The following is a 72,089-nucleotide window of genomic DNA, read 5'->3' as shown; positions in this document are numbered from 1 at the left end:
TTTAATTAGATCCCATTGTCAATTTGGCTTTTGCTGCCTTGCTTTGGTGTTTTAGAAATGAAGTCTGCCCATGCCTATGTCCTGATTAATACTACCTTAGATTTTCTTCTAGGGGTTTTATGGTATTTAGGTCTAACTTTAAGTCTCTAATCCATCTTGAATTAACTGTATAAGGAGTAAGGAAAGGATCCAGTTCAGCTTTCTACTTATGGCTAGCCAATTTTCCCAGCACATTATTAAATAGGGAACCGTTCCATTTCTTGTTCTCTCGGTTTGTCAAGATCAGATGGCTGTAGATGTTGGTATTATTTCTGAGGATCTGTTCTGTTCCATGGTCTATAGCTCTGTTTTGGTCCAGTACCATGCTTTTGGTTACGTAACCCTTGTAGTAATTTGAAACAGGTAGTAGTGACGCCTCAGCTTGTTTTGCCTTAGGATTGTCTTGGCAATGCGGGCTCTTTTTTGGTTATATGAACTGTTTAAAGCAGTTTTTTCCAATTCTGTGAAAGAAACTCATTGGTGCGTTGATGGGGATGGCATTGAATCTATAAATAACCTTGGTGCAGTATATGGCCATTTTCACGAATTGATATCTTCATATCATGAGCATGGCTGTTCTTCATTTTTGTGGTCTCTTGATTTACTGAGCAGTTGTTTGTAGTTCTCCTTGAAGAGGTTTTACATCCATTTAAGTTAGATTCTGGGTATTTTATTCCTTTGAGCAATTGTGGAATGGAAGTTCATTCTTGATTGGCTCTCTGCTTGTCTGTTACTGGTGGTGTAAGAATGCTGTTTGTTTTTGACCATTAATTTTTGTATCCTTAGAACTTTGCTGAAGTTGCTTATCGTCTTAGGGAGATTTTGTGAGACGATGGGGTTTTCTAAATATCAATCATGTCATCTGAAACAGGGACAATTGACTTCTTCTTTTCCTAACTGAATAACCTTGATTTCTTTCTCTTGCCTGATTGCCACTAGCCAGACTTCCAACTCTCTGTTGAATGGATGGTGAGAGAGGGCTCCTGTCTTGTAACCAGTTTTCAAAGGGAATTTTTCCAGTTTTGCCCATTCAGTATATTACTGTGGGTTTGTGTAAATAGCTCTTATTATTTTGAGGTACGTTCATCAATACCGAATTTATTGAGCGTTTTTAGCATGAAGAGCTGTTGAATTTGCACAAAGCTCTTTCTGCATCTATTGAGATAATTGTGGTTCTGGACTTTGGTTCGTTTATATGCTGGATTATGTTTATTGATTTGCGAATGTGAACCAGGCTTACCCAGGAATGAAGCCCACTTGATCATGGTGTGAATAGCTTTGGATTGCTGCTGAATCGGTTTGCCAGTTTTTACTGAAGGATTTTGGCATCTATGTTCATCAGGGATATTGGTCTAAAATTCTCTTTTTTGTTGTGTCTCTTGCAGCTTGTGTATCAGGATGATGTTGGCCTCATAAATGAGTTAGGGAGATTCCCTCGTTTTCTATGATTGGATAGTTTCAGAAGGAATGGTACCAGCTCCTCCGTTGAACTCTGGTCGAGATTCAGCTGTGAATCCATCTGGTCATGGACTTTTTTTGGTGGGTAGGCTATAATTGCCCAATTCAGAGCCTGCTATTGGTTCTTCAGGGATTCACTTCTTCCTGGTTTCGTCTGGGAGAGTGTAAGTGTCCAGGAAATGGATATCCATTTCTTCTAGATTTTCTAGTTTGATTGCGTAGAGGTGTTTATAGTATTCTCTGATGGTAGTTTGTATTCTTGTGGGGTGAGGTGGTGATATCCCCTTTATCATTTTTTATTCATCTTTTGATCTCTCTCTTTTCTTCTTTATTAGTCTTGGTAGCGGTCTGTCATTTTGTTGATCTTTCAAAAACCAAATCTGGATTCATTGATTTTTTGAGCGGTTTTTGTGTCTCTATCTCCTTCCTTTGCTCTGATCTGAGTTTTCTTGCCTCTGCTAGCTTTGTTGAATGTGTTTGCTCTTGCTCTCTTGTCTTTAATGTGTGGTAGGAGTGTCAATTTTAGATCTTTCCAGCTTTCTTGTGGGCATTTAGTGCCTATAAATTTCCTCTACACACTGCTTAAAGTGTCCCAGAGATTCTGGTATGTTGTATCTTTGTTCTAAGGGTTCAAAGAACATTTATTTTGCCTTCATGTTTGTATGCACCCAGTAGTCATTAGGAGCAGATTGTTCAGTTCCTGTGTAGTTGAGGTTTTGATTGGTTTCTTAGGTCCTGAGTTTAGTTTGATTGCACTGTTGTCTGACAGACAGTTTGTTATAATTTGTTCTTGTACATTGTCTGAGGAGTGCTTTACTCCAATTATGTGGTCAATTTTGGAATAAGTGACGATTGGGGCTGTTGAGAAGAATGTATATTCTGTGATTTGGGGTGGGAGAGTTCTATAGATGTCATTTAGGTCCGCTTGGTGCAGAGATGAGTTCAAATTCCTGGATATCCCTTGTTAAATTTCGTCTCGTTGATCTCTAAGTTGACGAGTGGAGTGTGAAGTCTCCCATTATTATGTATGGGAGATTAACTCTCTGTGTAAGTCCTAAGGACTTGCTTTATGAATTGGGTGCTCCTGTATATGGGTGCATATATTAGGAGAGTTAGCCTTTTCTGTTAATTATCCCTTTACATTATGTAAGGCCTTCTTTGTATCATTTTGATCTTTGATAGTTTAAAGTCTGTTTATCAGAGACTGGGATTGCAACCATGACTTTTTTTGTTCTCCATTTGCTTGGTAGATTCCTCATCCCTTATTTTGAAGCTATGTATGTCTCTGCATGGAGATGGGTCCCTGAATACAGCAGACTGATGGGTTTGACACTGATCCAGTTTGCCAGTCTGTGTCTTAATTGGAGCATTTTGTCCATTTACATTTAAGGTTATATAGTGTTATGTTTGAACTGATCCTGGCCATTATGATATTAAATGGTTTTTGCTCGTTAGGTGAGCAGTTTCTTCTAGCCTGACAGGTCTTACATTGTTGGCCTATTTTGGCAATGGCTGGTAAGGTGTGTTCTTTCCATGTTTAGGGCTTCCTTCAGGGTCTCTTGTATGAAAAGGCAGGTTCGTGGTGAAAGACAAAATATCTAAAGCATTTGTATAATAGTCTGTAAGGGAGTTATTTGATTTTCCCGGGTCACTGATGAAACTTAGTTTGGCGTGATAGGAAATTATCGGGTGTTGAAAAATCCTTTAATCTTATAGGAACGTGTGTATATTGAGCCCCACTCTATTCTGGCCTTGTTAGAGTTATCTGGACGCAAGGAGAATTTGCTGATTATAGATCTATGGGGATGGCTTCCACTTATGTGGGTATAACCAGACCTTTCGTCTATGCGTGGAGCTGCCCTAAGCATTTTACGTTTGATTATAACTTCGGTCTGTCAACTTGTGAGCAGATTAGCGTGTCTGGTGTGGAGTTTCTCCGGGTTGCTCGAGGCAGTCTAATATTGTGGCATATCTCTGTATTTCCTGATTTGGAATGATTTGGGCCTGTCCGACTAGAGGTAGCGGGAAAATGTCTCCTGGATTGATATCCTGGAGTGAGTTGTGTTGGCCGACCTTGGTTCGCCATTTTCCGCGGAACTCAACGACTGGTTCAGGCATAGCACCCGAATACGGAAACCTAGATAATGGTCTGTTTTCCATAATCCATATACTAATAGTGCGTAGATGCTTGTTGCATTTTGGTTTACTTCTGTGTTTTATTTTGGTTTCTACTGTCTCGGGGAACGCTGGCTCATTTCGATCATTTGATTAACTCAATGCGGATAATCTTATCTTTTCTGGCAATTCGTGTGATCAAGTCGATTGATGAAGTCTTGTGCATTGGTGTCAACGTTTTCCCGCGTGGTCAGGTTGTTCATCTGGCTCTGTCTTTCCTTTATGACACTTGCTCTGCATTAATTATCTAGCTTGTCACATTCTTCACCACCTCTTGTCGGATTCAAGAGTTTGTAGCTATCTTTGCACTGGGTACAGTAAGAAAAAAAAATCGTCCTTGGGGACCGTCTTTAGCTCTGGAGAAATTTTGATGGCGAGCTGAAAAGCCTTTCTACTCAAAAAAATCATCTCGGTCAAAACTGCATTACTCGACCAGCTTCAGGAAATCCGTGTGGGCTGGCGGGATGGGCGCATGCGCTCCTGGCAGGTGGAGAAATCGCGACGTAGTATTTGTAAAATTGTCTAGCATTAATCGGTTACTGCCGCGGGGGTGCGGTTTTCCCTTAATTATTCCTATGGTGTGGTTTAGAATCGTCTCTATTCTTTGATGATGTGACGTACTGATGGGGTTTTGGTATAGGTTGTCCTTCCTCTTTGATAGGTGTTCCTTGACCCAGTTGGACCCATCAGCTGTAGTGGTGTTAGTTGGAGTTGCTATGAAGTCCAAATCCAGAGCCCTGTTTGCTGGGTTATCAGCACAAGTGTGCAGAAGAAGAGTGAGAAATGCTGAACAGCGAGGTACCGGTCTGATTCTTACACTGTTAGGTAACTTCACTCTTAGGTGTGTTAACTCCACCCGTGTAGGTGGGGGGTTGGGTGTCAGACGGAGGTGCCCATAGTGGGGAAGGCTCCAGGGGAGGCTACTCAGGAGCAGGACGGCGAACTGCAGGTGTCATTGAACAAGTGCAAGGATAAGGTTGCATGGGTACGTCATGAAATGCTACGCAGGAGGGGAGGGGGGGGAGCAAATCCTGATGAATGGGGGAGATCCAGCTGCATCTCTTGGAAAGCTGATCAGAGACAGAGGTCGTTTCAGAGGTCTCTGCGTTTCAGGCCTTTGTTTAGCTTTGCCCCCTATGTTGGGTTTTTTTAGAAAGCGCTGAGTCCTGGCCCCCAGATGAAGGAGGGGTCATAGAGACAGGCAGGTTCCATGAGCGCTGTGAGCTCGCACGGCAGTCGTTCGAGTTCGGGGCACAGCGGCTGGTTGATTAACGATACTTAAGCCTGCAGCAATGGCGGGGCCGCCAGTCCCCAAAAAGTGCGATATCGCTGCTCCTCGCGGTTAGAGTCCCTGGCAGACTTGCTGTGTTAAGCAATGAGGGGGTCTCCGTGGTCTTGGGACCCGGTACCCGGCCAGAGTGAGGATATATTACTGTCTGGTTTGCCCGTTTCTTGAGCACGATAGTGGAGGTGGTAAGTTTCACCCCGAGTGTATCCAGGTGATTGTGTGTCTCAGTTCCCTAGCTAGGAAAAGGGATACCCTTACCACCTGGCCTTCCCAAGTGAGGGCGATGCCGTTGCCCTGAGTGTCAGCACTTCGCTGTAAAAAGCAGGCTGCAGCAAACTGAACCGAGCACCAATTGTTACGCGCTATCCGATAGCCCTAGCGTGAGATGCCAAGACCGTACAAGGAAGGGCTAAGGTTGAGGAGTAGGAACGTGTCTTGCGGGGATATGGTTAGAGGAGAGAGTTGGAAGGAAATTAGAGACTTGGAGCTGGTTCCTATTCGGCAATCGTAGAAAGAAGCTTTCTATCTTAAAAACTTCTTGGTGATGTAGTGTAATGGTCATTTTCACAGAAAGTTACACTAGCACTAAAACGTCTTGGTGAGGTGATGTGAGGTATGCATCCACAAAGAGTGTACACTGATGTTTTGGTGGATACAAGTCCATTAAAACACGTGGCATTGAGGAACGGCTGGGAAAAAGGGCTTCTTTGGATCTTTATTGAGGCCACGGCTGATTGCCAACAATGGTTGTCGTGGATTATCTGCAAAGTATATTGGGCAGCCAAGGGGTTCCATGGTGAAAAAAGGAAAATTCTAGACCCTTAATAAGTCAGGAAGAAGAGCTTTGCGGTGGGATGTGCGAAAAGTGTCATGACACACCAGAAGCGATGTAACCGCACCATTCCTTTTTGGCCCAGTTGCACAGTGAGTTGACGTGAGATTGCTGCAAAGGAGTGATCTTTGTGATGAGCCGGCATAGAAGGGACAGCGCAGTGGTGAAAAGGAAACCCAGCATATCCTCCTTACATAACCTAAGCGAAGACCTGCGGGTGCGGAGACATGGTCTGAGCTGGCGTTCGGGGATGTGTGCCTATATCACACAGATGTGGTGCCAGGGTCCTTGCCTTCTTGGAACAGTTTCTAAACGCACGATGTTGTCGTGGATGTCGTGCAAAGTGTGATATTGTGGGAGCTCTTTGATGGGTCTATGGTGAAAAAGTAAATGATCCTCAAGATCAAAACTGGAAAGAGCTTCTGAGAAAACTGTATGCCATGTGTGAGCAACTCTCAACAGGAGATAACGTTTAGCCTTCAGGTGGTAAGGTTTGCCTAACGACAGTTTTACTGGAATCTGGCAATTGGATACTCTAAGCGACAATGAAGCTTAGGTGACGGAAAAGAAATAATCTCTCACATGAAAACTAGAGAAGAAGGGCGTTTAAGTAGGAAGAAGTTTACATATGGTGATGAGAGGGAGTTCATCACAGAGTGAGTATTATGTGAGTGCGTGGAGGCAGACCCATTAAACAGTTCTGACTTGTAGGAACCTGAGACAGGCGTGGTGCTTTGTGATCGTTATTGAGGGGCCTACGCTGATAGAGCAGACGCAAAATATAATCGAGGTTCAAAACGTGGAAGGAAGCTTTGTGAGAATCATAATCTTCTGCATACGGGATGAAGATTCATCCACAGAGTTACAACCTTGAGATCTCAGGAGAGCAGTGTTTTGCATACACAATCTTTTCGTAGAACACAAAGTGATATTTGGGAGCCGATGGGGCCCGATGGGTGGAAAAGGAAATATCCTCACATAAGTAACTAGAGAGAACCTTTCATGAGAGATTAGCTTTTTGTGGGTGACTGGTATCACGAAGAGTTCCACCCTAGCGTTTTGAACAGTTTGTAACACTGGTTTCGTGGATTCTGCCAAAGTGATATTTGGGAGCCCATAGGGCACATGGTTTGGAAAAAGGGGACATATCCTCAGATCAACCCTGGGAATGAAGTCTTCTGAGAAACTGCTGATATGTGTGATGCAAATCACAGACTTTCACGTGGATCTGCTTCAAGTGAATCAGTTTGCTGACACAGTTTTTCTGGGAAATCGGAATTTATGATAACTTCTTACCGAAATGAAGCTTACGGTGAGAGAGAAGGAATATCCTCAGATAAAACGACGACAGAAGCTTCTTAGAAACTTCCTGGTGTTTGGGCTTCATCTCACAGAATTACAATAAGTTTCATGTGAGCATCCCCATATCAGTGTCTTGAGGAATTCTGAGAAGGGATTGTTTGGATTGAATTGGGGCCTACGCTGATAAAGGAAATATCATCAGTTCAAAAACATTGAAAGAATATTGCCTGGGAAACTACTTTCTGGATCCGTGAATTCATCTCACCGAGTTACAACTTAGATATCAGGAAAGCAGTTTGCTAACCACTCTTTTCAGGAAATCTACAAAGTGATATTGGGAAAACTACGGACCCAGGGAGAAAGGTAATAGCCTTCACATAATAACTAGAGGCAACCTCTTGTCTGAGAGATTGTTGCTATCTGATGATGTGATTCAATCACACAGGAGTCCACCTTCCCTTCTTGGAAAAACCAGTTGTTGACTAACACTGTTGGGTGGATTCGGCAAATGATATTGGGACTCATTGAGGGCTATGAGTTGAAAAAGGAAACATCCTCAGATTAAAACTGGAAAGATAGCTTCTCAGAAATCAACTTCATTGCCATGTGTGGAAGGAACGCACAGAGTTACAGTCTCTCGCTTCAGTAGTAAGTTCAGTTTTGGATAACAATTTTTCTGGAAATCTGCATGGTAGATACATCTTAAGCAAGACTTACAGTGACAAAGGAAATATCCTAAGATGAAAACTAGAAAGAAGCTTTCTAGGACTTCTTGTGAGTGTGAATTCATCTCACAGAGTTCACTTAGTGTCAGCGAGGAGTCCATTAACACTGTACTTAAGGAACCTGAGAAGGGCTTCTCTTTTAATCGTATTTAGGCTGGCCGCTGATAAGAAAATATCATCAGTTCAAAAACTTAAAAAACGCTTTCCTGAGAATCTTCTTTCTGTATCTGTGAATCATTCTCACAGAGTTACAACTTAGACCTGAGGAAAGCAGTTTGCTAACAACTTTTCGTGGAATCTGATAAGTGAATTTGGGGAGCACATACGGACCATGGTGAAAAGGAAAAGATGCAGCACACATTAACTAGAGGGAACTTTCTCGGAGAGAATTGCTTTGGGATGTGTTGGAACATTTCATACACAGAGGTCACATTCCCGTTCTTGGATGAATTTGCTAACACTGTTGAGCGTGGATTCTGCAAGTGATATTTGGCAGCCATAGGGGCCCATGGTGAAAAAAGAGGAAATATCCAACAAAAAACTAGAGGGGAAGCCTTTCTGAGAGATTGCTTTCTGATGTGGACTTCATCACACAAGAGTTCCACACTTCCTTATGTGGATGATTGGCTACAACGGTTGCGTGATTCTGCAAATAGTGAATTTGGCCAGCCCCGCCATAGGGGTCCATGGTGCAAAAAAGGGACATATCCTAACTTAATAAGTAGAGGGAAGCTTTCTGATGTGTGGACTTCATCACACAGATTCCACCCCTTCCGTTCTTGGAACAGATTGCTAACACTATTGTCATGGATTCTGCAAAGTGATATTTGGGAGCCCATGGGACCCTGAAGAAAAAGGAAATATCACTCCACTTAATAACTAGAGAGAAAGATTCTGAGACAATCCTAGCTCTGATGTGTGCCTATATACACACAGATTTCATCCTGCCGTTCTTGGAACGTTTGCTAAACACTGTTGTCCGTGGATTCTGCAAAGTGATATTTGGGAGCTCATTGAGGGCTCTGAGTGGAAAAAGTACAAAGACCTCAGATTCAAAAACTGGAAAGAAGCCTGTCTAGAAGAAACTGCATTGCATGTGAATGCAACTCAAGAGATTACACGATTTCTCTTCAGTGGTCAGTGTTTGCTAACACAGTTTTCTGGAATCTGCAATTGATTACTGCTTAGCGGCGGAAAGCTATGGTGACCAAAAGAAATATCCTCGATAAAACTTAGAATCAAGGCTTCCTGGGGAAGTTCTCAGGATTGTGGGAACTCATCGCCATGAGTTAGACTATGTTTCGTGTGAGCAGCCATTAACACTGTCTCTGGAGGAACCTCAGACGGGTTTCTTTGGATCGTATTGAGGCCTAAGCTGATAAGGAAATATCATCAGTTCAAAAGCGAGAAGAGAGCTTTGTAGAATCTTCGTTTATCGATACATGAATTCATCTCACAGAGTAACAAACTAGACCTCAGGAAGCAGTTTGCTTAACACGGCTTTTCGTTGGGAACCCAAAGTGCTATTCGGAGCACATAGGGGCCCTTGGTGAAGAGGAAATATCACTCACCATTAATAGTAGAGGAAGCTTCTGAGAAATTGCTTTCTGTGTGTGACTTACATCACACAGAAGATTCCACCGCTGTCTCGAAGAGTTTGCTAACACTGTTGTCGTGATATCTGCAAATTGATATTTTGGAGCCCATAGAGCCTTGTGAAAAGGAAATTCTTCAATAATAACTACGAGAGAAAGCTTTCTGAGAAATTTCCTTACTGATGTTGTGTCTTCATCCACACAACTTGCAACCTGCCCTTCCGTGGAACAGTTGCGACACGTTTTCGTGATTCTGCAAAGTGATATTTGGGAGCAATAGTGGCCCATGGTGCCAATAGGAAGATCTAATCCTCCAACCTAGTAACAAGAGAGAAGTTTCTGAAGATTGCTTTTCTGATGTGTCCTTCGAACACAGAGTTCACCCGTCCCTTCTGGAACAGTTTTGCTATAAACACTGTTCGTCTGGATTCTCCGCAAAGTGATATTTGGGAGCTCATTTAGGACTATGATGAAAAAAAGGAAATATCCTCAGATCACAACTGGAAAGAAACCTTCTGAGAAACTGCATTGCCATGTGTGAAGCAACTCACAGAGTTACCACGTTTCCTTCAGAAGTCAGTTTGCTAACATATTTTTCTGGAAAGCTGCAATAGATACTTCATAGGAAATGAAGTTATGGTGATAAAGGAAAATATCCTCAGGGAAAACTACAAAGAAGCTTTCCTAGGAACTTCTTGGTTCATGATGTGAATTCAATCTCACAGAGTTGACACTTATGTTTCGGTGAAGGAGTCCAGTTAACCACGTCTGTCTTTGAGGAACCTGAGACAGAGAAAAGGTTTTGTTTTGACTTTGAGGCCTCGCTGATTAAAGGAAATATCATCAGTTCAAAACATATAATCGCTTTATGAGAACTGTCGTTTCTGATCTCTGTCAATTCATCTACAAAGAGGTTAAACCTGGACCTGAGTAAGAGTTGCTAACACTCCTTTCGTGGAATTGAAAGTTGATTTTGGGACGCCCATAGGAATCCATGTGAAAAAGGTAATATGCACAAATAATCACTAGAGGGAAGGCTTTCTGAGAGTTGCTTTCTGACTGTGTGAACGTCTCATCACATGAGTTCCATTCCCGTCCTAGGAACAGTTGTGCTAACCACTGTTGTCGTGGATTCTGCAAAGCATGATATTTTTTGAGCCCATAATGGCCCAATGGTGAAAAGAGAAATCCCAACTAATAAGTAGAGAGAAGGCTTTCCGATTAGTGTGTGACTTCATCACACAGAGTTCCACCATTCCCTTTTGGAAAGATTGCTAACACTGTGTCGTGGATGCTGCAAAGTGTATTTGGGAGGCCATAGGGACCGCACGGTGAATAGAAAATATCCTCACTTAATAACTAGAAGAGAAGCATTACTAAAGACATTGCTTTTCGGATGTGTGACTCATCAAAACAGAGTTCCACGATTTCCCTTCCTCAGAACAGTTTGGCTAACAACTGTTGGCGTGGATTCTGCAAAGTGTATTTGGGAGTCATAGAGGGCTATGGTGAAAAAGGAAAATCCTCAGATCAAACTGGAAAGAAGCCTGTCTGAGAAAAAAAACTGACATTTGCATGTGTGAATGCAACTCCCAGAGTTAGGACGTTTCTCTTCAGTGATCAGTTTGCTAAACACGTTTCTGGAATCGGCAATGGGATATTTTTTAGCACAATGAAGTCTACGGTGACAAAGGAAATATCCTCAGAGACACCCTGAAGGAAGCCCTAAACATGAAACAGTAACAAACCTATACCCAACCCATTGCCAAAAAACATGCCACAATTGTAAAGAAACTGTCGAGGCTAGGAAGAAACTGCATCAAACTAACGAGCAAATAACCGTTAATATCATAATGGCATGATCAAAGTTCACGCCATAGCAATATTAACCTAAAGTAAATGGACTAAATGCTCCAATTTAAAAAGTACCACAGACTTGGCAAACTGGATCAAGTGTCAAACCCATAAGTCTGCCTGTTGCAGGAGACCAATCTCACATGCAGAGACCAATACATAGGCTCAAAATAAAGGGATGGTGGAAGATTCCTACCAGCAAAATGGAGAACAAAAAAAAGCAAAGGGGTTGCAATCCTAGTCTTCGGTAAAACAGACTTTTTAAAACCATTCAAAGATCAAAAGAGACAAAGAAGGCCCGACATAATGGTAAAGGGATCAATTCAAACAGGAAGGGCGAACTCCCTATTAATATATGACCACCCCCATACAGGAGCACCCCCAAATTCATAAAGCACGCCTTAGAGAACTTACAAGAGAGTTAGACTTCCCATACAATAATAATGGGAGACTTCAACACTGCCACTGTCAACATAGACAGTCAACGAGACAAAAGTTAACAAGGATATACACGGAATGTGAATCATTCTGCACCAAGCGGACCTAATAGACATCTATAGAACTCTCCAACACCCCAAATCAACAGAATATACATTCTCTCAGTCACCACATCGGCACTGTATCCAAAATTGACCAATAAATTGGAAGGTAAAGCACTCCCGCAAATGTACAGAACGAAATTATAATCAAACTGTCTCACAGCACCAAGTGCAATCAAAACTAGAACTCAGGACACAATCACACAATCAAAACCACTCAACTACATGGAAAACTGAAACAATCTGCTCCTAAATGGACATACGGGGTGCATTGACGAAATGAAGGCAAGAAATTAAACATGTTCTTTGAAACCAATGTGATAACAAAGATCAACATACCAGAATCTCTGGGACACATTAAAAGCAGTGTGTAGAGGGAATTTATAGCACTAAAGCCCACAAGAGAAAGCATGGGGAAGATCTAAAAAGTGACACTCTAACATCACAATATTAAAAGAATAGAGAGGCAGGGGAGCAAACACATTAAAAGCTAGCGAAAGCAAGAAATAATACAGATCAGAGCAGAAAGCGAAGAGATGATAGAGACAACAAAACCCTCCAAAAACATTAATGAATCCAGAGTGAGTTGGGTGTTTGAAAAGATCAACAAAAATGTGACAGACCGCTACCAAGACTAATAAGAAGAAAAGAGAGAAGAGAGAGAGCTTCTCTTAGTTATTATGTGAGGATATTTCCTTTTTCACCGTAGCCCTCAATGAGCTCCCAAATATCACTTTGCTTAATCCACGAGAACACTGTTAGCAAACTGTTCCAAGAAGAGAAGGGTGCAACTCTGGGTGATGAAGTCACACATCAGAAAGCAATCTCTCAGAAAGCTTCTCTCTAGTTGTTATGTGAGGATATTTCGTTTTTCACCATGGGCCCTATGGCTCCCAAAATATCACTTTGCAGTTTCCACGAAAAGAGAGTGTTAGCAAATTGCTTCCTGAGACTCACTTATAAGTCTGTGAGATGAACTCACAGATCAGAAGAAGTTTCTCAGAAAAGCTTCTTTCACTTTTTGAATGATGAAATTTCCTTTATCAGCGTAGGCCTCAATGCGATCCAAAGAAGCCCTTCTCAGGTTCCTCAAAGACAGTGTTAATGGACTGCTCCACGAAACATAAGTGTAACTCTGTGAGATGAGATTCACACTCACCAAGAAGTTTCTAGAAAGCTTCTTTCTACTTTTCTTCTGAGGAGTTTGCTTTGTCACAGTAAGCTTCATGCGCTATGAAGTATATAATGGCAGATTCCAGAAAACTGTGTGAACAACTGATCACTGAAGAGAAGCGTGTAACTCTGTGAACTTGCATTCACACATGGCAATGCAGTTTCTCAGAGAGCTTCTCTCTATTATATGTAGGAATTTCCTTTTTCACCATAGCCCTCAATGAGCTCCCAATATCACTTTGCTTAATGCACGAGAACACAGTAGTAAACTGTTCCAAGAAGGGAAGGTGGAACACTGGGTGATGAAGTCACACATCAGAAAGCAATCTCTCAGAAAGCTTCTCTCTAGTTATTTTGTGAGATATTTCCTTTTTCACCATAGCCCCTCAATGAGCTCCCAAATATCACTGGCAGAATTCACTGCACAAGAGTCTTATGCATCTGTTCCAAGAAGGGAGATGTGGAAACTCTGGGGTGTGATTTAAGTAGTCACACATCAGAAAGCAAACTCTCAGAAACCTTCCCTCTAGTTATTATGTGAGGATATTTCCTTTTTCACCATGGGCCCCTATGGGCTCCCAAATATCACTTTGCAGATTCCACGTAAAGAGGGTTAGCAAATTGCTTCCTGAGACCTAAGTTATAAGTCTGTGAGATGAACTCACAGAATCAGAAAGAAGTTTCTCAGAAAGCTTCTTTCACGTTTTGACTGATGAAATTTCCTTTACCAGCGTAGGCCTCAATGCGATCCAAGAAGCCCTCTCAGGTTCCTCAAAGACAGTGTTAATGGACTGCTCCACGAAACATAAGTGTAACTCTGTGAGATGAATTCACACATTACCAAGAAGTTGCTAAGAAAGCTTCTTTCTACTTTTTCTGTCTGGAATGTTTGCTTTGTCACAGTAAGCTTCATTGCTCTATGAAGTATCTAATGGCACATTTCCCGAAAAACTGTGTGAACAAACTGATCACTGAAGAGAAACGTGTAACTCTGAGAGTTGCATTCACCATGCAATGCATTTCTCAGAGAGCTCTCTCTCTAGTTATTATGTGAGGATATTTCCTTTTTCAGCACAGCCCTTAATGAGCTCCCAAATATCACTTTGCAAGAATTCATGACAAGAGTCTTAGGAATCTGTTCCAAGAAGGGAGAGGTGGAACTCTGTATGATTAAGTCACACATCAGAAAGCAATCTCTCAGAAGCTTCTCTCTAGTTATTATGTGAGGATATTTCCTTTTTCACCATGGGCCCCTATGGGCTCCCAAATATCACTTTGCAGTTTCCACCAAAAGAGTGTTAGCAAATTGCTTCCTGAGACCTAAGTTATAACTCTGTGAGATGAACTCACAGATCAGAAAGAAGTTTCTCAGAAACCTTCTTTCACGTTTTGAACTGATGAAAATTCCTTTATCAGCGTAGGTCTCAGTGCGATCCAAAGAAGCCCTTCTCAGGTTCCTCAAAGACAGTGTTAATGGACTGTTCCACGAAACGTAAGTGTAACTCTGTGAGATGAACTCACACATTACTAAGAAATTTCTAAGAAAGCTTCTTTCTACTTTTCTTCTGAGGATGTTTGCTTTGTCACAGTAAGCTTCATTGCGCTATGAAATATCTAAAGGCAGATTTCCAGAAAACTGTGTGAACAAACTGATCTCTGAAGAGAAACGTGTAACTCTGTGAGCTGCATTCACACATGGCAATGCAGTTTCTCAGAGAGCTTCTCTCTGGTTATTATGTGAGGATATTTCCTTTTTCAACATAGCCCTCATTGAGCTCCCAATTATCACTTTGCTTAATCCACGAGAACACTGTTAGCAAACTGTTGCAAGAAGAGAAGGGTGCAACTCTGGGTGATGAAGTCACACATCAGAAAGCAATCTCTCAGAAAGCTTCTCTCTAGTTGTTATGTGAGGATATTTCCTTTTTCACCATGGGCCCCTAAGTGCTACCAAATATCACTTTGCAGTTTCCACGAAAAGAGTGTTAGCAAATTCCTTCCTGAGGCCTAAGTTATAAGTCTGTGAGATGAACTCACAGATCAGAAAGAAGTTTCTCAGAAAGCTTCTTTCACGTTTTGAACTGTTGAAATTTCCCTTATCAGCGTTGACCTCAATGCGATCCAAAGAAGCCCTTCTCAGGTTCCTCAAAGACAGTGTTAATGGACTGCTCCACGAAACATAAGTGTAACTCTGTGAGATGAATTCACACATCACCAAGAAGTTTCTAAGAAAGCTTCTTTCTACATTTCTTCTGAGGATGTTTGCTTTGTCACTGTAAGCTTCATTGCGCTATGAAGTATCTAATGGCAGATTTCCAGAACACTGTGTGAACAAACTGATCACTGAAGAGAAACGTGTAACTCTGTGAGTTGCATTCACACATGGCAATGCAGTTTCTCAGAGAGCCTCTCTCTAGTTATTATGTGAGGATAATTCCTTTTTCAGCATAGCCCACAATGATCTCCCAAGTATCACTTTGCTTAATCCACGAGATCACTGTTAGCAAACTGTTCCAAGAAGGGAAGGGTGGAATTCTGGGTGATGAAGTCACACATCAGAAAGCAATCTCTCAGAAAGCTTCTCTCTAGTTGTTATGTGAGGATATTTCCTTTTTCACCATGGGCCCCTAAGTGCTACCAAATATCACTTTGCAGTTTCCACGAAAAGAGTGTTAGCAAATTCCTTCCTGAGGCCTAAGTTATAAGTCTGTGAGATGAACTCACAGATCAGAAAGAAGTTTCTCAGAAAGCTTCTTTCACGTTTTGAACTGATGAAATTTCCTTTATCAGCGTGGGCCTCAATGCGATCCAAAGAAGCCCTTCTCAGGTTCCTCAAAGACAGTGTTAATGGACTGCTCCACGTAACATAAGTGTAACTCTGTGAGATGAATTCACACATTACCAAGAAGTTTCTATGAAAGCTTCTTTCTACTTTTCTTCTGAGAATGTTTGCTTTGTCACAGTAAGCTTCATTGCTCTATGAAGTATCTAATGGCACATTTCCAGAAAACTGTGTGAACAAACTGATCACTGAAGAGAAACGTGTAACTCTGTGAGTTGCATTCACCCATGGCAATGCAGTTTCTCAGAGAGCTTCTCTCTAGTTATTATGTGAGGATATTTCCTTTTTCACCACAGCCCTTAATGAGCTCCCAAATATCACTTTGCAGAATTCACGACAAGAGTCTTAGGAATCTGCTCCAAGAAGGGAGAGGTGGAACTCTGTATGATTAAGTCACACATCAGAAAGCAATCTCTCAGAAAGCTTCTCTCTAGTTATTATGTGAGGATATTTCCTTTTTCACCATGGGCCCCTATGGGCTCCCAAATATCACTTTGCAGTTTCCACCAAAAGACTGTTCGCAAATTGCTTCCTGAGGCCTAACTTATAACTCTGTGAGATGAACTCACAGATGAGAAAGAAGTTTCTCAGAAAGCTTCTTTCACGTTTTGAACTGATGAAATTTCCTTTATCAGCGTGGGCCTCAATGCGATCCAAAGAAGCCCTTCTCAAGTTCCTCAAAGACAGTGTTAATGGACTGCTCCACGTAACATAAGTGTAACTCTGTGAGATGAATTCACACATTACCAAGAAGTTTCAAAGAATGCTTCTTTCTACTTTTCTTCTGAGAATGTTTGCTTTGTCACAGTAAGCTTCATTGCTCTATGAAGTATCTAATGGCACATTTCCCGAAAACTGTGTGAACAAACTGATCACAGAAGAGAAACGTGTAACTCTGTGAGTTGCATTCACCCATGGCAATGCAGTTTCTCAGAGAGCTTCTCTCTAGTTATTATGTGACGATATTTCCTTTTTCACCACAGCCCTTAATGAGCTCCCAAATATCACTTTGCAGAATTCACGACAAGAGTCTTAGGAATCTGTTCCAAGAAGGGAGAGGTGGAACTCTGTATGATTAAGTCACACATCAGAAAGCAATCTCTCAGAAAGCTTCTCTCTAGTTATTATGTGAGGATATTTCCTTTTTCACCATGGGCCCCTATGGGCTCCCAAATATCACTTTGCAGTTTCCACCAAAAGAGTGTTAGCAAATTGCTTCCTGAGACCTAAGTTATAACTCTGTGAGATGAACTCACAGATCAGAAAGAAGTTTCTCAGAAAGCTTCTTTCACGTTTTGAACTGATGAAAATTCCTTTATCAGCGTAGGCCTCAATGCGATCCAAAGAAGCCCTTCTCAGGTTCCTCAAAGACAGTGTTAATGGACTGTTCCACGAAACATAAGTGTAACTCTGTGAGATGAACTCACACATTACTAAGAAGTTTCTAAGAAAGCTTCTTTCTAGTTTTCTTCTGAGGATGTTTGCTTTGTCAAAGGAAGCTTCATTGTGCTATGAAATATCTAAAGGCAGATTTCCAGAAAACTGTGTGAACAAACTGATCTCTGAAGAGAAACGTGTAACTCTGTGAGCTGCATTCACACATGGCAATGCAGTTTCTCAGAGAGCTTCTCTCTGGTTATTATGTGAGGATATTTCCTTTTTCACCATAGCCCTCATTGAGCTCCCAATTATCACTTTGCTTAATCCACGAGAACACTGTTAGCAAACTGTTGCAAGAAGAGAAGGGTGCAACTCTGTGTGATGAAGTCACACAACAAAAAGCAATCTCTCAGCAAGCTTCTCTCTAGTTGTTATGTGAGGATATTTCCTTTTTCACCATGGGCCCCTAAGTGCTACCAAATATCACTTTGCAGTTTCCACGAAAAGAGTGTTAGCAAATTGCTTCCTGAGGCCTAAGTTATAAGTCTGTGAGATGAACTCACAGATCATAAAGAAGTTTCTCAGAAAGTTTCTTTCACGTTTTGAACTGTTGAAATTTCCCTTATCAGCGTAGGCCTCAATGCGATCCAAAGAAGCCCTTCTCAGGTTCCTCAAAGACAGTGTTAATGGACTGCTCCACGAAACATAAGTGTAACTCTGTGAGATGAATTCACACATCACCAAGAAGTTCCTAAGAAAGCTTCTTTCTACATTTCTTCTGAGGATGTTTGCTTTGTCACTGTAAGCTTCATTGCGCTATGAAGTATCTAATGGCAGATTTCCAGAACACTGTGTGAACAAACTGATCACTGAAGAGAAACGTGTAACTCTGTGAGTTGCATTCACACATGGCAATGCAGTTTCTCAGAGAGCCTCTCTCTAGTTATTATGTGAGGATAATTCCTTTTTCAGCATAGCCCACAATGATCTCCCAAGTATCACTTTGCTTAATCCACGAGATCACTGTTAGCAAAATGTTCCAAGAAGGGAAGGGTGGAATTCTGGGTGATGAAGTCACACATCAGAAAGCAATCTCTCAGAAAGCTTCTCTCTAGTTATTATGTGAGGTTATTTCCTCTTTCACCATGGGCCCCTATGGGCTCCCAAATATCACCTTGCAGTTTCCACCAAAAGAGTGTTCGCAAATTGCTTCCTGAGGCCTAAGTTATAACTCTGTGAGATGAACTCACAGATCAGAAAGAAGTTTCTCAGAAAGCTTCTTTCACGTTTTGAACTGATGAAATTTCCTTTATCAGCGTGGGCCTCAATGCGATCCAAAGAAGCCCTTCTCAGGTTCCTCAAAGACAGTGTTAATGGACTGCTCCACGAACATAAGTGTAACTCTGTGAGATGAATTCACACATTACCAAGAAGTTTCTAAGAAAGCTTCTTTCTACTTTTCTTCTGAGGATGTTTGCTTTGTCACAGTAAGCTTCATTGCTCTATGAAGTATCTAATGGCAGATTTCCCGAAAACTGTGTGAACAAACTGATCACATGAAGAGAAACGTGTAACTCTGTGAGTTGCATTCACACATGGCAATGCAGTTTCTCAGAGAGCTTCTCTCTAGTTATTATGTGAGGATATTTCCTTTTTCACCATAGCCCTCAAAGAGCTCCCAAATATCACTTTGCAGAATTCACGACAAGAGTCTTAGCAATCTGTTCCAAGAAGGGAGAGGTGGAACTCTGTGTGATGAAGTCACACATCAGAAAGCAATCTCTCAGAAAGCTTCTCTCTAGTTATTATGTGAGGATATTTCCTTTTTCACCATGGGCCCCTATGGGCTCCCAAATATCACTTTGCAGTTTCCACCAAAAGAGTGTTCGCAAATTGCTTCCTGAGGCCTAAGTTATAACTCTGTGAGATGAACTCACAGATGAGAAAGAAGTTTCTCAGAAAGCTTCTTTCACGTTTTGAACTGATGAAATTTCCTTTATCAGCGTAGGGCCTCAATGCGATCCAAAGAAGCCCTTCTCAGGTTCCTCAAAGACAGTGTTAATGGACTGCTCCACGTAACATAAGTGTAACTCTGTGAGATGAATTCACACATTACCAAGAAGTTTCTAAGAAAGCTTCTTTCTACTTTTCTTCTGAGGATGTTTGCTTTGTCACAGTAAGCTTCATTGCGCTATGAAGTATCTAATGGCACGATTTCCAGAAAACTGTGTGAACAAACTGATCACTGAAGAGAAACGTGTAAACTCTGTGAGTTGCATTCACACATGGCAATGCAGTTTCTCAGAGAGCTTCTCTCTAGTTATTATGTGAGGATATTTCCTTTTTCACCATAGCCCTCAATGAGCTCCCAAATATCACTTTGCTTAATCCACGAGAACACTGTTTAGCAAACTGTTCCAAGAAGGGAAGGGTGGAACTCTGGGTGATGAAGTCACACATCAGAAGCAATCTCTCAGAAAGCTTCTTCTCTAGTTATTATGTGAGGATATTTCCTTTTTCACCATGGGCCCCTATGGGCTCCCAAATATCACTTTGCAGTTTCCACGAAAAGAGTGTTAGCAAATTGCCTCCTGAGGCCTAAGTTATATGTCTGTGAGATGAACTCACAGATCAGAAAGCAGTTTCTCAGAAAGTTTCTTTCACGTTTGAACTGATGAAATTTCCTTTATCAGCGTAGGCCTCAATGCGATCCAAAGAAGCCCTTCTCAGGTTCCTCAAAGACAGTGTTAATGGACTGCTCCACGAAACATAAGTGTATCTCTGTGAGATGAATTCACACATCACCAAGAAGTTTCTAAGAAAGCTTCTTTCTACTTTCTTCTGAGGATGTTTGCTTTGTCACAGTAAGCTTCATTGTGCTATGAAGTATCTAATGGCAGATTTCCAGAAAAATGTGTAAACAAACTGATCACTGAAGAGAAACGTGTAACTCTGTGAGTTGCATTCAGACATGGCAATGCAGTTTCTCAGAGACCTTCTCTCTAGTTATTATGTGAGGATATTTCCTTTTTCACCATAGCCCTCAATGAGCTCCCAAATATCACTTATGCTTAATCCACGAGAACACTGTTTGCAAACTGTTGCAAGAAGGGAAGGGTGCAACTCTGGGTGATGAAGTCACACATCAGAAAGCAATCTCTCAGAAAGCTTCTCACTAGTTGTTATGTGCGGATATTTCCTTTTTCACCATGGGCCCCTATGGGCTCCCAAATATCACTTTGCAGTTTCCACGAAAAGAGTGTTAGCAAATTGCTTCCTGAGGCCTAAGTTATAAGTCTGTGAGATGAACTCACAGATCAGAAAGAAGTTTCTCAGAAAGCTTCTTTCACGTTTTGAACTGATGAAATTTCCTTTAACAGCGTAGGCCTCAATGTGATCCAAAGAAGCCCTTCTCAGGTTCCTCAAAGACAGTGTTAATGGACTGCTCCACGAAACATAAGTGTAACTCTGTGAGGATGAATTCACACATCACCAAGAAGTTTCTAAGAAAGATTCTTTCTACTTTTCTTCTGAGGATGTTTGCTTTGTCACAGTAAGCTTCATTGTGCTATGAAGTATCTAATGGCAGATTTCCAGAAAAATGTGTAAACAAACTGATCACTGAAGAGAAACGTGTAACTCTGTGAGTTGCATTCACACATGGCAATGCAGTTTCTCAGAGAGCTTCTCTCTAGTTATTATGTGAGGATATTTCCTTTTTCACCATTGCCCTCAATGAGCTCCCAAATATCACTTTGCTTAATCCACGAGAACACTGTTAGCAAACTGTTGCAAGAAGGGAAGGGTGCAACTCTGGATGATGAAGTCACACATCAGAAAGCAATCTCTCAGAAAGCTTCTCACTAGTTGTTATGTGCGGATATTTCCTTTTTCACCATGGGCCCCTATGGGCTACCAAATATCACTTTGCAGTTTCCACGAAAAGAGTGTTAGCAAATTGCTTCCTGAGGCCTAAGTTATAAGTCTGTGAGATGAACTCAAAGATCAGAGAGAAGTTTCTCAGAAAGATTCTTTCACGTTTTGAACTGATGTAATTTCCTTAATCAGCGTAGGCCTCAATGCGATCCAAAGAAGCCCTTCGCAGGTTCCTCAAAGACAGTGTTAATGGACTGCTCAACGAAACATAAGTGTATCTCTGTGAGATGAATTCACACATCACCAAGAAGTTTCTAAGAAAGCTTCTTTCTACTTTTCTTCTGAGGATGTTTGCTTTGTCACAGTAAGCTTCATTGTGCTATGAAGTATCTAATGGCAGATTTCCAGAAAACTGTGTGAACAAACTGATCACTGAAGAGAAACGTGTAACTCTGTGAGTTGCATTCACACATGGCAATGCAGTTTCTCAGAGAGCTTCTCTCTAGTTATTATGTGAGGATATTTCCTTTTTCACCATAGCCCTCAATGAGCTCCCAAATATCACTTTGCTTAATCCACGAGAACACTGTTAGCAAACTGTTGCAAGAAGGGAAGGGTGCAACTCTGGATGATGAAGTCACACATCAGAAAGCAATCTCTCAGAAAGCTTCTCACTAGTTGTTATGTGCGGATATTTCCTTTTTCACCATGGGCCCCTATGGGCTACCAAATATCACTTTGCAGTTTCCACGAAAAGAGTGTTAGCAAATTGCTTCCTGAGGCCTAAGTTATAAGTCTGTGAGATGAACTCACAGATCAGAAAGAAGTTTCTCAGAAAGCTTCTTTCACGTTTTGAACTGATGAAATTTCCTTTAACAGCGTAGGCCTCAATGTGATCCAAAGAAGCCCTTCTCAGGTTCCTCAAAGACAGTGTTAATGGACTGCTCCACGAAACATAAGTGTAACTCTGTGAGATGAATTCACACATTAACAAGAAGTTCCTACGAAAGCTTCTTTCTACTTTTCTTCTGAGGATGTTTGCTTTGTCACAGTAAGCTTCATTGCGCTATGAAGTATCTAATCTCAGATTTCCAGAAAACTGTGTAAACAAACTGATCACTGAAGAGAAACGTGTAACTCTGTGAGTTGCATTCACACATGGCAATGCAGTTTCTCAGAGACCTTCTCTCTAGTTATTATGTGAGGATATTTCCTTTTTCACCATAGCCCTCAATGAGCTCCCAAATATCACTTTGCTTAATGCAGGAGAACACTTTTAGCAAACTGTTCCAAGAAGGGAAGGGTGGAACTCTGGGTGATGAAGTCACACATCAGAAAGCAATCTCTCAGAAAGATTCTCTCTAGTTGTTATGGGAGGATATTTCCTTTTTCACCATGGGCCCCTATGGGCTCCCAAATATCACTTTGCAGTTTCCACGAAAAGAGTGTTAGCAAATTGCTTCCTGAGGCCTAAGTTATAAGTCTGTGAGATGAACTAACAGATTAGAAAGAAGTTTCTCAGAAAGCTTCTTTCACGTTTTGAACTGATGAAATTTCCTTTATCAGCGTAGGCCTCAATGCGATCCAAAGAAGCCCTTCTCAGGTTCCTCAAAGACAGTGTTAATGGACTGCTCCACGAAACATAAGTGTAACTCTGTGAGATGAATTCACACATCACCAAGAAGTTTCTAAGAAAGCGTCTTTCTACTTTTCTTCTGAGGATGTTTGCTTTGTCACAGTAAGCTTCATTGCACTATGAAGTATCTAATGGCAGATTTCCAGAGAACTGTGTGAACAAACTGATCACTGAAGAGAAACGTGTAACTCTGTGAGTTGCATTCACACATGGCAATGCAGTTTCTCAGAGAGCTTCTCTCTAGTTATTATGTGAGGATATTTCCTTTTTCACCATTGCCCTCAATGAGCTCCCAAATATCACTTTGCTTAATCCACGAGAACACTGTTAGCAAACTGTTGCCAGAAGAGAAGGGTGCAACTCTGGGTGATGAAGTCTCACATCAGAAAGCAATCTCTCAGAAAGCTTCTCTCTAGTAATTATGTGAGGATATTTCCTTTTTCACCATGGGCCCCAATGGGATCCCAAATATCACTTTGCAGTTTCCAAGAAAAGAGTGTTAGCAAATTGCTTCCTGAGGCCTAAGTTCTAAGTCTGTGAGATGAACTCACAGATCAGAAAGAAGTTTCTCAGAAAGCTTCTTTCACGTTATGAACTGATGAAATTTCCTTTATCAGCGTAGGCCTCAATGCGATCCAAAGAAGCCCTTCTCAGGTCCTCAAAGACAGTGTTAATGGACTGCTCCACGAAACATAAGTGTAACTCTGTGAGATGAATTCACACATCACCAAGAAGTTTCTAAGAAAGCTTCTTTCTACTTTTCTTCTGAGGATGTTTGCTTTGTCACTGTAAGCTTCATTGCGCTATGAAGTATCTAATGGCAGATTTCCAGAAAACTGTGTGAACAAACTGATCACTGAAGAGAAACGTGTAACTCTGTGAGTTGCATTCACACATGGCAATGCAGTTTCTCAGAGAGCTTCTCTCTAGTTATTATGTGAGGATATTTCCTTTTTCACCATTGCCCTCAATGAGCTCCCAAATATCACTTTGCTTAATCCACGAGAACACTGTTAGCAAACTGTTGCAAGAAGGGAAGGGTGCAACTCTGGATGATGAAGTCACACATCAGAAAGCAATCTCTCAGAAAGCTTCTCACTAGTTGTTATGTGCGGATATTTCCTTTTTCACCATGGGCCCCTATGGGCTACCAAATATCACTTTGCAGTTTCCACGAAAAGAGTGTTAGCAAATTGCTTCCTGAGGCCTAAGTTATAAGTCTGTGAGATGAACTAACAGATTAGAAAGAAGTTTCTCAGAAAGCTTCTTTCACGTTTTGAACTGATGAAATTTCCTTTATCAGCGTAGGCCTCAATGCGATCCAAAGAAGCCCTTCTCAGGTCCTCAAAGACAGTGTTAATGGACTGCTCCACGAAACATAAGTGTAACTCTGTGAGATGAATTCACACATCACCAAGAAGTTTCTAAGAAAGCTTCTTTCTACTTTTCTTCTGAGGATGTTTGCTTTGTCACAGTAAGCTTCATTGCGCTATGAAGTATCTAATGGCAGATTTCCAGAAAACTGTGTAAACAAACTGATCACTGAAGAGAAACGTGTAACTCTGTGAGTTGCATTCACACATGGCAATGCAGTTTCTCAGAGACCTTCTCTCTAGTTATTATGTGAGGATATTTCCTTTTTCACCATAGCCCTCAATGAGCTCCCAAATATCACTTTGCTTAATCCACGAGAACACTGTTAGCAAACTGTTGCAAGAAGGGATCGGTGCAACTGTGGGTGATGAAGTCACACATCAGAAAGCAATCTCTCAGAGAGCTTCTCCCTAGTTATTATGTGAGGATATTTCCTTTTACACCGTAGCCCTCAATGAGCTCCCAAATATCACTTTGCTTAATCCACGAGAACACTGTTGGCAAACTGTTCCAAGAAGGGGAGGGTGCAACTCTGGGTGATGAAGTCAAACATCAGAAAGCAATCTCTCAGAAAGCTTCTCTCTAATTATTATGTGAGGATATTTTCTTTTTTACCATGGGCCCCTATGGGCTCCCAAATATCACTTTCCAGTTTCCACGAAAAGAGTGTTAGCAAATTGCTTCCTGAGGCCTAAGCTATACGTCTGTGAGATGAACTCACAGATCAGAAAGAAGTTTCTCAGAAAGCTTCTTTCACGTTTTGAACTGATGAAATTTCCTTTATCAGCGTAGGCCTCAATGCGATCCAAAGAAGCCCTTCTCAGGTTCCTCAAAGACAGTGTTAATGGACTGCTCCACGAAACATAAGTGTAACTCTGTGAGATGAATTCACACATCACCAAGAAGTTTCTAAGAAAGCTTCTTTCTACTTTTCTTCTGAGGATGTTTGCTTTGTCACAGTAAGCTTCATTGCGCTATGAAATATCTAATGGCAGATTTCCAGAAAACTGTGTGAACAAACTGATCACTGAAGAGAAACGTGTAACTCTGTGAGTTGCATTCACACATGGCAATGCAGTTTCTCAGAGAGCTTCTCTCTAGTTATTATGTGAGGATATTTCCTTTTTCACCATAGCCCTCAATGAGCTCCCAAATATCACTTTGCTTAATCCACGAGAACACTGTTAGCAAACTGTTCCAAGAAGGGAAGGGTGGAACTCTGGGTGATGAAGTCACACATCAGAAAGCAATCTCTCAGAAAGCTTCTCTCTAGTTGTTATGTGAGGATATTTCCTTTTTCACCATGGGCCCCTATGGGCTCCCAAATATCACTTTGCAGTTTCCACGAAAAGAGTGTTAGCAAATTGCTTCCTGAGGCCTAAGTTATAAGTCTGTGAGATGAACTCACAGATCAGAAAGAAGTTTCTCAGAAAGCTTCTTTCACGTTTTGAACTGATGAAATTTCCTTTATCAGCGTAGGCCTCAATGCGATCCAAAGAAGCCCTTCTCAGGTTCCTCAAAGACAGTGTTAATGGACTGCTCCACGAAACATAAGTGTAACTCTGTGAGATGAATTCACACATCACCAAGAAGTTTCTAAGAAAGCTTCTTTCTACTTTTCTTCTGAGGATGTTTGCTTTGTCACAGTAAGCTTCATTGCGCTATGAAGTATCTAATGGCAGATTTCCAGAAAACTGTGTGAACAAACTGATCACTGAAGAGAAACGTGTAACTCTGTGAGTTGCATTCACACATGGCAATGCAGTTTCTCAGAGAGCTTCTCTCTAGTTATTATGTGAGGATATTTCCTTTTTCACCATTGCCCTCAATGAGCTCCGAAATATCACTTTGCTTAATCCACGAGAACACTGTTAGCAAACTGTTGCAAGAAGAGAAGGGTGCAACTCTGGGTGATGAAGTCACACATCAGAAAGCAATCTCTCAGAAAGCTTCTCTCTAGTTATTTTGTGAGTATATTTCCTTTCTCACCATATCCCTCAATGAGCTCCCAAATATCACTTTTCTGAATCCATGAGAACACTGTTAGCAAAGTGTTCCCAGAAGGGAAGGGTGGAAGTCTGGGTGATGAAGTCACACATCAGAAAGCCATCTCTCAGAAAGCTTCTCTCTAATTATTATCTGAGGATATTTCCTTTTTCACCATGGCCCCAATGGGCTTCCAAATGTCTCTTTTCAGATTCCACGAAAGGAGTGTTAGGAAACTGCTTCCTGAGGACTAAGTTGTAACGCTGTGAGATGAAGTCACATATCACAGAGAAGTTTCTCTGAAGTCTTCTTTTTCGTTTTAATGGGAGGATATTTCCTTTGGCACCATAGACTTCAAAGGGATCCGTAATATCAGTTCTCAGATTCCACACAACAGGGCTAGTCAACGGCCCCAGGAAATATAGCTGTAATTCAGTGGGTTGAATTCACACATCACAACGCGATTTCTCAGAAAGTTTCTTGCCTTATGAAGATGAGGTTATTTGTGGTCTCGGAGCGCACCGTGTGTCTTATTGCAGATTCTGCTGAAAACTCGGTTAGCAAGCTTCTCAGTGAAAACAACCATGGAGCCCTGTGGGCTGAACTCACCCACAGCAAGGACGTTTCTGAGAAGGTTTCTCTGCAGGTTTGTCCGAGGATACTTCCTTATTCACCATGGGATTCAACGATATCCAAGACATCACTTATGAGATTCCACGAAATGAGTGCTACCCCATGAAAGGGGGGTATAACACTGTGAAATGAATTCACACATCACAAAGCAGTTTCTCAGAAAGCTTCATTCTGGTTTTTCTCGGAGGATATTTCCTTTGTCCTTCTACTCTCAAAACCATCGGAAATATCACTTCTCAGAATCCACGGAAGCAGTCCAAGGAAACGGCTCCAAGAAACAGTGGTGTAACTCTGAGAGATGAAGTCACACATCAGAAAGCAAATTCTCAGAAAGCTTCTTTCACTTTCTGATCTGAGGATTTACCTTTGTCACCGTCGGCTGCATAGCGCTAAGAAGTTTCCCATTGCAGATTTGAAGAAAACTGTGCAAGCAAACGGATCACTGAGGAGAAACGTAACTCTGTGAGTTGCATTCACACATCGCAAAGCAGTTTCTAAGAAAGTTTCTTTCCAGTTTCTCTCTGAGGATATTTAACTTTTCACCATAGCCCTCAATGAGCTCCCAAATATCACTTTGCTTAATCCACGAGAACACTGTTAGCAAACTGTTCCAAGAAGGGAAGGGTGCAACTCTGGCTGATGAAGTCACACATCAGAAAGCAATCTCTCAGAAAGCTTCTCTCTAGTTATTATGTGAGGATATTTCCTTTTTCACTGTGGGCCCCTATGGGCTCCCAAATATCACTTTGCAGTTTCCACGAAAAGAGTGTTAGCAAATTGCTTCCTGAGGCCTAAGTTATAAGTCTGTGAGATGAACTCACAGATCAGAAAGAAGTTTCTCAGAAAGCTTCTTTCACGTTTTGAACTGATGAAATTTCCTTTATCAGCGTAGGCCTCAATGCGATCCAAAGAAGCCCTTCTCAGGTTCCTCAAAGACAGTGTTAATGGACTGCTCCAAGAAACATAAGTGTAACTCTGTGAGATGAATTCACACATCACCAAGAAGTTTCTAAGAAAGCTTCTTTCTACTTTCCTTCTGAGGATGTTTGCTTTGTCACAGTAAGCTTCATTGCTCTATGAAGTATCTAATGGAAGATTTCCAGAGAATTATGTGAACAAACTGATCACTGAAGAGAAACGTGTAACTCTGTGAGTTGCATTCACACATGACAATGCAGTTTCTCAGAGAGCTTCTCTCTAGTTATTATGTGAGGATATTTCCTTTTTCACCATACCCCTCAATGAGCTCCCAAATATCACTTTGCTTAATCCACGAGAACACTTTTAGCAAACTGTTGCCAGAAGAGAAGGGTGCAACTCTGGGTGATGAAGTCACGCATCAGAAAGCAATCTCTCAGAAAGCTTCTCTCTAGTAATTATGTGAGGATATTTCCTTTTTCACCATGGGCCCCAATGGGATCCCAAATTTCACTTTGCACTTCCCACGAAAAGAGTGTTAGCAAATTGCTTCCTGAGGCCTAAGTTCTAAGTCTGTGAGATGTACTCACAGATCAGAAAGAAGTTTCTCAGAAAGCTTGTTTCACGTTATGAACTGATGAAATTTCCTTTATCAGCGTAGGCCTCAATGCGATCCAAAGAAGCCCTTCTCATGTTCCTCAAAGACAGTGTTAATGGACTGCTCCACGAAACATAAGTGTAACTCTGTGAGATGAATTCACACATCACCAAGATGTTTCTAAGAAATCTTCTTTCTACTTTTCTTCTGAGGATGTGTGCTTTGTCACTGTAAGCTTCATTGCGCTATGAAGTATCTAATGGCAGATTTCCAGAAAACTGTCTGAACAAACTGATCACTGAAGAGAAACGTGTAACTCTGTGAGTTGCATTCACACATGGCAATGCAGTTTCTCAGAGAGCTGCTCTCTAGTTATTATGTGAGGATATTTCCTTTTTCACCATAGCCCTCAATGAGCTCCCAAATATCACTTTGCTTAATCCACGAGAACACTGTTAGCAAACTGTTGCGAGAAGAGAAGGGTGCAACTCTGGGTGATGAAGTCACACATCAGAAAGCAATCTCTCAAAAAGCTTCTCTCTAGTAATTATGTGAGGATATTTCCTTTTTCACCATGGGCCCCTATGGGTTCCCAAATATCACTTTCCAGTTTCCACGAAAAGAGTGTTAGCAAATTGCTTCCTGAGGCCTAAGTTATAAGTCTGTGAGATGAACTCACAGATCAGAAAGAAGTTTCTCAGAAAGCTTCTTTCACGTTTTGAACTGATGAAACTTCCTTTATCAGCGTAGGCCTCAATGCGATCCAAAGAAGCCCTTCTCAGGTTCCTCAAAGACAGTGTTACTGGACTGCTCCACGAAACATAAGTGTAACTCGGTGAGATGAATTCACACATCACCAAGAAGTTTCTAAGAAAGCTTCTTTCTACATTTCTTCTGAGGATGTTTGCTTTGTCACAGTAAGCTTCATTGCGCTATGAAGTATCTAATGGCAGATTTCCAGTAAACTGTGCGAACAAACTGATCACTGAAAAGAAAAATGTAACTCTGTGAGTTGCATTCACACATGGCAATGCAGTTTCTCAGAGAGCTTCTCTCTAGTTATTACGTGAGGATATTTCCTTTTTCACCATAGCCCTCAATGAGCTCCCAAATATCACTTTGCTTAATCCACAAGAACACTGTTTTCAAACTGTTCCAAGAAGGGAAAGGTGGAACTGTGGGTGATGAAGTCACACATCAGAAAGCAATCTCTCAGAAAGCTTCTCTCTAGTTATTATGTGAGGATATTTCCTTTTTCACCATGGAACCCTATGGGCTCCCAAATATCACTTTGCAGTTTCCATGAAAAGAGTGTTAGCAAATTGCTTCCTGTGGCCTAAGTTATAAGTCTGTGAGATGAACTCACAGATCAGAAAGAAGTTTCTCAGAAAGCTTCTTTCACGTTTTGAACTGATGAAATTTCCTTTATCAGCGTAGGCCTTGGTGCGATCCAAAGATGCCCTCCTCAGGTTCCTCAAAGACAGTGTTAGTGGACTGCTCCACGAAACATAAGTGTAACTCTGTGAGATGAATTCACACATCACCAAGAAGTTTCTAAGAAAGATTCTTTCTACTTTTCTTCTGAGGATGTTTGCTTTGTCACAGGAAGCTTCATTGCGCTTTGAAGTATCTAATGGCAGATTTCCAGAAAACTGTGTGAACAAACTGATCACTGAAGTGAAACCTGGAACTCTGTGAGTTGCATTCACACATGGCAATGCAGTTTCTCAGAGAGCTTCTCTCTAGTTATTATGTGAGGATATTTCCTTTTTCACCATAGCCCTCAATGAGCTCCCAAATACCACTTTGCTTAATCCACGAGAACACTGTTAGCAAACTGTTCCAAGACGGGAAGGGTGGAACTCTGGGTGATGAAGTCACACATCAGAAAGCAATCTCTCAGAAAGCTTCTCTCTACTCATTATATGAGGATATTTCCTTTTTCAACTTGGGCCCTTATGGGCTCCCAAATATCACTTTGCAGTTTCCGCGAAAAGAGGGTTAGCAAATTGCTTCCTGAGGCCTAAGTTATAAGTCAGTGAGATGAACTCACAGATCAGAAAGAAGTTTCTCAGAAAGATTCTTTCACGTTTTGAACTGATGAAATTTCCTTTATCAGCGTAGGCCTCAATACAATCCAAAGAAGCCCTTCTCAGGATTCCTCAAAGACAGTGTTACTGGACTGCTCCACGAAACATAAGTGTAACTCGGTGAGATGAATTCACACATCACCAAGAAGTTTCTAAGAAAGTTTCTTTCTACTTTTCTTCTGAGGATGTATGCTATGTCACAGTAAGCTTCATTGCGCTATGAAGTATCTAATGGCAGATTTCCAGAAAACCGTGTGAACAAACTGATCACTGAAGAAAAACGTGTAACTCTGTGAGTTGCATTCACACATGGCAATGCAGTTTCTCAGAGAGCTTCTCTCTAGTTATTATGTGAGGATATTTCCTTTTTGACCATAGCCCTCAATGAGCTCCCAAATATCACTTTGCTTAATCCACGAGAACACTGTTAGCAAACTGTTCCAAGAAGGGAAGGGTGGAACTCTGGGTGATGAAGTCACACATCAGAAAGCAATCTCTCAGAAAGCTTCTCTCTAGTTATTATGTGAGGATATTTCCTTTTACACCATAGCCCTCAATGAGCTCCCAAATATCACTTTGCTTAATCCACGAGAAAACTGTTAGCAAACTGTTTCAAGAAGGGCAGCGTGGAACTCTCGGTGATGAAGTCACTCATCAGAAAGAAAACTCTCAGAAAGCTTCTCTCTTGTTATTATGTGAGAATATTTCCTTTTTCACCATGGGCCCCTAAGGGCTCCCAAATATCACTTTGCAGTGTCCACGAGAAGAGTGGTAGCAAATTGCTTCCTGAGGCCTAATTTATAAGTCTGTGAGATGAACTGATAGATCAGAAAGAAGTTTCTCAGAAAGCTTCTTTCACGTTTTGAACTAATGAAATTTCCTTTATCAGCGTAGGCCTCAATGCAATCCAAAGAAGCCCTTCTCAGGTTCCTCAAAGACAGTGTTAATGGACTGCTCCACGAAACATAAGTGTAACTCTGTGAGATGAATTCACACATCACCAAGAAGTTTCTAAGAAAGCTTCTTTCTACTTTTCTTCTGAGGATGTTTGCTTTGTCACAGGAAGCGTCATTGCGCTATGAAGTATCTAATGGCAGATTTCCAGAAAACTGTGTGAACAAACTGATCACTGAAGAGAAACTTGTAACTCTGTGAGTTGCATTCACACATGGCAATGCAGTTTCTCAGAGAGCTTCTCTCTAGTTATTACGTGAGGATATTTCCTTTTTCACAATAACCCTCAATGAGCTCCCAAATATCACTTTGCTTAATCCACGAGAACACAGTTTTCAAACTGTTCCAAGAAGGGAAAGGTGGAACTGTGGGTGATGAAGTCACACATCAGAAAACAATCTCTCAGAAAGCTTCTCACTAATTATTATGTGAGGATATTTTCTTTTTCACCATGGGCCCGTATGGGCTCCCAAATATCACTTTCCAGTTTCCACGAAAAGAGTGTTAGCAAATTGCTTCCTGAGGCCTAAGTTATACGTCTGTGAGATGAACTCACAGATCAGAAAGAAGGTTCTCAGAAAGCGTCTTTCACGTTTTGAACTGATGAAATTTCCTTTATCAGCGTAGGAAACGATGCGAGCCAAAGAAGCCCTTCTCAGGTTCCTCAAAGACAGTGTTTATGGACTGCTCCACGAAACATAAGTGTAACTCTGTGAGTTGAATTCACACATCACCAAGAAGTTTCTCAGAAAGCTTCTTTCTACTATACATCTGAGGATGTTTTCTTTGTCACAGGAAGCTTCATTGCACTATGAAGTATCTAATGGCAGATGTCCAGAAAACTGTGTGAACAAACTGATCACTGAAGTGAAACTTGGAACTCTGTGAGTTGCATTCACACATGGCAATGCAGTTTCTCAGAGAGCTTCTCTCTATTTATTATGTGAGGATATTTCCTTTTTGACCATAGCCCTCAATGAGCTCCCAAATATCACTTTGCTTAATCCACGAGAACACTGTTAGCAAACTGTTCCAAGAAGGGAAGGGTGGAACTCTGGGTGATGAAGTCACACATCAGAAAGCAATCTCTCAGAAAGCTTCTCTCTAGTCATTATTTGAGGATATTTCCTTTTTCACCTTGGGCCCTTATGGGCTCCCAAATATCACTTTGCAGTTTCCGCGAAAAGAGGGTTAGCAAATTGCTTCCTGAGGCCTAAGTTATAAGTCTGTGAGATGAACTCACAGATCAGAAAGAAGTTTCTCAGAAAGATTCTTTCACGTTTTGAACTGATGAAATTTCCTTTATCAGCGTAGGCCTCAATACAATCCAAAGAAGCCCTTCTCAGGTTCCTCAAAGACAGTGTTAATGGACTGCTCCACGAAACATAAATGTAACACTGTGAGATGAATTCACACATCACCAAGAAGTTTCTAAGAAAGTTTCTTTCTACTTTTCTACTGAGGATGTATGCTATGTCACAGTAAGCTTCATTGCGCTATGAAGTATCTAATGGCAGATTTCCAGAAAACCGTGTGATCAAACTGATCACTGAAGAAAAACGTGTAACTCTGTGAGTTGCATTCACACATGGCAATGCAGTTTCTCAGAGAGCTTCTCTCTAGTTATTATGTGAGGATATTTCCTTTTTGACCATAGCCCTCAATGAGCTCCCAAATATCACTTTGCTTCATCCACGAGAACACTGTTAGCAAACTGTTCCAATAAGGGAAGGGTGGAACTCTGGGTGATGAAGTCACACATCAGAAAGCAATCTCTCAGAAAGCTTCTCTCTAGTTATTATGTGAGGATATTTCCTTTTACACCATAGCCCTCAATGAGCTCCCAAATATCACTTTGCTTAATCCACGAGAAAACTGTTAGCAAACTGTTCCAAGAAGGGAAGGGTGCAACTCTGGGTGATGAAGTAACACATCAGAAAGCAATCTCTCAGAAAGCTTCTCTCTAATTATTATGTGAGGATATTTCCTTTTTCTTCTTGGGCGCCTATGGGCTCCCAAATATCACTTTGCAGTTTCCACAAAAAGAGTGTTAGCAAATTGCTTCCTGAGGCCTATGTTATAAGTCTGTGAGATGAACTCACAGATCAGAAAGAAGTTTCTCAGAAAGCTTCTTTCACGTTTTGAACTGAATGAAATTTCCTTTATCAGCGTACGTCTCGATGCGATCCACAGAAGCCCTTTTCAGGTTACTCAAAGACAGTGATAATGGACTGCTCCACGAAACATAAGTGTAACTCTGTGAGATGAATTCACACATCACCAAGAAGTTTCTAAGAAAGCTTCTTTCTACTTTTCTTCTGAGGATGTTTGCTTTGTCACAGTAAGCTTCATTGCGCTATGAAGTATGTAATGGCAGATTGCCAGAAAACTGTGTGAACAAACTGATCACTTAAGAGAAACGTGTAACTCTGAGTTGCATTCACACATGGCAATGCAGTTTCTCAGAGAGGTTCTCTCTTGTTATTATGTGAGGATATTTCCTTTTTCACCATAGCCCCTAATGAGCTCCCAAATATCACTTTGCTTAATCCACGAGAACAATGTTAGCAAACTGTTCCAAGAAGGGAAGGGTGCAACTCTGGGTGATGAAGTCACACATCAGAAAGCAATCTCTCAGAAAGCTTCTCTCTAATTATTATGTGAGGATATTTCCTTTTTCTTCATGGGCGCCTATGGGCTCCCAAATATCACTTTGCAGTTTCCACAAAAGGAGTGTTAGCAAATTGCTTCCTGAGGCCTAAGTTATACGTCTGTGAGATGAACTCACAGATCAGAAAGAAGTTTCTCAGAAAGCTTCTTTCACGTTTTGAACTGTTGAAATTTCCTTTATCAGCGTACCTCTCGATGCGATCCACAGAAGCCCTTTTCAGGTTCCTCAAAGACAGTGTTAATGGACTGCTCCATGAAACATAAGTGTAACTCTGTGAGATGAATTCACACAACACCAAGATGTTTCTCAGAAAGCTTCTTTCTACTTTTCTTCTGAGGATGTTTGCTTTGTCACAGGAAGCTTCATTGCGCTATACGTATCTAATGGCAGATTTCCAGAAAACTGTGTGAACAAACTGATCACTGAAGAGAAACGTGTAACTCTGTGAGTTGCATTCACACATGGCAATGCAGTTTCTCAGAGAGCTTCTCTCTAGTTATTATGTGAGGATATTTCCTTTTTGACCATAGCCCTCAATGAGCTCCCAAATATCACTTTGCTTAATCCACGAGAACACTGTTAGCAAACTGTTCCAAGAAGGGAAGGCTGGAACTCTGGGTGATGAAGTCACACATCAGAAAGCAATCTCTCAGAAAACTTCTCTCTAGTTAGTATGTGAGGATACTTCCTTTTACACCATAGTCCTCAAAGAGCTCCCAAATATCACTTTGCTTAATCCACGAGAAAACTGTTAGCAAACTGTTCCTAGAAGGGAAGGGTGGAACTCTGGGTGATGAAGTCACACATCATAAAGCAATCTCTCAGAAAGCATCTCTCTAGTTATTATGTGAGGATATTTCCTTTTTCTCCATGGGGCCCTATGGGCTCCCAAATATCACTTTCCAGTTTCCACGAAAAGAGTGGTAGCAAATTGCTTCCTGAGGCCTAAGTTATAAGTCTGTGAGATGAACTCACAGATCAGAAAGAAGTTTCTCAGAAAGCTTCTTTCACGTTTTGAACCGATGAAATTTCCTTAATCAGCGTAGGCCTCAATGCGATCCAAAGAAGCCCTTCTCAGGTGCCTCAATGACAGTGTTAATGGTCTGCTCCACGAAACATAAGTGTAACTCTGTGAGATGAATTCACACATCACCAAGAAGTTCCTAAGAAAGCTTCTTTCTACTATTCTTCTGAGGATGTTTGCTTTGTCACAGTAAGCTTCATTGCGCTATGAAGTATCTAATGGCAGATTTCCAGAACACTGTGTGAACAAACTGATCACTGAAGAGAAACGTGTAACTCTGTGAGTTGCATTCACACATGGCAATGCAGTTTCTCAGAGAGCTTCTCTCTAGTTATTATGTGAGGATATTTCCTTTTTCAACATAGCCCTCAAAGAGCTCCCAAATATCACTTTGCAGAATCCACGACAAGAGTCTTAGGTATCTGTTCCAAGAAGGGAACGGTGGAACACTGTGTGATGAAGTCCCACATCAGAAAGCAATCTCTCGGAAAGCTTCTCTCTAGTTATTATGTGAGGATATTTCCTTTTTCACCATAGCCCTCAAAGAGCTCCCACATATCACTTTGCAGAATCCACGACAAGAGTCTTAGCCATCTGTTCCAAGAAGGGAAGGGTGGAACTCTGTGTGATGAAGTCACACATCAGAAAGCAATCTCTCAGGAATCTTCCTTCTAGTTATTATGTGAGGATACTTCCTTTTCACCATGGGACCATATGGGCTCCCAAATATCACTTTGCAGTTTCCACGAAAAGAGTGTTAACAAATTGCTTCCTGAGGAATAAGTTATAAGTCTGTGAGATGAACTCACAGATCAGAAAGAAGTTTCTCAGAAAGCTTCTTTCACGTATTGAAGTAATGAAATTTCCTTTATCAGCGTAGGCCTCAATGCGATCCAAAGAAGCCCTTCTCAGGTTCCTCAAAGACAGTGTTAATGGACTGCTCCACGAATCATAAGTGTAACTCTGTGAGATGAATTCACACATCACCAAGAAGTTTCTAAGAAAGTTTCTTTCTACTATTCTTCTGAGGATGTTTGCTTTGTCACAGTAAGCTTCATTGCGCTATGAAGTATCTAATGGCAGATTTCCATAACACTGTGTGAACAAACTTATCACTGAATAGAAACGTGTAACTCGGTGAGTTGCATTCACACATGGCAATGCAGTTTCTCAGAGACCTTCTCTCTAGTTATTATGTGAGGATATTTCCTTTTTCACCATAGCCCTCAATGAGCTCCCAAATATCACTTTGCTTAATCCACGAGAACAATGTTAGGAAACTGTTCCAAGAAGGGAAGGGTGCAACTCTGGGTGATAAAGTCACACATCAGAAAGCAATCTCTCAGAAACCTTCTCTCTATTTGTTATGTGAGGATATTTAATTTTTTACCATGGGCCCCTAAGGGCTCCCAAATATCACTTTGCAGTTTCCACGAAAAGAGTGTTAGCAAATTGCTTCCTGAGGCCAAAGTTATAAGTCTTTGAGATGAACTCACAGAACAGAAAGAAGTTTCTCAGAAAGCTTCTTTCACGTTTTAAACTGATGAAATTTCCTTTATCAGCGTAGGCCACAAAGCGATCCAAAGAAGCCATTCTCAGGTTCCTCGAAGACAGTGTTAATGGACTGCTCCATGAAACATAAGTGTAACTCTGTGAGATGAATTCACACATCACCAAGAACTTTCTAAGAAAGCTTCTTTCTACTTTGCTTCTGAGGATGTTTGCTTTGTCACAGGAAGCTTCATTGCGCTATGAAGTATCTAATGGCAGATTTCCAGAGATCTGTGTGAACAAACTGATCACTGAAGAGAAACGTGTAACTCTGTGAGTTGCATTCACACATGGCAATGCAGTTTCTCAGAGAGCTTCTCTCTAGTTATTAGGTGAGGATATTTCCTTTTTCACCATAGCCCTCAAAAGTTCCAAATATCACTTTGCACAATCCACGACAAGAGACTTAGCCATCTGTTCCAAGAAGGGCAGGGTGGAACTCTGGGTGATGAAGTCACACATCAGAAAGCAATCTCTCAGAAAGCTTCTCTCTAGTTATTATGTGAGGATATTTCCTTTTTCACCATGGGCCCCTCTGGACTCCCAAATATCACTTTGCAGTTTCCACGAAAAGAGTGTTAGCAAATTGCTTCCTGAGGCCTAAGTTATAAGTCTGTGAGATGAACCCACAGATCAGAAAGAAGTTTCTCAGAAAGCTTCTTTCACGTTTTGAACTGATGAAATTTCCGTTATCAGCGTAGGCCTCAATGCGATCCAAAGAAGCCCTTCTCAGGTTCCTCGAAGACAGTGTTAATGGACTGCGCCATGAAACATAAGTGCAACTCTGTGAGATGAATTCACACATCACCAAGAAGTTTCTAAGAAAGCTTCTTCCTACTTTTCTTCTGAGGATGTTTGTTTGTCACAGTAAGCTTCATTGCGCTATGAAGTATCTAATGGCAGATTTCCAGAAAACTGTGTGAACAAACTAATCATTGAAGAGAAACGTGTAACTCTGTGAGTTGCATTCACACATGGCAATGCAGTTTCTCTGAGAGCTTCTCTCTAGTTATTATGTGAGGATATTTCCTTTTTCACCATAGCCCTCAAAGAGCTCCCAAATATCACTTTGCAGAATCCACGACAAGAGTCTTAGGCATCTCTTCCAAGAAGGGAACGGTGGAACTATGTGTGATGAAGTCACACATCAGAAAGCAATCTCTCGGAAAGCTTCTCTCTAGTTATTATGTGAGGATATTTCCTTTTTTACCATAGCCCTCAATGAGCTCCCAAATATCTCTTTGCTTAACCCATGAGAACACTGTTAGCAAACTGTTCCAAGAAGGGAACTGTGCAACTCTGGGTGATGAAGTCACACATCAGAAAGCAATCTCTCAGAAAGCTTCTCTCTAGTTATTATGTGAGGATATATCATTTCTCACCATGGACCCCTAGGGGCCCCCAAATATCACTTTGCATTTTCCACGAGAAGAGTGTTAGCACATTGCTTCCAGAGGCCTAAGTTATAAGGCTGTGAGATGAACTCACACATCAGAAAGAAGTTTCGAAGAAAGCTTCTTTCACGTTTTGAACTGATGAAATTTCCTTTATCAGTGTTGGCCTCAATGCGATCCAAAGAAGCCCTTCTCAGGTTCCTCGAAGACAGTGTTAATGGACTGCTCCAGGAAACATAAGTGTATCTCTGTGAGATGAATTCACACATCACCAAGAACTCTCTAAGAAAGCTTCTTTCTACTTTACTACTGAGGATGTTTGCTTTGTCACAGTAAGCTTCATTGCCCTATGAAGTATCTAATGGCAGATTTCCAGAAAACTGTGTGAACAAACTGATCAATGAAGAGAAACGTATAACTCTGTGAGTTGCATTCACACATGGCAATTCAGTTTCTCAGAGAGCTTCTCTCTAGTTATTATGTGAGGATATTTCCTTTTTCACCATAGCCCTCAAAGAGCTCCCAAATATCACTTTGCAGAATCCACGACAAGAGTCTTAGGCATCTGTTCCAAGAAGGGAACGGTGTTACACTGTGTGATGAAGTCACACATCAGAAAGCAATCTCTCGGAAAGCTTCTCTCTTGTTATTATGTGAGGATATTTCCTTTTTCACCATAGCCCTCAATGAGCTCCCAAATATCTCTTTGCTAACACATGAGATTACTGTTAGCAAACTGTTCCAAGAAGGGAAGGGTGCAAATCGGGTGATGAAGTCACACATCAGAAAGCAATCTCTCAGAAAGCTTCTCTCTAGTTGTCTTGTGAGGATATTTCCTTTTTCACCATGGGCCCCTAAGGGCTCCCAAATATCACTTTGCAGTGTCCACGAGAAGAGTGGTAGCAAATTGCTTCCTGAGGCCTAAGTTATAATTCTGTGAGATGAACTCACAGATCAGAAAGAAGTTTCTCAGAAAGCTTCTTTCACGTTTTGAACTGATGAAATTTCCTTTATCAGCGTAGGCCTCAATGTGATCCAAAGAAGCCCTTCTCAGGTTCCTCAAAGACAGTGTTAATGGACTGCTCCACGAAACATAAGTGTAACTCTGTGAGATGAATTCACACATCACCAAGAAGTTTCTAAGAAAACTTCTTTCTATTTTTCTTCTGAATATGTTTGCTTTGTCACAATAAGCTTCATTGCGCTATGAAGTATCTAAAGGCAGATTTCCAGAAAACTGTGTGAACAAACTGATCACTGAAGAGAAACGTGTACCTCTGTGAGATGCATTCACACATGGCAATACAGTTTCTCAGAGAGCTTCTCTCTAGTTATTATGTGACGATATTTCCTTTTTCACCATAGCCCTCAATGAGCTCCCAAATATCACTTTGATTAACCCACGAGAACACTGTTAGCAAACTGTTCCAAGAAGGGAAGTGTGCAACTCTGGTTGATGAAGTCACACATCAGAAAGCAATCTCTCAGAAAGCTTGTCTCTGGTTATTATGTGAGAATATTTCCTTTTTCTGCATTGGCCACTATGGGCTCCCAAATATCACTTTGCAGTTTCCACGAAAAGAGTGTTAGCAAATTGCTTCTTGAGGCCTAAGTTATAAGTCTGGGAGATGAACTCACAGATCAGAAAGAAGTTTGTCAGAAAGCTTCTTTCACGTTTTGAACTGATAAAATTTCCTTTGTCAGCGTAGGCCTCAATGGGATCCAAAGAAGCCCTTCTCAGGTTCCTCAAAGGCACTGTTAATGGACTGCTCCATGAAACATAAGTGTAACGCTGTGAGATGAATTCACGCATCACCAAGAACTTTCTAAGAAAGCTTCTTTCTACGATTCTTCTGAGGATGTTTGCTTTGTCACAGTAAGCTTCATTGCGCTATGAAGTATCTAAAGGCAGATTTCCAGAACACTGTGTGAACAAACTGATCACTGAATAGAAACGTGTAATTCTGTGAGTTGCATTCACACATGGCAATGCAGTTTCTCAGAGAGCTTCTCTCTAGTTATTATGTGAGGATATTTCCTTTTTCACCATAGCCCTCAAAGAGCTCCCACATATCACTGTGCAGAATCCACGACAAGAGTCTTAGCCATCTGTTCCAAGAAGGGAAGGGTGGAACTCTGTGTGATGAAGTCACACATCAGAACGCAATCTCTCAGGAATCTTCCTTCTAGTTATTATGTGAGGATAGTTCCTTTTCACCCTGGGCCCCTATGGGCTCCCAAATATCACTTTGCAGTTTCTACGAAAAGAGTGTTAACAAATTGCTTCCTGAGGCCTAAGTTATAAGTCTGTGAGATGAACTCACAGATCAGAAAGAAGTTTCTCAGAAAGCTTCTTTCACGTATTGAAGTAATGAAATTTCCTTTATCAGCGTAGGCCTCAATGCGATCCAAAGAAGCCCTTCTCAGGTTCCTCAAAGACAGTGTTAATGGACTGCTCCACGAATCATAAGTGTAACTCTGTGAGATGAATTCACACATCACCAAGAAGTTTCTAAGAAAGCTTCTTTCTACTTTTCTTCTGAGGATGTTTGCTTTTTCACAGTAAGCTTCATTGCGCTATGAAGTATCTAATGGCAGATTTCCAGAAAACTGTGTGAACAAACTGATCACTGAAGAGAAACGTGTAACTCTGTGAGTTGCATTCACACATGGCAATGCAGTTTCTCAGAGAGCTTCTCTCTAGTTATTATGTGAGGATATTTCCTTTTCACCATGGGCCCCTATGGGCTCCCAAATATCACTTTGCAGTTTCTACGAAAAGAGTGTTAACAAATTGCTTCCTGAGGCCTAAGTTATAAGTCTGTGAGATGAACTCACAGATCAGAAAGAAGTTTCTCAGAAAGCTTCTTTCACGTTTTGAACTGATGAAATTTCCGTTATCAGCGTAGGCCTGTATGCGATCCAAAGAAGCCCTTCTGAGGTTCTTCGAAGACAGTGTTAATGGACTGCTCCATGAAATATAAGTGTAACTCTGTGAGATGAATTCACACATCACCAAGAAGTTTCTAAGAAAGCTTCTTTCTACTTTTCTTCTGAGGATGTTTGCTTTTTCACAGTAAGCTTCATTGCGCTATGAAGTATCTAATGGCAGATTTCCAGAAAACTGTGTGAACAAACTGATCACTGAAGAGAAACGTGTAACTCTGTGAGTTGCATTCACACATGGCAATGCAGTTTCTCAGAGAGCTTCTCTCTAGTTATTATGTGAGGATATTTCCTTTTTCACCATAGCCCTCAAAGAGCTCCCACATATCACTGTGCAGAATCCACGACAAGAGTCTTAGCCATCTGTTCCAAGAAGGGAAGTGTGGAACTCTGTGTGATGAAGTCACACATTCAAAAGCAATCTCTCGGAAAGCTTCTCTCTAGTTATTATATGAGGATATTTACTTTTTCACCATAGCCCTCAATGAGCTCCCAAATATCTCTTTGCTTATCCCATGAGAACACTGTTAGCAAATTGTTCCAAGAAGGAAAGGGTGGAACTCTGGGTGATGAAGTCACACATCAGAAAGCAATCTCTCAGAAAGCTTCTCTCTAATTATTATGTGAGGATATTTCCTTTTTCACCATGGGCCCCTATGGGCTCCCAAATATCACTTTGCAGTTTCCACGAAAAGAGTGGTAGCAAATTGCTTCCTGATGCCTAAGTTATAAGTCTGTGAGATGAACTCACAGATCAGAAAGAAGTTTCTCAGAAAGCTTCTTTCACGTCTGGAACTGATGAAATTTCCTTTATCAGCGTAGGCCTCAATGCGATCCAAAGAATCCCTTCTCAGGTTCCACAAAGAGAGTGTTAATGCACTGCTCCACGAAACGTAAGTGTGACTCTGTGAGATGAATTCACACATTACCAAGAATTTTCTAAGAAAGCTTCTTTCTACTTTTCTTCTGAGGATGTTTGCTTTGTCACAGTAAGCTTCTTTGCGATATGAAGTATCTAATGGCAGATTTCCAGAACACTGTGTGAACAAACTAATCACTGAATAGAAACGTGTAACTCTGAGTTGCATTCACACATGGCAATGCAGTTTCTCAGAGAGCTTCTCTCTAGTTATTATGTGAGGATATTTCCTTTTTCACCATAGCCCTCAATGAGCTCCCAAGTATCACTTTGCTTAATCCACGAGAACACTGTTAGCAAACTGTTCCAAGAATGGAAGGGTGGAACTCTGGGTGATGAAGTCACACATCAGAAAGCAATCTCTCAGAAAGCTTCTCTGTAGTTATTATGTGAGAATATTTCCTTTTTCACCATGGGTCCCTCCGGACTCCCAAATATCACTTTGCAGTTTCCACGATAAGAGTTTTAGCAAATTGCTTCCTGAGGCCTAAGTTATAAGTCTGTGAGATGAACTCACAGATCAGAAAGAAGTTTCTCAGAAAGCTTCTTTCACGTTTTGAACTGATGAAATTTCCGTTATCAGCGTAGGCCTGTATGCGATCCAAAGAAGCCCTTCTGAGGTTCTTCGAAGACAGTGTTAATGGACTGCTCCATGAAATATAAGTGTAACTCTGTGAGATGAATTCACACATCACCAAGAAGTTTCTAAGAAAGCTTCTTTCTACTTTTCTTCTGAGGATGTTTACATTTTCACAGTAAGCTACATTGCGGTATGAAGTATCTAATGGCAGATTTCCAGAAAACTGTGTGAACAAACTGATCACTGAAGAGAAACGTGTAACTCTGTGAGTTGCCTTCACCCATGGCAATTCAGTTTCTCAGAGAGCTTCTCTCTAGTTATTATGTGAGGATATTTCCTTTTTCACCATAGCCCTCAATGAGCTCCCAAATATCAGTTTGCTTAATGCACGAGAACACTGTTAGCAAACTGTTCCAAGAAGGGAAGGGTCGAACTCTGGGTGATGAAGTCACACATCAAAAAGCAATCTCTCAGAGAGCTTCTCTCTAGTTATTTTGTGAGGATATTTCCTTTCTCACCTTATCCCTCAATGAGCTCCCAAATACCACTTTGCTGAATCCACGAGAACACTGTTAGCAAAGTGTTCCCAGAAGGGATGTGTGGAAGTCTGGGTGATGAAGTCACACATCAGAAAGCCATCTCTCAGAAAGCTTCTCTCTAGTTATTACCGGAGGATATTTCCTTTTTCAACATGCGTCCCAATGGGCTTCCAAATGTCTCTTTTCAGATTCCACGAAAAGACTGTTAGGAAACTGCTTCCTGAGGACTAAGTTGTATCTCTGTGAGATGAAGTCACATATCACAAAGAAGTTTCTCAGAAGTCTTCTTTATCGTTTTAATGGGAGGATATTTTCTTTCGCCCCGTAGACTTCAAAGAGATCCGTAATATCAGTTCTCTGATTCCACACAAACAGGGCTAGTCAACGGCCCCACGAAATACAGCTGTAATTCAGTGGGTTGAATTCACACATCACAACGCGGTTTCTCAGAAAGTTTCTTGCTTCATGAAGATGAGGTTATTTGTGGTCTCGGAGCGCCAGCGTGTGTCTTATTGCAGATTCTGCGAAAACTCGATTAGCAAGCTTCTCAGTGAAAACAACGATGGAACTCTGTGGGCTGAACTCACCCACAGCAAGGAGGTTTCTGAGAAGGTTTCTCTGCAGTTTTGCCCGAGGATACTTCCTTATTCACCATGGGATTCAACGATATCCAAGACATCACTTATGAGATTCCACAAAATGAGTGCTAGGAAACTCCCCCATGAAAGGGGGGTATAACACTGTGAAATGAATTCACACATCACAAATCAGTTTCTCAGAAAGCTTCATTCTTGTTTTTCTCGGAGGATATTTCCTTTATCCTTCTACTCTCAAAACCATCGGAAATATCACTTCTCAGAATCCACGGAAGCAGTCCTAGGAAACGGCTCCAAGAAATAGTGGTGTAACTCTGAGAGATGAAGTCACACATCAGAAAGCAAATTCTCAGAAAGCTTCTTTCACTTTCTGATCTGAGGATTTCCTTTTGTCACCGTCGGGTGCATAGCGCTAAGAAGTTTCCCATTGCAGATTTGAAGAAAACTGCGTAAGCAAACGGATCGCTGCGGAGATACGTAACACTGTGAGTTGCCTTCACACATCGCAAGGCAGTTTCTAAGAAAGCTTCTTTCCAGTTTCTGTCTGAGGATATTTAATGTCTCACGATAGCCCTCAATGAGCTCCCAAATATCACTTTGCTTAATCCACGAGAACACTGTTAGCAAACTGTTCCAAGAAGGGAAGGGTGCAACTCTGGGTGATGAAGTCACGCATCAGATAGCAATCTCTCAGAAGGCTTCTCTCTAGTTATTATGTGAGGATATTTCCTTTTTCTCCATGGGCCCCTATGGGCTCCCAAATATCACTTTGCAGTTTCCACGAAAAGAGTGTTAGCAAATTGCTTCCTGAGGCCTAAGTTATAAGTCTGTGAGATGAACTCACAGATCAGAAAGAAGTTTCTCAGAAAGATTCTTTCACGTTTTGAACTGATGAAATTTCCTTTATCAGTGTAGGCCTCAATGCGATCTAAAGAAGCCCTTCTCAGGTTCCTCAAAGACAGTGTTAATGGACTGCTCCACGAAACATAAGTGTACCTCTGTGAGATGAATTCACATATCACCAAGAAGTTTCTAAGAAAGCTTCTTTCTACTTTTCTTATGAGGATGTTTGCTTTGTCACTGTAAGCTTCATTGCGCTATGAAGTATCTAATGGCAGATTTCCAGAAAACTGTGTGAACAAACTGATCACTGAAGAGAAACTTGTAACTCTGTGAGTTGCATTCACACATGGCAATGCAGTTTCTCAGAGAGCCTCTCTCTAGTTATTATGTGAGGATATTTCCTTTTTCACCATAGGCCTCAATGAGCTCCCAAATATCACTTTGCTTAATCCACGAGAACACTGTTAGCACACTGTTCCAAGAAGGGAAGGGTGCAAATCTGGGTGATGAAGTCACACATCAGAAAGCAATCTCTCAGAAAGCTTCTCTCTAATTATTATGTGAGGATATTTCCTTTTTCACCATGGGCCCCTATGGGCTCCCAAATATCACTGTGCAGTTTCCACGAAAAGAGTGTGAGCAAATTGCTTCCTGTGGCCTAAGTTATAAGTCTGTGAGATGAACTCACAGATGAGAAAGAAGTTTCTCAGAAAGCTTCTTTCACGATTTGAACTGATGAAATTTCCTTTATCAGCGTAGGCCTCAATGCGATCCAAAGAAGCCCTTCTCAGGTTCCTCAAAAACAGTGTTAATGGACTGCTCCACGAAACATAAGTGTAACCCTGTGAGATGAATTCACACATCACCAAGAAGTTTCTAAGAAAGCTTCTTTCTACTTTTCTTCTGAGGATGTTTTCTTTGTCACAGGAAGCTTCATTGCACTATGAACTATCTAATGGCAGATTTCCAGAAAACTGTGTGAACAAACTGATCACTGAATAGAAAAGTGTAACTCTGTGAGTTGCATTCACACATGGCAATGCAGTTTCTCAGAGAGCTTCTCTCTAGTTATTATGTGAGGATATTTCCTTTTTCACCATAGCCCTCAATGAGCTCCCAATTATCACTATGCTTAATCCACGAGAACACGGTTAGCAAACTGTTCAAAGAAGGGAAGGGTGCAACTCTGGTTGATTAAGTCACACACGATAAAGCAATCTCTCAGAAAGCTTCTCTCTAGTTGTCTTGTGAGGATATTTCCTTTTTCACCATGGGCCCCAATGGGCTCCCAAATATCACTTTGCAGTTTCCACGAAAAGAGTGGTAGCAAATTGCTTCCTGAGGCCTAAGTTATAAGTCTGTGAGATGAACTCACAGATCAGAAAGAAGTTTCTCAGAAAACTTCTTTCACGTTTTGAACTGATGAAATTTCCTTAATCAGCGTAGGCCTCAATGCGATCCAAAGAAGCCCTTCTTAGGTTCCTCAAAGAGAGTGTTAATGGACTGCCCCACGAAACATAAGTGTAACTCTGTGAGATGAATTCACACATCACCAAGAAGTTTCTAAGAATGCTTCTTTCTACTATTCTTCTGAGGATGTTTGCTTTGTCACAGTAATCTTCATTTTGCTATGAAGTATCTAATGGCAGATTTCCAGAACACTGTGTGAACAAACTGATCACTGAATAGAAACCTGTAACTCTGTGAGTTGCATTCACACATGGCAACGCAGTTTCTCAGAGAGCTTCTCTCTAGTTATTATGTGAGGATATTTCCTTTTTCACCATAGCCTTCAATGAGCTCCCAATTATCACAATGCTTAATCCATGAGAACACGGTTAGCAAACTGTTCAAAGAAGGGAAGGGTGCAACTCTGGTTGATGAAGTCACACACGATAAAGCAATCTCTCAGAAAGCTTCTCTCTAGTTGTCTTGTGAGGATATTTCCTTTTTCACCATGGGCTCCAATGAGCTCCCAAATAACACTTTGCAGTTTCCACGAAAAGAGTGGTAGCAATTTGCTTCCGGAGGCCTAAGTTATAAGTCTGGGAGATGAACTCACAGATCAGAAAGAAGTTTCTCAGAAAGCTTCTTTCACGTTTTGAACTGATGAAATTTCCTTTGTCAGCGTACGCCTCAATGCGATCCAAAGAAGCCCTTCTCAGGTTCCTCAAAGACAGTGTTAATGGACTGCTCTACGAAGCATAAGTGTAACCCTGTGAGATGAATTCACACATCACCAAGAAGTTTCTAAGAAAACTTCTTTCTATTTTTCTTCTGAATATGTTTGCTTTATCACAGTAAGCTTCATTGCGCTATGAAGTATCTAAAGGCAGATTTCCAGAAAACTGTGTGAACAAACTGATCACTGAAGAGAAACGTGTAACTCTGTGAGTTGCATTCACACATGGCAATGCAGTTTCTCAGAGAGCTTTTCTCTAGTTATTATGTGAGGATATTTCTTTTTCACCATAGCCCTCAAAGAGCTCCCAAATATCACTTTGAAGAATCCACGACAAGAGTCTTAGCCATCTGTTCCAAGAAGGGAAGGGTGGAACTCTGTGTGATGAAGTCACACATCAGAAAGCAATCTCTCATAAAGCTTCTCTCTAATTATTATGTGAGGATATTTCCTTTTTCACCATGGGCCCCTATGGGCTCCCAAATATCACTTTGCAGTTTCCACGAAAAGAGTGTTAGCAAATTGCTTCCTGAGGCCTAAGTTATAAGTCTGTGAGCTGAACTCACAGATCAGAAAGAAGTTTCTCAGAAAACTTCTTTCACGTTTTGAACTGATGAAATTTCCTTTATCAGCGTAGGCCTCAATGCGATCCAAAGATGCCCTTCTCAGGTTCCTCAAAGTCAGTGTTAATGGACTGCTCCACGAAACATAAGTGTAACTCTGTGAGATGAATTCACACATCACCAAGAAGTTTCTAAGAAAGCTTCCTTCTACTTTACTTCTGAGGATGTTTGCTTTGTCACAATAAGCTTCTTTGCGCTATGAAGTATCTAATGGCAGATTTCCAGAAAACTGTGTGAACAAACTAATCACTGAAGAGAAACGTGTAACTCTATGAGTTGCATTCACACATGGCAATGCAGTTTCTCAGAGAGCTTCTCTCTAGTTATTATGTGAGGATATTTCCTTTTTCACCATAGCCCTCAAGGAGCTCCCAAATATCACTTTTCAGAATCCACGACAAGAGTCTTAGGCATCTATTCCAAGAAGGGAACGGTGGAACTCGGTTGATGAAGTCACACATCCGAAAGCAATCTCTCGCAAAGCTTCTCTCTAGTTATTATATGAGGATATTTCCTTTTTCACCATAGCCCTCAATGAGCTCCCAAATATCTCTTTGCTTAACGCATGAGAACACTGTTAGCAAACTGTTCCAAGAAGGGAACTGTGCAACTCTGGGTGATGAAGTCACACATCAGAAAGCAATCTCTCAGAAAGCTTCTCTCTAGTTATTATATGAGGATATATCCTTTCTCACCATGGGCCCCTATGGGCCCCCAAATATCACTTTGCAGTTTCCACGAAAAGAGTGTTAGCACATTGCTTCCTGAGGCCTAAGTTATAAGGCTGTGAGATGAACTCACAGATCAGAAAGAAGTTTCTCAGAAAGCTTCTTTTACGTTTTGAACTGATGAAATGACCTTTATCAGCATAGGCCTCAATGCGATCCAAAGAAGCCCTTCTCAGGTTCCTCAAAGACAGTGTTAATGGACTGCTCCACGAATCATAAGTGTAACTCTGTGAGATGAATTCACACATCACCAAGAAGTTTCTAAGAAAGCTTCTTTCTACTTTTCTTCTGAGGATGTTTGCTTTGTCACAGTAAGCTTCATTGCTCTATGAAATATCTAATGGCAGATTTCCAGAACACTGTGTGAACAAACTGATCACTGAATAGAAACGTGTAACTCTGTGAGTTGCATTCACACATGGCAATGCAGTTTCTCAGAGAGCTTCTCTCTAGTTATTATGTGAGGATATTTCCTTTTTCACCATAGCCCTCAAAGAGCTCCCAAATATCACGTTGCTTAATCCACAAGAACACTGTTAGCAAACTGTTCCAAGAAAGGAAGCTTTTAACTCTGGGTGATGAAGTTACACATCACAAAGCAATCTCTCAGAGAGATTCCCTCTAGTTGTTATGTGAGGATATTTCCTTTTTCACCATGGGCCCCTATGGGCTCCCAATATCACTTTGCAGTTTCCACAAAAAGAGTGTTAGCAAATTGCTTCCTGAGGCCTAATTTATAAGAGTGTGAGATGAACTCACAGATCAGAAAGAATTTTCTCAGAAAGCTTCTTTCTCGTTTTCAAGTGATGAAATTTCCTTTATCAGAGTAGGCCTCAATGCGATCCAAAGACGCCCTTCTCAGGTTCCTCAAAGACAGTGTTAATGGACTGCTCCATGAAAAATAAGTGGAACTCTGTGAGATGAATTCACACATCACCAAGAAGTTTCTAAGAAAGCTTCTTTCTACTATTCTTCTGAGGATGTTTGCTTTGTCACAGTAAGCTTCATTGCGCTATGAAGTATCTAATGGCAGATTTCCAGAAAACTGTGTGAACAAACTGACCACTGAATAGACACGTGTAAGCCTGAGAGTTGCATTCACACATGGCAATGCAGTTTTTCAGAGAGCTTTTCTCTAGTTATTATGTGAGGATATTTCCTTTTTCACGATAGCCCTCAAGGAGCTCCCAAATATCACTTTGCAGAATCCACGACAAGAGTCTGAGCCATCTGTTCCAAGAAGGGAAGGGTGGCACTCTCTGTGATGAAGTCACACTTCAGAAAGCAATCTCTCAGAAAGCTTCTCTCTATTTATTATGTGAGGATATTTCCTTTTTCACCATAGCCCTCAATGAGCTCCCAAGTATCACTTTGCTTAATCCACGAGAACACTGTTAGCAAACTGTTGCAAGAAGGGAAGGGTGCAACTCTGGGTGATGAAGTCACACATCAGAAAGCTATCTCTCAGAAAGCTTCTTTGTAGCTATTATCCGAGGATATATCCTTTTTCACCATGGGCCTGTATTGGCTCAAAAATATCACTTTGCAGATTCCACGAAAAAGGATTTAGCACGCTTGTTCTGACCAATAAGTTGTAAGTCGATGATACGAATTTACAGATCTCAAAGAAGTTTCCCAGAAAGCTTCCTTGTCTTTTTTAACTGATGATATTCTCTTTGTCAGCATAGGCCTCAATGCAATCGAAAGTAGCCCTTCTCAGATTCCTGAAAGACAGTGTTAATGGCCTGCTCCATGAAACATAAGTGTAACTCTGTTAGGTGAATTCACACATTACCAAGATGTTTCTAAGAAATCTTCTTTCTAGTTTTCTCCTGAGGATATTTCCTTAGTCACCAGGAGCTTCACTGCGCTAAGAAGTATCTCATTGCAGATTTCAAGGAAACTGTGATAGCAAACTCGTCACTGAAGAGAAACTTGTAACTCTGTGAGTTACATTCACCCATCATAATGCAGTTTCTCAGAAAGGTTCTTCCCAGTTTCTGTCTGAGGATATTTCCTTTTTCACCATAGCCCACAAAGAGCTCCCAAATATTTCTTTGCTGAATCCACGAGAACAGTGATAGCAAACTGTTCCAAGAAGGGAAGGGTGGAACTCTGTGTGATGAAGTCAAACATCACAAAGCAATCTCTCAGAAAGCTTCTCTCTAGTTATTATCCGAGGATATTTCCTTTTCACCATGGGCCTCTATTGGCTCCCAAATATCACTGTGCAGATTCCACGAAAAGAGTGTTTGCACACTTGTTCTGAGCAATAAGTTGTAACTCTGTGAAACGAATTCACAGATCACAAAGCAGTTTCTCAGAAAGCTTCTTTCTCGTTTTTAACTGATGATATTTCCTTTATCAGCGTGGGCCACAATGCCATCCAAAGTAGCCCTTCTCAGATTCCTGAAAGACAGTGTTAATGGCCTGCTCCATGAAACATAAGTGTAACTGTATGAGATCATTTCACACAACACCTAGAAGTTTCTTAGAAAGCTTCTTTCTAGTTTTCATCTGAGGATATTTCCTTAGTCACCGTGAGCTTCACTGCGCTAAGAATTATCCCATTGCAGATTTCAAGGAAACTGTGATAGCAAACTCGTCACTGAAGGGAAACCTGTAATTCTGTGAGTTACATTCACACATCACTATGCAGTTTCTTAGAAGGGTTCTTTCCAGTTTCTGTCTGAGGATATTTCCTTTTTCACTAGAGCCCTCAATGAGCTCCCAAATATCACTTTGCTGAATCCACGAGAACAGTGTTAGCAAACTGTTCCAAGAAGAGAAGGGTGGAACTCTGTGTGATGAAGTCACACATCAGAAAGCAATCTCTCAGAAAGCTTCTCTGTAGTTATTATCTGAGGACATTTCCTTTTTCACAATGTACCTCTATTGGCTCCCAAATATCTCTTTGCAGATTCCACGAAAAGAGTGTTAGCAAACTTGTTCTGAGCAATAAGTTGTAACCCGTGAGACGAATTCACAGATCACAAAGAAGTTTCTCAGAAAGCTTCTTTCTCGTTTTTAACTGATGATATTTCCTTTATCAGCGTAGGCCTCAGTGCAATCAAAAGTAGCCCTTTTCAGATTCCTGAAAGACAGTGTTAATGGCCTTCTCTATGAAAGGTAAGTGTAACTCTGTGAGATGAATTCAAAATCACCAAGAAGTTTCTAAGAAAGCGTCTTTCTAGTTTTCTTCTGAGGATATTTCCTTAATCACCCAGAGCTTCAGTGCGCTAGGAGGTATCCCATTGCAGATTTCAAGGAAACTGTGATAGCAAACTCGTCACTGAAGAGAAACTTGTAACTCTTTGAGTTACATTCACACATCACAGTGCAGTTTCTCAGAAGGGTTCTTTCCAGTTTCTGTCTGAGGATATTTCCTTTTTCGCCATAGCCCACAATGAGCTCCCAAATATCACTTTGCTGAATCCACGAGAACAGTGTTAGCAAACTTTTCCAAGAAGGGAAGAGTGGAACTCTGTGTGATGAAGTCACACATCAGAAAGCAATCTCTCAGAAAGCTTCCCTGTAGTTAATATCTGAGGATATTTCCTTTTTCCCCTGGGCCTCTATTGGCTCCCAATATCACTTTGCAGATTCCACGAAAAGAGTGTTAGCAAACTTCTTCTGAGCAATAAGTTGTATCTCTGTGAGATGAATTCACAGATCACAAAGGAGTTTCTCAGAAACTTGTTTCTCGTTTTAACTGATGATATTTCCTTTATCAGCGTAGTCCTCAATGTGATCCAAAGTAGCCCTTCTCAGATTCCTGAAAGACAGTGTTAATGGCCTGCTCCATGAAACATAAGTGAAACTCTGTGAGATGAATTCACACATCACCAAGATTTTTCTAAGAAAGCTTCTTTCTAGTTTTCTTTTGAGGATATTTCCTTTTTCACCGTGAGCTTCCCTGCGCACAGAAGTATCCCATTGCAGATTTCAAGGAAACTGTGATAGCAAACTCATCACTGAAGAGAAAATTGTAACTCTGTGAGTTACATTCACACATCACAATGCATTTTCTCAGAAGGGTTCTTTCCAATTCCTGTCGGAGGTTATTTCCTTTTTCACCATAGCCCTCAATGTCTCCCAAATATCACTTTGCTGAATCCACGAGAACAGTGTTAGCAAAGTGTTCCAAGAAGGGAAGGGTGGAAGTCTGTGTGATGAAGTCACACATCAGAAAGCAATTACTCAGAAACCTTCCCTCTAGTTATTATCTGAGCACATTTCCTTTTTCACCATCGGCCTCCATTGGCTTCCAAATATCACTTTGCAGATTCCACGAAAAGAGTGTTAGCAAACTTGTTCTTGAGGAATACGTTGTAACTCTGTGAGACAAATTTACAGATCACAAAGTAGTTTCTCAGAAAGCTTCTTTCTCGTCATTAACTGATGATATTCCGTTTATCAGCTTAGGCCTCAATGCGTTCAAAAGTAGCCCTACTCAGATTCCTGAAAGACAGTGTTAATAGCCTGCTCCATGAAAGATAAGTGTAACTCTGTGAGATGAATTCACACATCAATAGAAGTTTCTACGAAAGCTTCTTTCTACTTTTCTCGTGAGGATATTTGCTTTGTCTCCGTGAGCTTCTCTGCATTAAGAATATCCCACTGCAGATTTTAAGGAAACTGTGATAGCAAAGTCATTACTGAAGAGAAACTTGTAACTCTGTGAGTTACATTCACATATCACAATGCAGTTTCTCAGAAGGGTTCTTTCCAGTTTATGTCTGTGGAAATTTCCTTTTTCACCCTAGCCCTCAATGAGCTCCCAAAAATCACTTTGCTGAATCCATGAGAACAGTGTTAGCAAACTGTGCCAAGAAGGGAAGGGTGGAACTCTGGGTGATGAAGTCATACATCAGAAAGCAATCCCTCAGAAAGCTTCTCTCTAGTTTTTATCGGAGGATATTTCCTTTTTCTCAATGGGCCTCTACTGGCTCCCAATTTCACTTTGCAGTTTCCACGAAAAGAGTGTTTGCAAACCTGTTCTGAGTAATAAGTTGTAACACTGTGAGACGAATTCAAAGATCACAAAGAAGTTTCTCAGAAAGCTTCTTTCTCGTTTTTAACTGACAATATTTTCTTTATCAGCGTAGGCCCCAATGCGATCAAAATTAGCCCTTCTCAGATTCCTGAAAGACAGTGTTAATGGCCTGCTCCATGAAACCTAAGTGTTACTCTGTGAGATGAATTCACACATCACCAAGAAGTTTCTAAGAAAGCTTCTTTCTAGTTTTCTTCTGAGAGTATTTCCTTTGTCACCTTGAGCTTCACTGCGCAAGGAAGTATCCCATTGCAGATTTCAAGGAAACTGTGATATCCAAGTCATCACTGAAGAGAAACTTGTAATTCTGTGGGTCACATTCACACATCACAATGCAGTATCTCAGAAGGGTTCTTTCCAGTTTCTGTCTGAGGATATTTCTTTTTTCACCATGGCCCTCAATGAGTTCCAAATATCCCTTTGCCGAATCCACGAGAACAGTGATAGCAAAATGCTCCAAGAAGGGAAGGGTGGAACACTGTGTGATGAAGTCACACATCAGAAATCAATCTCTCAGAAAGCTTCTCTCTATTTATTATCGCAGGATTTTTCCTTTTTCCCCATGGATCTCAATAGTCTCCCAAATATCTCTTTGCAGATTCCACGAGAAGATTGTTAGGAAACTTCTTCCTGAGGAACAAGTTGTAACTGTGTGAGACGAATTCACAGATCAAAAAGAAGTTTCTCAGAAAGCTTCTTTCTCGTTTTTAACTGATGATATTTCCTTTATTGGCGTAGGCCTCAAAGCGATCCAAAGTGGCCCTTCTCAGATTCCTGAAAGACAGTGTTAATGGCCTGCTCCATGAAACATAAGTGTAACTCTGTGAGATGAATTCACACATCACCAACAAGTATCTAAGAAAGCTTCTTTCTAGTTTACTTCTGAGGATATTTCCATAGTCACCGTGAGCTTCACTGCACTAAGACGTATCCCATTGCAGATTTCAAAGAAACTGTGATAGCAGAGTCATTACTGAAGAGAAACTTGTAACTCTGTGAGTTACATTCACACTTCACAATGCAGTTTCTCAGAAGACTTCTTTCCAGTTTCTGTCCGAGGATCTTTCTTTTTTCACCTTAGCCCTCAATGAGCTACCAAATATCACTTTGCTGAATCCAGGAGAACAGTGTTAGCATACTCTTCCAAGAAGGGAAATGTCGAACTCTGTGTGATGAAGACACCCATCAGAAAGCAATCTCTCAGAAAGCTTCTCTATAGTTATTATTCGAGGATATTTCCTTTTTCACCATGTTCCTCGATTGGCTCCCAAATATCACTTTGCAGATTCCACGAAAAGAGTGTTAGCCAACTTCTTCTGAGCAATAAGTTGTAACTCTGTGAGTCGAATTCACAGATCACAAAGAAATTTCTCAGAAAGCTTCTTTCTCATTTTTAACTGATGATATTTCCTTCATCAGCGTAGGCCTCAATGTGATCCAAATTAGCCCTTCTCAGATTCCTGATAGACAGTGTTAATGGCCTGCTCCATGAAACATAAGTGTAACTCTGTCAGATGAATTCACACAACACCAAGAAGTTTCTAAGAAAGCTTCTTACTATTTTTCTTCTGAGTATATTTCCTTAGTCACCGTGAGCTTCACTGCGCTAAGAATTATCCCATTGCAGATTTCAAGGGAACTGTGATAGCAAACTCGTCACTGAAGAGAAACTTGTAACTCTGTGAGTTACATTCCCACATCACAATGCAGTTTCTCAGAAGGGTTCTTTCCAGATTCTGTCTCAGCATATTTCCTTTTTCACCATAGCCCTCAATGAGCTCCCAAATATCACTTTGTTGAATCCACGAGAACAGTGTTAGCCAACTGTTCAAAGAAGGGAAGGGTGGAACTCTGTGTGATGAAGTCACACATCAGAAAGCAATCTCTCTGAAAGCTTCTCTGTAGTTATTATCTGAGGATATTTCCTTTTTCTCCATTGGCCTCCATTAGCTCTTTAATACACTTTGCAGATTCCACGAAAAGTGTGTTAGCAAACTTGTTCAGAGCAATAAGTTGTAACTCTGTGAGACGAATTCACAGATAAGAAAGAAGTTTCTCAGAAAGCTTCATTCTCGTTTTTAAGTGATGATATTTTCTTTATCAGGGTAGGCCTCAATACGATCCAAAGTAGCCTTTCTCAGATTCCTGAAAGACAGTGTTAATGTCGCGCTCCATGAATCATAAGTGTAACTCTGTGAGATGAATTCACACATCAACAAGAAGTTTCTAAGAAAGCTTCTTTCTAGTTTTTTTCTGAGGGGATTTCCTTCGTACCATGAGCTTCAGTGCGCTTAGAAGTATCCCATGGCAGATTTCAAGGAAACTGTGATAGCAAACTCATCACTGAAGAGAAACTTGTATCTCTGTGAGTTACATTCCCACATCACAATGCAGTTTCTCAGAAGGGTTCTTTCCAGTTTCTGTCTGAGGATATATCCTTTTTCAGCATAGCCCTCAATGAGCTCCCAAATATCACTTTGCTGAATCCATGAGAACAGTGTTAGCAAACTGTTCTAAGAAGGGATGGGTGGAATTCTGTGTCATGAAGTCACACATCAGAAAGCAATCTCTCATAAAGCTTCCCTCTAGTTATTGTCGCAGGATATTATCATTTTCACCATGGGCCACAATTGGCTCGCAAATATGACTTTGCAGATTCCACAAAAAGAGTGTTAGCAAACTTGTTCTGAGCAATAAGTTGTACCTCTGTGAGACGAATTCACAGATAACAATGAAGTTTCTCAGAAAGCTTCTTTCTCATTTTTAACTGATGATATTTCCTTTATCAGCATAGGCCTCAATGCGATCCAAAGTAGCCCTTCTCAGATTCCTGAAAGACAGTGTTAATGGCCTGCTCCATGAAACATAAGTGTAACTCTGTGAGATGAATTCACACATCACCAAGAAGTTTCTAAGAAAGCTTCTTTCTATTTTTCTTCTGAGGATATTTCCATTGTCACCATGAGCTTCTCTCCGCTAAGAAGTATCCCATTGCAGATTTAAAGGAAACTGTGTTAGCAATCTCGTCACAGAAGAGAAACTTGTAACTCTGTGAGTTACATTCCCACATCACAATGCAGTTTCTCAAAAGGGTTCTTTCCAGTTTCTGTCTGATTATATATACTTTTTCACCACAGCCCTCAATGAGCTCCCAAATATGACTTTGCTGAATCCAGGAGAACAGTGTTAGCATACTCTTCCAAGAAGGGAAATGTCGAACTCTATGTGATGAAGACACCCATCAGAAGGCCATCTCTCAGAAAGCTTCTCTCTAGTTATTATCCGAGGACATTTCCTTTTTCACCATGGGCCTCTATTCACTCCGAAATATGACTTTGCAGATTCCTCGAAAATGGTGTTAGCAAACTTGTTCTGAGCAATAAGTTGTAACTCTCTGAGACGAATTCACAGATGACAAAGAAGTTTCTCAGAGAGCCTCTTTCTCATTTTTAACTCTTGATATTTCCTTTGTCACCATAGGCCTCAATGCGATCCACAGTAGCCCTTCTCAGATTCCTGAAAGACAGTGTTACTGACCTGGTCCATGAAACATATGTGAAACTCTCTGAGATGAATTCACACATCACCAAGAAGTTTCTAAGAAAACTTCTGTCTAGTTTTCTTCTGTGGATATTTTCTTTTTCAACATAGCCCTCAGTGAGCTCCCAAATATCACTTTGCTGCCTCCACGAGAGCAGTGTTAGCAAACTCTTCCAAGAAGGGAAGGGTGGAATTCTGTGTGATGAAGTCAAACATCAGAAAGCAATCTCTCAGAAAGATTCTCTGTAGTTATTATCTGAGGATATTTCCTTTTTCTCCATTGGCCTCCATTAGCTCTTTAATACACTTTGCAGATTCCACGAAAAGTGTGTTAGCAAACTTGTTCAGAGCAATAAGTTGTAACTCTGTGAGACGAATTCACAGATAAGAAAGAAGTTTCTCAGAAAGCTTCATTCTCGTTTTTAAGTGATGATATTTTCTTTATCAGGGTAGGCCTCAATACGATCCAAAGTAGCCTTTCTCAGATTCCTGAAAGACAGTGTTAATGTCGCGCTCCATGAATCATAAGTGTAACTCTGTGAGATGAATTCACACATCAACAAGAAGTTTCTAAGAAAGCTTCTTTCTAGTTTTTTTCTGAGGGGATTTCCTTCGTACCATGAGCTTCAGTGCGCTTAGAAGTATCCCATGGCAGATTTCAAGGAAACTGTGATAGCAAACTCATCACTGAAGAGAAACTTGTATCTCTGTGAGTTACATTCCCACATCACAATGCAGTTTCTCAGAAGGGTTCTTTCCAGTTTCTGTCTGAGGATATATCCTTTTTCAGCATAGCCCTCAATGAGCTCCCAAATATCACTTTGCTGAATCCATGAGAACAGTGTTAGCAAACTGTTCTAAGAAGGGATGGGTGGAATTCTGTGTCATGAAGTCACACATCAGAAAGCAATCTCTCATAAAGCTTCCCTCTAGTTATTGTCGCAGGATATTATCATTTTCACCATGGGCCACAATTGGCTCGCAAATATGACTTTGCAGATTCCACAAAAAGAGTGTTAGCAAACTTGTTCTGAGCAATAAGTTGTACCTCTGTGAGACGAATTCACAGATAACAATGAAGTTTCTCAGAAAGCTTCTTTCTCATTTTTAACTGATGATATTTCCTTTATCAGCATAGGCCTCAATGCGATCCAAAGTAGCCCTTCTCAGATTCCTGAAAGACAGTGTTAATGGCCTGCTCCATGAAACATAAGTGTAACTCTGTGAGATGAATTCACACATCACCAAGAAGTTTCTAAGAAAGCTTCTTTCTATTTTTCTTCTGAGGATATTTCCATTGTCACCATGAGCTTCTCTCCGCTAAGAAGTATCCCATTGCAGATTTAAAGGAAACTGTGTTAGCAATCTCGTCACAGAAGAGAAACTTGTAACTCTGTGAGTTACATTCCCACATCACAATGCAGTTTCTCAAAAGGGTTCTTTCCAGTTTCTGTCTGATTATATATACTTTTTCACCACAGCCCTCAATGAGCTCCCAAATATGACTTTGCTGAATCCAGGAGAACAGTGTTAGCATACTCTTCCAAGAAGGGAAATGTCGAACTCTATGTGATGAAGACACCCATCAGAAGGCCATCTCTCAGAAAGCTTCTCTCTAGTTATTATCCGAGGACATTTCCTTTTTCACCATGGGCCTCTATTCACTCCGAAATATGACTTTGCAGATTCCTCGAAAATGGTGTTAGCAAACTTGTTCTGAGCAATAAGTTGTAACTCTCTGAGACGAATTCACAGATGACAAAGAAGTTTCTCAGAGAGCCTCTTTCTCATTTTTAACTCTTGATATTTCCTTTGTCACCATAGGCCTCAATGCGATCCACAGTAGCCCTTCTCAGATTCCTGAAAGACAGTGTTACTGACCTGGTCCATGAAACATATGTGAAACTCTCTGAGATGAATTCACACATCACCAAGAAGTTTCTAAGAAAACTTCTGTCTAGTTTTCTTCTGTGGATATTTTCTTTTTCAACATAGCCCTCAGTGAGCTCCCAAATATCACTTTGCTGCCTCCACGAGAGCAGTGTTAGCAAACTCTTCCAAGAAGGGAAGGGTGGAATTCTGTGTGATGAAGTCAAACATCAGAAAGCAATCTCTCAGAAAGATTCTCTAGTTATTATATGAGGACATTTCCTTTTTCACCATGGGCCACTATTGGCTCCCAATATCACTCTGCAGATTTCACGAAAAGAGTGTTAGCAAACTTGTTCTGAGCAATAAATTGTATCTCTGTGAGACGAATTCACAGATCACAAAGAAGTTTCTCAGAAAGGTTCTTTCTCGTTTTTAACTGATGATATTTCCTTTATCAGCATAGGTCTCAATGCGATCCAAAGTAGAACTCCTCAGATTCCTGAAAAACCTTGGTAATGGCATGCTCCATGAAACGTAAGTGTAACTCGGTGAGATGAATTCACACATCACCAAGAAGTTTCTAAGAAAGCTTCTTTCTAGTTTTCCTCTGAGGATATTTCCCTTGTCACAGTGAGCTTCACTGCGCTAAGAAGTATCCCATTGCAGATTTCAAGGAAACTGTGATAGCAAACTCATCACTGAAGAGAAACTTGTAACTCTGTGAGTTACATTCATACATCACAATGCAGTTTCTCAGAAGGGTTCTTTCCAGTTTGTGTCTGAGGATATTTCCTTTTTCACCAAAGCTCTCAGTGAGCTCCCAAATATCACTTTGCTGAATCCACAAGAACACTGTTAGCAAACTGTTCCATGAAGGGAAGGGTGGAACTCTGTGTGATGAAGTCACACATCAGAAAGCAATATCTCAGAATCCTTCTTTCTAGTTATTATCCGAGGATATTTCCCTTTTCACTATGGGGCTCTATTGGCTCCCAAATATGACTTTGCAGTTTCCACGAAAAGAGTGTTAGCAGACTTGTTCTGAGCAATAAGTTGGAACTCTGTAAGACGAATTCACAGATCCCAAAGAAGTTTCTCAGAAAGCTTCCTTCTCGTTTTTAACTGATGATATTTCCTTTATCAGCGTAGGATTCAGTGCGATCCAAAGTAGCCCTTCTCAGATACCTGAAAGACGGTGTTACTGGCCTGGTCCACGAAACATAAGTGTAACTCTGAGAGATGAATTCACACATCACCAGGAAGTTTCTAAGAAAGCTTCGGTCTAGTTTTCTTCTGTGGATATTTCCTTTTTCGCCATAGCCCTCAATGAGCTCCCAAATATCACTTTGCTGCATCCACGAGAACAGTGTTAGCAAACTGTTCCAAGAAGGGAAAGATGGAACTCTGTGGGATGAATTCACACATGAAAAGGCAATCTCTCAGAAAGCTTCTCTCTAGTTATTATCTGAAGATATTTCCTTTTTCACCATGGGCCTCTATGCGCTCCCAAATATGACTTCTCAGATTCCACGAAAAGACTGTTAGCAAACTTGTTCTGAGCAATAGGTTGTAACTCCGTGAGACGAATTCACAGATCACAAAGAAGTTTCTCAGAAACCTTCTTTCTCGTTTTTAACTGATGATATTTCCTTTATCAGCGTAGGCCTCAATGCGATCCAAAGTAGTCCTTCTCGGATTCCTGAAAGAGAGTGTTGATGTCCTGCTACATGAAACATGAGTGTAACTCTCTGAGATGAATTCACACATCACCAAGAAGTTTCTAAGAAAGCTTCTTTCTAGTTTTCTTCTGAGGATATTTCCTTTGTCACCGTGAGCTTCACTGCGCTAAGAAGTATCCCATTCCAGATTTCAAGGAAACTGTGATAGCAAACTCGTCACTGATGAGAAACTTGTAACCCTGTGAGTTACATTCTCACTTCACAATGCAGTTTCTCAGAAGGGTTCTTTCCAGTTTCTGTCTGAGGATATTTGCTTTTTCACCATAGCCCTCAATGAGCTACCAAATATCACTTTGCTGAATCCACGAGAACAGTGCTAGCAAACTGTTCCAAGAAGGCAAGGGTTGAACTCTGTGTGATGAAGTCACACATCAGAAGGCAATCTCTCAGAAGATTCCATCTAGTTATTATCTGAGGACTTTTCCTTTTTCACCATGGGCCTCTATTGGTTCCCAAATATGACTTTGCAATTTCCACGAAAAGAGTGTTAGTAAACTCGTTCTGAGCAATAAGTTGTAACTCTGTGAGACGAATTCACAGATCACAAAGAATTTCTCAGAAAGCTTCTTTCTCGTTTTTAACTGATGATATTTCCTTTATCAGCGTAGGCCTCAATGCGATCCAAAGTAGCACTTCTCAGATTCCTGAAAGACAGTGTTAATGGAGTGCTCCATGAAACATAAGTGTAACTCTGTGAGATGAATTCACACATCACCAAAAACTTTATAAGTAAGATTATTTCTAGTTTCCTTCTGAGGATATTTCCATTGTCACCTTGAGATTCACTGCGCTAAGAAGTATCCCATTGCAGATTTCAAGGAAACTGTGATAGCAATCTCATCCCTGAGGAGAAACTTGGAACTCTGTGAGATACATTCACACATCACAATGCAGTTTCTCAGAAGGGTTCTTTCCAGTTTCTGTCTGAGGATATTTGCTGTATCACCATAGCCCTCAATGAGCTCCTAAATATCACTTTGCTGAAACCACGAGAACAGTGTTAACAAACTGTTCCAAGAAGGGAAGGGTGGAATTCTGTGTGGTGAAGTCACACATCAGAAAGCAATCTCTCAGAAAGATTCTCTCTAGTTATTATCGGAGGATATTTCCTTTTTCACCATGGGTCTCCATTGGCTCCCAAACATCACTTTGCAGATTGCACGAAAAGAGTGTTAGCTAACTTGTCCTGATCAATAAGTTGTAACTCTGTGAGAAGAATTCACAGATCACAAAGAAGTTTCTCAGGAAGCTTCCTTCTCGTTTTTAAATGATGATACTTCCTTTATCAACGTAGTCCTCATTGCGATCCAAAGTAGCCCTTCTCAGATTCCTGAAAGACAGTGTTAATGTCCTGCTCCATGAAACATAAGTGTAACTCTGTGAGATGAATTCACATATCACCAAGAAGTTTCTAAGGAAGCTTCTTTCCAGTTTTCTTCTGAGGATATTTCCTTTGTCATCGTGAGCTTCTTTCCGCTAAGAAGTATCCCATTGCAGATTAAAAGGAAACTGTGATAGCAATCTCGTCACAGAAGAGAAACTTGTAACTCTGTGAGTTACATTCCCACATCACAATGCAGTTTCTCAGAAGGGTTCTTTCCAGTTTCTCTCTGAGGATATTTCCTTTTTCACCATAGCACCTTATGAGCTCCGAAATATCACTTTGCTGAATCCATGAGAAAAGTGTTAGCAAACTGTTCCAAGAAGGGAAGGGTGGAACTCTGTGTGATGATGTCACACATCAGAAAGCAATCTCTCATAAAGCTTCCCTCTAGTTATCGTAAGATATTTCCTTTTTCACCATGTGCCTATATTGGCTCCCAAATATGACTTTGCAGATTCCACGAAAAGAGTGTTAGCAGAATCATTCTGAGCAATAAGTTGTAACTCTGTGAGACGAATTCACAGATCACAAAGAAATTTCTCAGAAAGCTTCCTTCTCGTTTTTAACTGATGATATTTCCTTTATCAGCGTAGGCCTCAATGCGATCCTAAGTAGCCCTTCCCAGATTCCTGAAAGACAGTGTTAATGGCCTGCTCCTTGAACCATAAGTGTAACTCTGTGAGATGAATTCACACATCACCAAGAAGTTTCTAAGAAAGCTTCTTTCTAGTTTTCGTTGGAGGATATTTCCTTAGACACCGTGAGCTTCACTGCGCTAAGGAGTATCCCATTGCAGATTTCAAGGAAACTGTGATAGCAAACTCATCCTGAAAAGATACTTGTAACTCTGTGAGTTACATTCACACATCAAAATGCAGTTTCTCAGAAGGGTTCTTTCCAGTTTCTGTCTGAGGATATATCCTTTTTCACCATAGCACTCAATGAGCTCCCAAATATCACTTTGCGCAATCCACGAGAACAGTGTTAGCAAACTGTTAAAAGAAGGGAAGGGTGGAATTCTGTGAGATGAAGTCACACATCAGAAAGCAATCTCTCAGAAAGCTTCCCTCTAGTTATTATCGCCGGATATTTCCTTTTTCACCATGGGCCTTTATTGGCTCCCAAATATGACTTTGCATATACCACGAAAAGAGTGTTAGCAAACTTGTTCCTGAGGAATAAGTTGTAACTCTCTGAGACGAATTCACAGCTCATAAAGAAGTTTCTCAGAAAGCTTCTTTCTTGTTTTTAACTGATGATATTTCCTTTATCAGCGTAGGCTTCATTGCGATCCAAAGTAGCCCTTCTCAGATTCCTGAAAGACAGTGTTAATGGCCTGTTCCATGAAACATAAGTGTAACTCTGTGAGATGAATTCACACATCACCAAGAAGTTTCTAAGACAACTTCTTTCTGGTTTTTTTCTGGGGATATTTCCTTTGTCACCATGACCATCACGGTGCTGAGAAGTATCCCATTGCAGATTTCAAGGAAACTGTGATAGCAAACTCATCCTGAAAAGATACTTGTAACTCTGTGAGTTACGTTCACACATTTCAATGCAGTTTCTCAGAAGGGTTCTTTCTAGTTTCTGTCTGAGGATATTTCCTTTTACACCGTAGTGCTCAATGAGCTCCCAAATATCACTTTGCTGAATCCATGAGAACAGTGTTTGCAAACTGTTCCGAGAAAGGAGGGGTACAATTCTGTGTGATGAAGTCACACATCAGAAAGCAATCTCTCAGAAAGCTTCTGTCTACTTATTATCTGATTATATTTCCTTTTTCCCCATGGAATCTATTAGCTCCCAAATATCACTTTGCAGATTCCACGAAAAGAGTGTTACCAAACTTGTTTTGAGCAATTAGTTGTAACTCTGTGACACGAATTCACACATCACAATGAAGTTTCTCAGAAAGCGTCTTTCTCATTTTTAACTGATTATATTTCCTTTACCAGCGTAGGCATCAATGCGATCCAAAGTAGCCCTTCTCAGATTCATGAAAGACAGTGTTAATGGCCTGCGCCAAGAAACATAAGTGTAACTCTGTGAGATGAATTCACACATCACCAAGAAGTTTCTACGAACGTTTCTTTCTAGTTTTCTTCTGAGTATATTTCCTTTGTCACTGTGAGCTTCACTGCACTAAAAAGTATCCCAGTGTAGATTTCAAGAAAACTATGATAATAAACTCATCACGGAAGAGAAACTTGTAACTCTGGGAGATACATTCATACATCACAATAAAGTTTCTCGGAAGGGTTCCTTCCAATTTCTGTCTGAGGATTTTTCCTTTTTCACCGTAGCCCACAATGAGCTCCCAAATATCACTTTGCTGATTCCACGAGAACAGTGTTAGCAAACTGCTCCAAGAAAGTAAGGGTGGGGGCGGAGCAAGATGGCCGAATAGGAACAGCTCCAGTCTCCAACTCCCAGCGCGAGCGACACAGAAGACCGGTGATTTCTGCATTTTCAACTGAGGTACTGGGGTCATCTCACTAGGGAGTGCCGGACAATCGGTGCTGGTCAGCTGCTGCAGCCTGACCAGCGAGAGCTGAAGCAGGGCGAGGCATCGCCTCACCTGGAAGCGCAAGGGGGAAGGGGATCCGTTTTCCTAGCCAGGGGAACTGAGACACACAACACCTGGAAAATCGGGTAACTCCCACCCCAATACTGCGCTGTAAGCATACAGGCATCCCAGGAGAATATATCCCACACCTGGCCGGGAGGGTCCCACGCCCACGAAGCCTCCCTCACTGCTAACACAGCAGTCTGCCGCGATCTATCGGCAAGGCAGCAGCGAGGCTGGGGGAGGGGTGCCCGCCATTGCTGAGGCTTAAGTAAGTAAACAAAGCCGCTGGGAAGCTCGAACTGGGTGGAGCTCACAGCAGCTCAAGGAAGCCTGCCTGTCTCTGTAGTCTCCACCTCTGGGGACAGCGCACAGCTGAAGACCAACAGGGGAAGTAGCGGGAGCCGGTGCAGACGCGAACGACTCTGTCTGACAGCTTTGGGGAGAGCCGCGGATCTCCCAACACGGAGGTTGAGATCTGAGAACGGACAGACTGCCTGCTCAGGTGTGTCCCTGACCCCTGAGTAGCCTAGCTGGGAGAAATCCCCCACTAGGGGCAGTCTGACACCCCACACCTCACAGGGTGGAGTACACCCCTGAGAGGACACTTCCAAAGGAAGAATCAGACAGGTACACTCGCTGTTCAGCAATATTCTATCTTCGGCAACCTCTGCTGCTGATACCCAGGCAAACAGGGTCTGGAGTGGACCTCAAGCAATCTCCAACAGACCAACAGAGAGTCCTTCTGACTGTCAGAAGGAAAACTATCAAACAGGAAGGACACCTATACCAAAACCCCATCAGTTCGTCACCACCATCAAAGACCAGAGACAGATAAAACCACAAAGATGGGGAAGAAGCAGGGCAGAAAAGCTGGAAATTCAAAAAAAAAGAGCGCATCTCCCCCTGCAAAGGAGCGCAGCCCATCACCAGCAACGGATCAAAGCTGGTCAGAGAATGACTTGGACGAGAGGAGCGAAGAAGGCTTCAGTCCATCAAACTTATCAGAGCTAAAGGAGGAATTACGTACCCAGCGCAAAGAAACTAAAAATCTTGAAAAAAGAGTGGAAGAATTGACAGCTAGACTCATTAATGCAGAGAAGATCATAAACGAAATGACAGAGATGAAAACCATGACACGAGAAATACGTGACAAATGCACAAGCTTCAGTAACCGACTCGATCAACTGGAAGAAAGAGTATCAGCGATTGAGGATCAAATGAATGAAATGAAGCGAGAAGAGAAACCAAAAGAAAAAAGAAGAAAAAGAAATGAGCAAAGCCTGCAAGAAGTATGGGATTACGTAAAAAGACCAAATCTACGTCTGATTGGGGTGCCTGAAAGTGAGGGGGAAAATGGAACCAAGTTGGAAAACGCTCTTCAGGATATCATCCAGGAGAACTTCCCCAACCTAGTAGGGCAGGCCAACATTCAAATTCAGGAAATACAGAGAACGCCACAAAGATACTCCTCCAGAAGAGCAACTCCAAGACACATAATTGCCAGATTCACCAAAGTTGAAATGAAGGAAAAAATCTTAAGGGCAGCCAGAGAGAAAGGTCGGGTCACCCACAAAGGGAAGCCCATCAGACTAACAGCAGATCTCTCGGCAGAAACTCTACAAGCCAGAAGAGAGTGGGGGCCAATATTCAACGTTCTTAAAGAAAAGAATTTTAAACCCAGAATTTCATATCCAGCCAAACTAAGTTTCATAAGAGAAGGAGAAATAAAATCCTTTACAGATAAGCAAATGCTTAGAGATTTTGTCACCACCAGGCCTGCCTTACAAGAGACCCTGAAGGAAGCCCTAAACATGGAAAGGAACAACCGGTACCAGCCATCGCAAAAACTTGGCAAAATGTAAAGACCATCGAGGCTAGGAAGAAACTGCATCAACTAACGAGCAAAATAACCAGTTAATATCATAATGGCAGGATCAAGTTCACACATAACAATATTAACCTTAAATGTTAATGGACTAAATGCTCCAATTAAAAGACACAGACTGGCAAACTGGATAAAGAGTCAAGACCCATCAGTCTGCTGTATTCAGGAGACCCATCTCACATGCAGAGACATACATAGGCTCAAAAAAAAGGGATGGAGGAAGATCTACCAAGCAAATGGAGAACAAAAAAAAGCAGGGGTTGCAATCCTAGTCTCTGATAAAACAGACTTTAAACCATCAAAGATCAAAAGAGACAAAGAAGGCCATTACATAATGGTAAAGGGATCAATTCAACAGGAAGAGCTAACTCTCCTAAATATATATGCACCCAATACAGGAGCACCCAGATTCATAAAGCAAGTCCTTAGAGACTTACAAAGAGACTTAGACTCCCATACAATAATCATGGGAGACTTCAACACTCCACTGTCAACATTAGACAGATCAACGAGACAGAAAGTTAACAAGGATATCCAGGAATTGAACTCATCTCTGCACCAAGCGGACCTAATAGACATCTATAGAACTCTCCACCCCAAATCAACAGAATATACATTCTTCTCAGCACCACATCGCACTTATTCCAAAATTGACCACATAATTGGAAGTAAAGAACTCCTCAGCAAATGTACAAGAACAGAAATTATAACAAACTGTCTCTCAGACCACAGTGCAATCAAACTAGAACTCAGGACTAAGAAACTCAATCAAAACCGCTCAACTACATGGAAACTGAACAACCTGCTCCTGAATGACTACTGGGTACATAACGAAATGAAAGCGGAAATAAAGATGTTCTTTGAAACCAATGAGAACAAAGATACAACATACCAGAATCTCTGGGACACATTTAAAGCAGTGTGTAGAGGGAAATTTATAGCACTAAATGCCCACAAGAGAAAACAGGAAAGATCTAAAATTGACACTCTAACATCACAATTAAAAGAACTAGAGAGGCAAGAGCAATCACATTCAAAAGCTAGCAGAAGGCAAGAAATAACTAAGATCAGAGCAGAACTGAAGGAGATAGAGACACAAAAAACCCTCCAAAAAATCAATGAATCCAGGAGTTGGTTTTTTGAAAAGATCAACAAAATTGACAGACCGCTAGCAAGGCTAATAAAGAAAAAAAGAGAGAGGAATCAAATCGATGCAATAAAAAATGATAAAGGGGATATCACCACTGACCCCACAGAAATACAAACTACCATCAGAGAATACTATAAACGCCTCTACGCAAATCAACTAGAAAATCTAGAAGAAATGGATAATTTCCTGGACACTTACACTCTCCCAAGGCTAAAGCAGGAAGAAGTTGAATCCCGGAATAGACCAATAGCAGGCTCTGAAATTGAGGCAACAATTAATAGCCTACCCATCAAAAAAAGTCCAGGACCAGATGGATTCACAGCTGAATTCTACCAGAGGTACAAGGAGGAGCTGGTACCATTCCTTCTGAAACTATTCCAATCAATAGAAAAAGAGGGAATCCTCCCTAACTCATTTTATGAGGCCAACATCATCCTGATACCAAAGCCTGGCAGAGACACAACAAAAAAAGAGAATTTTAGACCAATATCCCTGATGAACATTGATGCAAAAATCCTCAATAAAATACTGGCAAACCGGATTCAGCAGCACATCAAAAAGCTTATCCACCATGATCAAGTGGGCTTCATCCCTGGGATGCAAGGCTGGTTCAACATTCGCAAATCAATAAACGTAATCCAGCATATAAACAGAACCAAAGACAAGAACCACATGATCATCTCAATAGATGCAGAAAAGGCTTTTGACAAAACTCAACAGCCCTTCATGCTAAAAACGCTCAATAAATTCGGTATTGATGGAACGTACCTCAAAATAATAAGAGCTATTTATGACAAACCCACAGCTAATATCATACTGAATGGGCAAAAACTGGAAAAATTCCCTTTGAAAACTGGCACAAGACAGGGATGCCCTCTCTCACCACTCCTATTCAACATAGTCTTGGAAGTTCTGGCTAGGGCAATCAGGCAAGAGAAAGAAATCAAGGGTATCCAGTTAGGAAAAGAAGAAGTCAAATTGTCCCTGTTTGCAGATGACATGATTGTATATTTAGAAAACCCCATCGTCTCAGCCCAAAATCTCCTTAAGCTGATAAGCAACTTCAGCAAAGTCTCAGGATACAAAATTAATGTGCAAAAATCACAAGCATTCTTATACACCAGCAACAGACAAGCAGAGAGCCAAATCAGGAATGAACTTCCATTCACAATTGCTTCAAAGAGAATAAAATACCTAGGAATCCAGCTTACAAGGGATGTAAAGGACCTCTTCAAGGAGAACTACAAACCACTGCTCAGTGAAATCAAAGAGGACACAAACAAATGGAAGAACATACCATGCTCATGAATAGGAAGAATCAATATCGTGAAAATGGCCATACTCCCCAAGGTTATTTATAGATTCAATGTCATCCCAATCAAGCTACCAATGAGTTTCTTCACAGAATTGGAAAAAACTGCTTTAAAGTTCATATGGAACCAAAAAAGAGCCCGCATTGCCAAGACAATCCTACGTCAAAAGGACAAAGCTGGAGGCGTCACGCTACCTGACTTCAAACTATACTACAAGGCTACAGTAACCAAAACAGCATGGTACTGGTACCAAAACAGAGATATAGACCAATGGAACAGAACAGAGTCCTCAGAAATAATACCGCACATCTACAGCCATCTGATCTTTGACAAACCTGAGAGAAACAAGAAATGGGGAAAGGATTCCCTATTTAATAAATGGTGCTGGGAAAATTGGCTAGCCATAAGTAGAAAGCTGAAACTGGATCCTTTCCTTACCCCTTATACGAAGATTAATTCAAGATGGATTAGAGACTTAAATGTTAGACCTAATACCATAAAAACCCTAGAAGAAAATCTAGGTAGTACCATTCAGGACATAGGCATGGGCAAGGACTTCATGTCTAAAACACCAAAAGCAACGGTAGCAAAAGCAAAAATTGACAAATGGGATCTAATTAAACTAAAGAGCTTTTGCACAGCAAAAGAAACTACCATCAGAGTGAACAGGCAACCTACAGAATGGGAGAAAATTTTTGCAACCTACTCATCTGACAAAGGGCTAATATCCAGAATCTACAAAGAACTCAAACAAATATACGAGAAAAAAACAAACAACCCCATCAAAAAGTGGGGAAAGGATATGAACAGACATTTCTCAAAAGAAGATATTCATACAGCCAACAGACACATGAAAAAATGCTCATCATCACTGGCCATCAGAGAAATGCAAATCAAAACCACAATGAGATACCATCTCACACCAGTTAGAATGGCAATCATTAAGAAGTCAGGAAACAACAGGTGTTGGAGAGGATGTGGAGAAATAGGAACACTTTTACACTGTTGGTGGGATTGTAAACTAGTTCAACCATTATGGAAAACAGTATGGCAATTCCTCAAGGATCTAGAACTAGATGTACCATATGACCCAGCCATCCCACTACTGGGTATATACCCAAAGGATTATAAATTAGTCTACTACAAAGACACATGTACACGTATGTTTATTGCGGCACTATTCACAATAGCAAAGACTTGGAATCAACCCAAATGTCCATCTGTGACAGACTGGATTAAGAAAATGTGGCACATATACACCATGGAATACTATGCAGCCATAAAAAAGGATGAGTTTGCGTCCTTTGTAGGGACATGGATGCAGCTGGAAACCATCATTCTTAGCAAACTATCACAAGAAGAGAAAACCAAACACCGCATGTTCTCACTCATAGGTGGGAACTGAACAGTGAGATCACTTGGACTCGGGAAGGGGAACATCACACACTGGGGTCTATCATGGGGAGGGGGGAGGGGGGAGGAGGGAGGGATTGCATTGGGGAGTTATACATGATATAAATGATGAATTGATGGGTGCTGACGAGTTGATGGGTGCAGCACACCAACATGGCATAAGTATACATATGTAACAAACCTGCACGTTATGCACATGTACCCTAGAAGTTAAAGTATAATAAAAAAAAAAAAAAAAAAAGAAAGTAAGGGTGGAACTTTGTGTGATGAAGTCACACATCAGAAAGCAATCTCTCAGAAAGCTTCTCTCTAGTTATTATCACAGGATATTTCCTTTTTCACCATGGGCCTCTTGGCTCCCAAATATCACTTTGCAGATTCCACGAAACAGGGTTAGCAAACTTATTATGAGCAGTAAGAGGTAACTCTGTGAGACGAATTCACAGATCACAAAGAAGTTTCTCAGAAAGATTCTTTCTCGTTTTTAACTGATGATATTTCCTTTATCAGCGTAGGCCTCAATGCGTTTAAGGTTGCCCTTCACAAATTCCTGAAAGACACTGTTAATGGCCTGCTCCATGAAACATAAGTGTAACTCTGTGAGATGAATTCACACATCCCCAAGAAGTTTCTAAGAAAGCTTCTTTCTAGTTTTCTTCTGAGGCTATTTGCTTTGTCACCATGAGCTTCACTATAATATGAAGTATCCCATTGCAGATTTCAAGGAAACTGTGATAGCCAACTCATCACTGAAGTGAAACTTGTAACTCTGTGAGTTACATTCTCACATCACAATGCGGTTTCTCAGAAGGTTTCTTTCCAGTTTCTGTCTGAGGATATATCCTTTTTAACCATAGCCCTCAATGAGCTCCCAAATATGACTTTGCTGAATCCAGGAGAACACTGTTAGCAAACTGTTCCAAGAAGGGATGGGTGGAACTCTGTGTGATGAAATCACACATCAGAAAGCAATCTCTCAGAAACCTTCTCTCTAGTTATTATCATAAGATATTTCCTTTTTCACCATGGGCCTCCATTGGCTCCCAAACATCACTTCGCAGATTCCACGAAAAGAGTGTTAGCAAACGTGTTCGGAGCAATAAGTTGTAACTCTGTTAGACGAATTCACAGATCACAACGAAGTTTCTCAGAATGCTTCTTTCTCGTTTTTAACTGATGATATTTCCTTTATCAGCATAGGCCTCAATGCGATCCAATGTAGCCCTTCTCAGATTCCTGAAAGACAGTGTTAATGGTCTGCTCCATGAAACATTAGTTAACTCTGTGAGATGAATTCACACCTCACCAAGAAGTTTCTAAGAAAGCTTCTTTCTAGTTTTCTTCTGAGGATATTTCCTTTGTCACCATGAGCGTCACTGCCCTAAGAAGTATCCCATTGCAGATTGCAAGGAAACTGTGATAGCAAAACCATCACTGAAGAAAAACATGTAACTCTTTGAGTTACATTCACACATCACAATGGAGTTTCTCAGAAGGGTTCGTCCCAGTTTCTGTCTGAGGATATTTGCTTTATCACCATACCCCTCAAAGAGCTCCCAAATATCACTCTGCTGAATCCACGAGAACAGTGTTAGCAAACTGTTCCAAGAAGGGAAGAGTGGAATTCTGTGTGATGAAGTCACACATCAGAAAGCAATCCCTCAGAAAGCTTCTCTCTAGTTATTATCGCAGGATATTTCCTTTTTCCCCATGGGCATCCATGGTCTCCCAAATATCACTTTGCAGATTCCACGAAAAGAGTGTTAGCAAACTTCTTCCTGAGGAATACGTAGTAACTCTGTGAGACGAATTCACAGATCACAAAGGAGATTCTTAGAGACTTCTTTCTCATTGTTAACGGATGATATTTCCTTTATCAGAGTAGGCCTCTATGGGTTCCCAAGGAGCTCTTCTCAGAATCCTGAACGACAGTGTTAATGGCCTGCTCCATGAAACATAAGTGTAAATCTGTGGGGTGAAATCACACATCACCAAGAAGTTTCTAAGAAAGCTTCTTTCTAGTTTTCTTCTGAGGATATTTCCTTTGGCACCGTGAGCTTCACTGCGCTAAGAAGTATCCCTTTGGAGACTTCAAGGAAACTGTGATAGCAAACTCTTCACTGAAGAGAAACTTGTAACTCTCTGAGTTACATTCACACATCACAATGCAGCTTCTCAGAAGGGTTCTTTCCAGTTTCTGTCTGAGGATGTTTCCTTTTTCACCATAGCCCTCAATCAGCTCCCAAATATCACTTTGCTGAATCCGCGAGAATAGTGTTAGCAAACTGTTCCAAAAGGGAAG

The sequence above is a fragment of the Rhinopithecus roxellana genome, chromosome 6 (assembly GCF_007565055.1).
Source record: "Rhinopithecus roxellana isolate Shanxi Qingling chromosome 6, ASM756505v1, whole genome shotgun sequence".
NCBI classification, from domain to species: Eukaryota; Metazoa; Chordata; class Mammalia; order Primates; family Cercopithecidae; genus Rhinopithecus; species Rhinopithecus roxellana.
This window is presented reverse-complemented; position numbering follows the sequence as displayed.